Source organism: Dendrobates tinctorius, unplaced genomic scaffold (genome assembly GCF_039654945.1).
Source record: "Dendrobates tinctorius isolate UK_male_01 unplaced genomic scaffold, ASM3965494v1 ptg000075l, whole genome shotgun sequence".
NCBI classification, from domain to species: Eukaryota; Metazoa; Chordata; class Amphibia; order Anura; family Dendrobatidae; genus Dendrobates; species Dendrobates tinctorius.
The window spans coordinates 55,422,252-55,494,340 of NW_027361743.1; the positions used below are offsets into that span (position 1 = coordinate 55,422,252).

The 72,089-nt window shown below is 44.0% G+C and overlaps 1 protein-coding gene across 2 annotated transcripts; it reads right to left on the bottom strand.

The window, feature by feature from the left end:
* Positions 1-1,646: 1,646 nt before the first annotated feature.
* FAM124A (family with sequence similarity 124 member A) lies at positions 1,647-60,135 on the bottom strand. 2 transcript variants are annotated; one of them, XM_073583318.1, is made up of 4 exons: positions 59,877-60,135; positions 38,815-38,846; positions 8,554-9,290; positions 1,647-3,570 (listed from the first exon to the last, which is right to left on the bottom strand). In XM_073583318.1, exons 1-4 carry the CDS (start codon positions 59,927-59,929, stop codon positions 2,839-2,841), a joined length of 1,554 nt encoding a protein of 517 aa, XP_073439419.1. In that variant the 5' UTR covers positions 59,930-60,135; the 3' UTR covers positions 1,647-2,838. The 2 variants fall into 2 exon arrangements, with proteins under 2 accessions (XP_073439419.1, XP_073439418.1); XM_073583317.1 differs by having other exon boundaries at positions 1,647-3,573; positions 59,877-60,132.
* Between the last annotated feature and the right edge of the window lie 11,954 nt (positions 60,136-72,089).

A 72,089-nucleotide genomic window follows, 5' to 3' on the forward strand; every position in this document is an offset into this window, starting at 1 on the left:
TAAAACATCTTTGATCGTCCACCATATTTGACTAAAATAATATGTTTTTTTCCTTGTAGGTCTCATTTAGTTTTCAGTAAACAGTGGATGATGTGCTTTACCAAAAAGCTCTGTCTTGATCTATCCACAAGACGCTTTCCAAGTAAGATTTCGGCTTACTCACATATGTACATTTTGGCAAACTGCAATCTAGCTTTTTAAGTCTGCTGGGAGAAGGCACTCTTCAAATATAAGAGATCTGGAGCACTTTGCAAAAGAAAAGTGGTCCAAAACTCCAGTTGAGAAATGTAAGAAGCTTGTTCATGATTATAGGAAGCAACTGACTGAAGTTTTTTATTACAACGGGTGTGCAACCAAATAGTAACACATTGGCCGCTGCTCACTTACATATCAGTAGTTGAGTTTATTCTTTCAGCGCTGCCTACTGATATATACGTACATTAACCGGCAAAACCACAAAAAGAGGACTTAAAAATCGTCCAAAAATTCAAAAACAGCAGAAAAATGGCAGAGGACCCATGTAGTTAAGATGGCGGATAAACAGGTACAAAAATACCGATGAGACAACTACTCTCGGCCTACCAATCCATGGAGGGGGTGGTTGCTTTGTATATTGATGCACAACAGAGGCTTGTATGTGGCGCTACTCATTGTGGTTTTGCTGCTTAGTGTTAGGACAGCGTGAAGACTCTTGACGTGGGTTGTGAGCTTGCATATCTTGGCCAAAATATCGACTAATACCTCACATATTTTTATATGTATTTTCTGCGCTTCGTTTTTTCAGAGTGCAGCTGGGCCCAATTTGGTCTTGTAAACTGTGGTGTCTGTTCACATGGGATGCATTTGGATAGCGCTGGGCAGCCCGCCTGATCGAATAGTATGGGTGTCACTAATAGGCTGCTAACCTGGATGCTGTGCATCACCTGTATGTGAACAGTGCCACATACAAGCATCTATTGTGCATTGATATACCAAGCAACCGCCCCCTCCATGGATTGGTAGGTCGAGAGTGGTTGTCTCATCGGTATTTTTGCACCCGTGTTGCCGCCATCATAACTACATGGATCCACTGCATCCTGATAGTGCATTTGTTTCTAGGCCTGGGCAGGTAAACATCGCTGCCTTTTTCTGCTGTTTTTGATATATATATACCCCAATGAATCAAAATTATATGGTATTATATGAACAATATATTTTCGGGGTTTTGTGTGAAATGATGTCCAATTTGCATTTTTTTCTGTTTTTGTTTTGTACTGTTCCAATACATAAAAAGTAAATAAGCATGTATATAACAAAAGATTTGTAATTGCAATAATTTTCTAGGAGAAAACCTTCATTTTGTGGAACAATTTCAAGGCTGCCAACACTTTGGGATATGACTGTAGGTATAAGTGGTTTTAACCATGATTGAATAATGTAACATGAGGTGCTGGAATTTTATCAAATTTTTGTATTTAATACCAATTCTTTGTGGTCCAGCAGCATCCATGCACCTCATTACTCCAGACCCTCCAATACATAATTTGCTAGACTGTGAAGCGGTAGCCCCCCATCACATGCATATATACATACAATCATATGATTGGCTTCTGTGTAATGTGCATAAAACCAGAAATACATATTAATGACTTAAACCAGACACAGAATTGAGGAAAAAATGCCCAAATATTTATTCTGAGATCAGTCGGGACACAGGTTATTCATTTATCTCCATTTTAGTTAATCTGTACAGTTATGACAACACAATAAGGCACAAAATGTCCGTTGTTCTCTGTGCTCTTAGCAGCTCTGTGAAAAAAAATCAGAATAATTTAATTTTTGAGCAAATGTCGCATCATAAAAATATTGTTCTTTAAAAAAGTCATCTATATTTTTCACAAAAAAAAAATCTATAAAATATAGCATATCGTCACAGACAGAAGCTCCAAAATGTCCTGTTACTGTGCCAGAAAACACTCCCTTTATTTGTAGGGGTGACCCAATAGCGAATAAAACTGTTATCAGGTTTCGAAAGCTTAGAAATTCAGAAAACGGACAGACATCTGCAGCCTGCCAGGTGTCAATGGTCCTCAACGAAAGAAGGAATCATCTGAAATTTACAAGGAGCCCTGAACGTTTTTATGGGGTCACAAACAAAATTATAGGTGGCAAATCCAATAATCACATAATATTAGGAAACCACTTCAGATAAGCAACTCCCTAATATAATCTGAATAGTAAACCCCCAATCTGTTGCTCATTTTAGAAAACCCATTATCATATATCCTATTTGATAGTTCTTAAAGGGGTTATCCACTACTAGAACAACCCCTATTAAAATACTATATTCTGCAGTGCAATTTGACATCGCAGGAACGGCTCCGGTGCACGATGTGAATGTTAAATTTTACACTGGGGAATATAGTATTGAAGAATGGGTTGTCCAAGTAGTGTACAACCCCTTTAATAATGACAGCGGATATACAATCCTCATCTTTTGTCCTTAGTGGGGAGCTTTGGAGGACCTGTCCTGCTCTGCTTTACACAGACAACCCATTGATTACAATGAGACCTGTGTAATGCTTAATTTCCCCTGTGGCGGCGCTGCAGGGAAACGGAACACTCACTGCTACAGATCACTGGTGATTGCTGGGGGTCCCACTTTATGATCTGCATATTGTTAATAGATCATACTAACAGATAAGAGCGGACAATCCCAATTAAACTACTAAATAATGTCTCTTTTCACTATAAACACAAATGGAAAAAAGCCAAGACTTCCAAGGCAACGGTCTTATTCCATACTGTGGCATGTTCTTAGAAGTATACACATAGGCCAAAGGGGGATCCCGCCAAATATTAGATATAAAATTCCTCCTCTTCGAAGGTCTGGGCCTCCGTTGGAGGTTCGGTGGCCTCCGTGTTATTCTGGTAATGGCTTTCCATGTCTTTCTGGGATTCTGAGACGTTGGGGAACACTGAAGAAGCCAAAGAGCAGGAAGATCTTTCAGACACTGAATGGAATGACTCATATGAAAGCTCATGGAGCTTGTTCCTTGAAGATGGCTTCCCATTGTTGGAGTCTCCTGGTGAAGGGAGGGAAGCTTCCAAGTCACTAGACAGTCCATCAAGGGGGGAATAGGCCGACACAACGGACAGGTCTGAGCAGGAAAGCTTCATGCCTGTGTCCACGTCGGTCTCCTGTGCCCCCTCTAGTTCATCAATGTTGATCCTTGGGCTGCTCCGACATACAGATGAATGAGGGTCATGCTCAAAAAAAACAGGCGGCTCACTGAACGGGAAAGACTCGCATGATGGGAAAGAGTTCAGTGTTGGCAGACTCACCAAGGACTTGCTTCTCTGAAACCACTGTGTGATGCTCTTAGAACTTGGGTTAACCTCCACAGGAGTTTTAGGAACATTTTGACCAGACGTTCGAAGCCCTGGAGCTTTTACGCTGTTTGGGTGTGTCGAGGTTTTGTCATATTTGTTTTTGTGAGGAATCATGCTTATAAATGGCGTCGTCCCGGAGGATTTTCTGGATAAATACCTTTGATGTTTCCAGATTGACTTTCTGGTCAAGCGATGAACCTGCTGCAAGAAAACAACAAGTTTTTAGTGATTTTGTTATTTAGAAATGCCCAGATGTGTCCACTAGTCATCAGATTTAACTAGCAAGATAATAACTAGTATGTACCACTGATACTGCAGAACCTTGTGCACAGATTATAACAATCCCTGTACCCATTAGGGATTGTAATGTAACTGCGATAGTTCAGAAGTCCACACACAAGGGTCTATATTCCTTCTCTACGGGATTAAGCAGCAGAGAGCTGCAGTACCACGGTGCTGCCACTAGAGGCTGCATGGAGCTGTGCCTGGTTAACCACGCAGTGGATGCAGCGCCTGCTGACGCTCCACGGCCCCTTCAATCATCTGATTATTGGGGGTAGTAGGAATTATCTTAAGTATCAGCCATCAGTATTAAAGTCTTTAAAAATCTCTTTAAATTCTCAATGCCACTATTTTCCTAAATATGTTTGTTTTTAATAAAGGTGGTTGACAACTCGTTAAGTAGCCATTAATTTTTATGCAACACATGGATTTTGCCTAGCTCGTACATCACAGTTTTGCACATCATTCGGGATTTAATATCGGCAAAATCAGGAGATAGGTTTAAAGACTTAAACTAAAATCATAACTGTATCAAAAATTGTATACAACTAAATGTGTGTCTGGGAATTTTGGAAATTGTCTCTTCAGAGAGGAAGACGACTAAAACTCTATTCTGAAGAGACAATATGTATATTTGCCAGAGAAGAATTGCAAGGCTTAAAAGTCACCTCACCTTGGAATCTCACACTTGACATGTCAGTCTCTGCAAGGAGAAACGTTACCCCTTGGATCCTGGGAATTTCAGGGATTATATTTTTTTTATATCTACTTTATCCAGGTATAAATGTGCTTTTTTGGTAAATGTTTTTACAGTGTTTTTTTGTGTCATAGCAGAAATTTTTCCAGCAGATGATGCTGTGCATCAAAATCAGAGAGTACTACAGATGCAATAGCTGCAATCTATCGATCTACTGTATCTATAGATCTATCTATGTATCTATCATCTATCTATCCATTCCATATCTACCTATCTATCTATCTATCTATAGATATATCTATCTATCATTTGTCTATCTATAGATCTATCTATCTATCTATCATCTGTCTATCTATCATCTATCTATGTATCTATCATTTGTCTATCTATAGATCTATCTATCTATCTATCAATCATCTATCTATCTATCTATCTATCTATCTATCTATCTATCTATCTATCTATCTATCCATTCCATATCTATCTATCTAACAGCTGACATGTGCCAGGAAAGATGTGGGCTCACTGCCGAAGCCCATATCAAAGGGAGGGTGTCCAACATTGGCGTAAATTTATGCCCATTGTTGGAAAGGGGTTAAAGGGATGGTTCGATACCTATGAAGCCCTTATCGATTCCTATCTTTAAGCCCTAGGCCCTCTTGTAATTAACTGTATTATTAAATTTTCTACACTTCACCCTATTCTGCAATTTTCTATATGTGTTTATTATTAAATTTACTTCTTGTGATGTTTCGTTTGCAAGGAAATGAAAAATCTTGTAATTTTCACACTGGTCATTGGGGAATGACTGTAGTTTCAGGAAATTCACATATACATTATTATTATTTAGATTAAAAAACAGTTTACTTAACTACAGTAATAAATGAGCGAGCGCAAACGTAGTTCTGAAAAGAGTGGGAGCAGGGTCAGCCATGACGTTAACAAGAACCATTGATACTCAGGTGAGTACTGTGGGGTATAATGGCAGAGATATTCCTACTCTGCCCCTATAAATGTCTAGGTGAAAACCCTGCCTGATCACAGAGGTACCTGCATGTTTGTTTTCCGGGAATTATAGGCCCCTTTAGGGTTAGACGACGTTGAGAGGGGGCGCCATTTTTGCATTGTTTTTATCGAGGTTGCCAACCTCTGGGTCAGGCAGGGTTTTCATCCAGGGATTTATAGGGATATAGTAAGAATATTTCTGCACTTATACCCTTACTGTACCTGGACTTCCTAGTTTATACTTGCCTTCCCTGAAAATATATACAGGTGTATCAATGGTTTTTCTTTGTAGTTAAGTGGTGTCATTTTAGGGAATTTTTCTATTAGTCCACATACAGTATACATTAGCAGTAGAGATGAGCGACTTTGCCTTTTTTAGGGTCGAGTCGGGTTTCATGAAACCCGACTTTCTCAAAAGTCGAGTCGAACGAAATCGGCCGACTATCGGGAAAAGTCGAAGGTCCGACTGAAACACGAAACCCAATGCAAGTCAATGGGGAGGCAAAGTCGGCGGGGAGTGGAGGACAGTAAGCACACCTACATGCCGGACCGCTTTTTTAAAGTGCGCAAAATCTCTCTCCCCGGACGCTGCACATATCATCTCGTTGCCCATAGTGTACGTCCTACCTCAGTGGCTGAAAAAAAGTCACGTGCAAGCATTCTGTGAAATTCGACTTTGGCGCTCGTTTTGCCGACCGCATGGCCAACTTCACGCGGTGGTCGGGTTTAGGTCAGCGAAACCCGACTTTGCCATAAGTCGGCGACTTATCAATCTGGCCGACCTGTTTCGCTCAACTCTAATTAGCAGCAATTAATAGACCAGGATCCTGGTTATCCTGTAGACCCCTGACCCTATAAGCATCGAATGAGCGAGTGCAAAGGTAGTTCTGAGAAGAGGGAGAGCAGGGTCAGCAATGACGTTATCTATGGTGAATGGTGGTTCCTGTGTTATCAGCTGTGAATAGAGGTGTTACCAATCTTCGTAATCCTACCTGTGATGATAAGTGAGGTGAAATAGCAAAAAAGTGTAAGTCCACAATGTGTTTTTTTTTTAATTTACCATGTTCAATATATGGTAAAATTATCCTGGCAGGTTATTATCCAGGTCAGTACGAGTACACAGACACCAAACAAGTATAGTTTTTTTTTAATTTAATTGGTGAAAAAAAAAAAATCAGAAATTTGTCAAAAAGATGTTTGGGGTTTTGTCGCCATTTTCCGAGTCCCGTACTGTTCTCATTTTTTTGAATCTGGGACTAATTGAGGGATAATTTTTTGCGCCGAGATGAAGATTTTATTGAAACCATTTTTGGGTAGGTACGATCTTTTTATCACATTTTATTGCACTGTTGCTGCGATCAAAAAAACATAATTCTGGCTTTTTGATTTTTTTTTCCTCATTACGCAGTTAACTGATAAGATTAATTTATTTTATATTTAGACAGATTGGACATTTCTGAAAGCAGAGATATGTGTATTTTTTATTATTTTATTTTTAATGGAGACAAAGAGGGGTGATGTGAACTTGTGTTGTTTTATTTTTTCAATATTTTTTAAAACTTTTTTTTTTAACTTTATTTAACAGTCCACTTAGCAGACTTGAAGCTATGATTGTCCTGTGCTCTTTATTGCAAAAATCAAAATCTCATTTGAATTCCAGCCACGGGCCAGCGTTCACAGAAGGATTGTGATGTCAGGCACGGGGTTCTTCAGCAGATCTTAGACTGTCATAACAACCCATCGACGCCCCACAATCACGTGACAGGCGCCGACAGGCAGGATCAATGACACGCTTTCTGCTTGCAAGTATTAAATGCCGCTGTCAGTGGTTAACAGAGGCATTTACCTGGTTAACAGCGGTGGGTGGATCTGAGATCCACCCACCGCTGTTAGAGGCACTTGATGGCTCGACTATCAAGTACGGGGAAAGATTCTGTGAGTGGGAAAAGTTGCGCGAGCCCGCATCAAAGGCAGGGACACAGCCTATGACATAAATCATCGTTCGAGAAGGGGTTAAGCAATAATTTATTTTCTGGTAATGTTAGATTAAATGGAAGCAGGCACCAGGAGGTAGGGATAACTATAAGTGAGGAGATCACAAAAGAAATCCAAGGATAATATTTGTTTTTGGATATATTTTCCTTTGTTCCTCATGCGGGATCTATTATGTCTACAAATGTCATTTTCTATAAAAACCTCCATCCATGGCCCTTGCTCACATTTGGATGGCTATATTCTTTAGCAGTCTATAACCCTCACAAAACTCACTCACAGGATATGAATTGTGTGCTTAGAGGATAATTTTTATACCAGGCCTCATAAAAAAATGTTAAATGGATAAATTATTTTCCGTATAATATATTCAACATTTGGGTTTATCGCATTTTATAGAGTGTCCATGAGGGACATATGTCTACAATATACCCTACTGCACAGATTATAATTTGGTAGCGCTATACGAGATTAGAATGAGTCTGGTTTCACATGTCCGACATTCATGGTCAAAGTGTGGATCTCTATGTCTGGGTCGGTAACATCTCCTGATCCGTAGTCAGCAGTAACGTGTAGCTATGAGACTGTTGAGTTCGGGCCAGGAGACCGGCTACTGGCTCGGACATCACGGTCTATATTCAAACCGTGGATGTTGGATGTGTGAAACCAGCCTTAGTGAAATCTTAATTCGGCTAACATTTAGAGAGATTCGATCTGATTGTAGAAACCATGTACAATTTCCAGACACTTTTGGTAAATGTTGGCCAACATGGATGATTCCGACTGATTCATATGACCTTCAGCTATATTGGAAATGTTTGTAGCGTAGCCAGTTAGATTTGCAGTCCTGCGACTGAACAGTTGTACAATGGGTATATTTTTATGGAAGGTATACATCCAACATCATATAGGATTGTCCTCATGATTTGAACTAATACAGGTTTCTATGCACTTCATTTATACAAATAAGTGCAGAATGGCCAAAAATGTTATTGTGTAGCTAAGTTGAACAATTGTGACATGCAATTTTGGAGTGAAAAGCATATACCTGTGTGGGCTGAATGATCATTTAACAGCTGTTCAACCATTAACCTACTTCTATCTAATGTGTATGTTCACCTTAAATCTTATATAGGTGTAACTCTCAAACTGATGGATGTCACCAAATTCCAAGCCAGGACCATGCGAAATGATCCAATACTAACCTGTAACAGTATTTTATTGCCATCATGATCTTGCGTCTGCCACCTGCCTTCACTGATGGGGCTGCACTGGTTGGGCAAGAGGGGAACTAGTTGTCCAAAGTCTTTCACTCTGAACTCTAGTAAAGATGAATCCAGGGGCACAGGTGTTTGACCCTTGAGAAGCCTCTTTAAAGAAAATTCTATGTCTAGGTCCATATTGGAGTAAATTGGAAACACACAAAAATCAGCTTTTTTCTTCCACACAGATTTTTTCAGCACGAGTTCATACATTTTCATCATATCCGAAAAGTTCTCGTAACTGCAATATATAGTAAAGCGGATGATTTCCTTCCCGTAATGCACCTGTCTGATGGCCCATAGAGGAGTTCCATTTGTCAAGGTGAAAAAGTCTTGATTACATGGCATATAAGGGAGAAATTTGCCATGTACACGCTCTGTGTGATGGAATTGCCAAGGAGGTTTTTGGAAGCATTCATGAACATGTAAGATCTGATCTTCTCCATATTCTTCTTGGAGAAACAAAATGACTGCAAGAGCAGGTTGCGAGGTAAAGGTTTGCTTCAGCTTCTTTTTCTTGGAAATCCTTCTTTCCGAGACACGGAACAACTGCAGGTCAGGATGGATCCATGCTAGAATTTTGTCAATAGCTCCTTGGAGACATCTGGATTCCCCAGGGTCTGCAATGATATGGATGCTGACAAGGAATGGGTCTTGGACGTCATCTACGGAGAGTTCACCTAGTGAGAAAGAAGTATATAATATGTATTATATGATCTGTTTCATGCCAAACACACTTTAAAAATTTTTTTATAGCTATTTAGAAAAATGGTCATGAAATTTTAGCTGAAGCTAACAAGTAATAGTAGGACGGTGTTCCAAAATTAGCAGGAGACTCACTTTGCATGGTGAGGGAGATCATGACCCCAAGCCAGTTGAGGTGTCGAACAGACTGACAAATGGGTCACTGAACCACAAACCAATGCACACATCAGCTTATAGTCATCTATACTTAATTGCTGTCTACAAATATCTAAAGGGCTGTCACATTGTAGAAGGATCAACTTTATTCTCATTTGCACAAGGAAAGACTAGAAGCAATGGGATGAAACTGAATGGGAGGAGACACAGATTAGATATTAGAAAAAACTTTTTGACAGTTAGAGTGATCAATGAGTGGAACAGGCTGCCACGAGAAGTGGTGAGTTCTCCTTCAATGGAAGTCTTCAAACAGAGGCTGGACAGACATCTGACTGGGATGATTTAGCGAATCCTGCTTTGAGCAGGGGGTTGGACCAGATGGCCCAGGAGGTCCCTTCCAACTCTACGATTCTATGATTCTATCTCTATACATTAGTTTCTGGCATCAAACTGAATTTTTGTCCTTGATGAGAAGAACATCCAGCTCTGTCCCGGAATACAACGATACAATATACCCTCAACACCTATTCCAATCTTGCCAAACACATCTATTAAAACCTTTAATTAGTTTTAGAAATATCAGCTCTGTTTGGTGTCCTCAAAAGATTGAGGTGTCTCGAGATAAAACTCTGTTTTTGGAGACAAGGTATTCTCTTTCCACCATCCCACTCGCTTGTCTCTTTCTGTGATCAGTGATGAACTAATTAAAAGTCAGAAGAGGGATAGAATCGGGAGCTTTGTCAGATCTGTCACCAGCATTAGTATTCAGGGGGAACATCTGATGGTGTCATCGGGCTAAAATTGTAAAACAAATAGCTTCGGAGGACCACCGGAGAACTGTACAAAGCCATCATTAGGAGCTAGAGTTACATAGACAGCAGAGAAAATCTGCTTTTGTTGAGTGGTGGAAAAGCTGAAGCTTGTGCCAAAAGAAAGACGCAGCATGGCTAATCAGCTTAAGTAGAGTACTGTACACTTCAAGAAATCACAGAAGATCCTCTTAGATTTTATTTTCCCACCTGCAATTAAGTGACTTCTCTGCTTTTTGGGAGAGATGCGATCGTGGCACAGAGTCGGTGTATTCATGTCATGTACAATAGATCTTAACAAATTCATTGATAACGGGAAATCTTTCAAATCTGTTCACTTAACACATTGTCTTGACTTCTTCATCCGGTTACAATTTAAGGAGCTCACACACAATAAAACTGAATTTAACCCGGGGAATGAAGCCCCTTGAAATTGATTTAGTTCAGCTATGTCATTTATTGTTTGTTACACCTCCATTTTTTTTCCTGGTTTTATCAGTGACTAGTAACAAAAGTGGTTTTATACCACAGACACGTCAGCGTTTCTCCTCTTGTTCCTGTATTTTCCACTATTTGTTTATAGACTTGAGGGGGTATCAGCAGCACATTGCTGTGCGTACTTACATAGCTCACCAGGTAAGCACATAATATATACACCTACTGCTCTATCGCTATACACAGTACTAGTACCCACGGGAGAGACAGTGTTTCTCACATTTTCTTTCCATAGTTTTACCAGAAAGTTGGGTTTAGACTTGGTCTCTGTGACCGTTACACGACTGACGATTGGTGGTCAGCTAATGTTCCGTTTAGACCTACCGACGTAGAAAAAAATACGTAGAAAAAAATAATTCACCGCACTCAACAATTTGATAGTATGCTGAAAATCGTGAATTTATTCAAAATGTCCAATCCAACAGAGAATGTGCCAAAACAAGAATAGAATATGTATTTTTTTCTACGTATGTTTAGGGCCCCGGTGGTCCAATTCACCAGCACCTATTTTTCTAAATACGACCTGAGTGCGCACCATTCCTACTACTCTAGACCTACCGACAGACTGATCACTAATAAGATCATTCATAAGATCATTCTGTGGGCACAGAGCATCAGGGCATTAGCGCAAGAAGATCCCAAGTTCACCAAGGATGAGGTGCTGAAGACCTAAGAATCATCGTACCCAACAAAAGAACTCTTGGCTTGTTCATTGGGTGTTTCCCTGGCCTGTTTAGACATGTCAATAATCATTTAATTTAGTTTTGGACACGCTGGTTGAAAAGTGTGTCGTATGCTTGACATAAGTTCCTAATTGCTGGTTATTATCACTAGTTTCATAGCATTTCACGCTGATGAACTGACGATTTATCATTTGGCACAACACAAATTTTCAATCACGTGTTTGAGGTATGATCCTAATCTCAGATCATGTTACAATAATAAAAAAAATGCTAAAACTTGTCTGATATGGGGTATATATGTATTAGGAGAAATGCAGCTATTAACAGTATAAAATCTTCAGCTTTATTAGTATGGGATGAAAACATCGTCACAGGCATCATTAGTCCGTAGATAGGGATATCAACGCGTTTCAGATGCTCTCAGCGCTAATCCTATCTACCGTATCTATTTTACTGATGATTCTACTTCACGAATTGATTGCCTAAAGTTATTAATATCTCCTGTATAAACTGATCACAATAATTACCTACCCTTTCCTCAGGTCCCACACATAATGTCAACCTTAGAAATTAGAAAAAAATGATCCATGGACAAGTTTCTTTGTAGTAAGATTTGTATAATATGGAATGATGAGCCAAAAGCATCGTTATATTCTTATTTTGTGATTCTATTTCTTGTGGTTAGCAGCCGTAATTGAGAAATAATTCCTTCCTGCATTATCTGTATAGGCAGTTCTGTAGGGAGGAGCATGCTTTATGGCAGCTGCAAAATAGGGGAAGTAAATGTCATAAGCTATTACAGTCTCCAGGATGTGAGGAATTACAGCTCCATTCCCTGTGACTAAGGAGAGACATGGAAGATGGAAAAATAACCATGGCTTAATTTTTATTGTTGTTGTACTGCCTTATCTGCGTCTTCAGCAGTACAACAGAGCAATCATTTGTCAGTATATAACCCGCCCACTGCGGTTCTGTCCCAGGCTACACAGCAAAGCTGGCAAATAAGCTGCAGAAGACTTAAAATGTCAGCTTATTGGGTCTTTAAAGGGACATTCCCATCTCAATCTTCCATGGCTGAGACAGGAATTCTGGTAAGGCTCTAATCCCTGGAGGTGGAGCTGCAGAAACAGCCGAGAGGGTGGGCTATTCTGCTTACATTTAACAAGTTTCCAAAAGTGATTCAATAACTCCATTTTATTTTATAGTGGCTACAGTAATAGTATAGCTCACACACTCTCAGCAGGTTCAGTATCTCCAACTCAAGTGGTCGGCACCTGGACGAAGTTACTCCTGCGTTAGGGATCGCTTACACAGACCGACCGGCAGATAGTTACTCGCTATCCCTGACCAGCTGCACGTGGATGATCCAGGAAGGAAGATGTAATGGATGAACTTTTGGGTCGTTTATTCACAGTACCTTGACCAATGATGATGATGAGAAGCCTACAGAAGTTGAAGGGATGAAGGTGAGGTAGAATATTTACAGTGGCACGTAAAAGTTTGGGCCCCCCTGGTCAAAATTACTGTTATTGTGTACAGTTAAGCAAGTTAATGTCTAAAAGGGCTAAAGTTAAGGATGGCACATTTCCTTTGTATTTTAGGCAAAAAAAATTGTTCTTTTTTTAAATTTTACAAAAAGGAAAATGGCTTAGTACCTAGTAGCATCCCCTTTTGAAAGTATCACAGCTTTCACACTTTTTGCAGCCAGATAAGAGTCTTTCAATTCTTGTTTAAAGGATTTTCATCCATTTTTCCTTGGAAATTTCTTCCAGTTCTGTGAGATTCCTGGGTCGTCTTGCATGCACTGGTAGTTTGAAGTATTGCCACAGATTTTCAAGATTTTCAATGATGTTCAGATCAGGAGACTGTGAGGGTAATTCTAGCCTATTGTAGGTCGTCTATTGTGGATTTTGATGTGTGTTTAGGATCATTATCCATTTGTGGAAGTCATCCTCTTTTCAACTTCAGCATTTTTACAGACGGTGCTATGTTTGCATTAAGAATTTGTTGAAATTTAATTGAATCGATTCTTCCCTTTACCCATGAAATGTTCGATGTGCCATTGGCTGCAGCACAAACCCAAAGCATGATTGATCCACCTCCATGCTTATTGGTTGGCGGGATGTTGTTTTCCTGAAATTCTGTGCCATTTTTTCTCCGCATATACCTTTGATCATTGTGGCTTAAGAGTTCTATTTTAACCTCACCGGTCCACAGGACTTGTTTCCAAAATGCAACAGGCTTGTTTAAATGTTCTTTTGCATACTTCTGAGGCTGAATTTTATGGTGAGGACGCAGGAGAGGTTTTCTCCTGATGACTCTTACATGAAGGCCATATTAGTGCAGGTGTCTCTGAACTAGAACAAAGTACCACAACTCCAAAGTCTGCTAAATCTTTCTGAAGGTCTTTCGCAGTCAAGAGGGGGTTATGATTTGCCTCTCTAGTAATTCTAAGAGCAGCTCTCAATGAAATTTTGCTTGGTCTTCCAGACCTTATCTTGACTTTCACTGTTCCTGTTAACTGCCATTCCTTAATTACATTGCTTTGCTATCGTCTTATAGCCTTCTCCTGATTTGTGGGCTTCCAGCATTGTCATTTTCAGAGTGCTAGGCAGCTGCTTAGAAGAACTCATGTCATGGCTGCTGTTTTTGGCACAAGGTTAGAGGAGGCTGGGTTTTTATAAAGCTGAGAATTTGCATCACCTGGCCTTTGCTAACGGTGATAGTTAACAAGCCATAACTCTAACAGGCCAATTAAGGTCTGAAACCTTGGTCAAAGTTATCCGAGCACACAAATCTCCAGTGGGGCCCAAACTTTTGCATCGACCCATTTTCCTTTGGGTAATTTTTAACATATATATACACTCACTGGCCACTTTATTAGGTACACCATGCTAGTAAGGGGTTGGACCCCCTTTTGCCTTCAGAACTGCCTCAATTCTTCGTGGCAGAGATTCAACAAGGTGCTGGAAGCATTCCTCAGAGATTTTGGACCATATTGACATGATGGCATCACACAGTTGGCGCAGATTTGTCGGCTGCACATCCCTGATGCGAATCTCCCGTTCCACCACATCCCAAAGATGCTCTATTGGATTGAGATCTGGTGACTGAGGAGGCCATTTGAGTACAGTAAACTCATTGTCATGTTCAAGAAACCAATCTGAGATGATTCGAGCTTTATGACATGGCGCATTATCCTGCTGAAAGTAGCCATCAGATGTTGGGTACATTGTGGTCATAAAGGGATGGACATGGTCAGCAACAATACTCAGGTAGGCTGTGGCGTTGCAACGATGCTCAATTGGTACCAAGGGGCCCAAAGAGTGCCCAGAAAAAATTCCCCACACCATGACACCACCACCACCAGCCTGAACCGTTGATACAAGGCAGGATGGATCCATGCTTTCATGTTGTTTACGCCAAATTCTGACCCTACCATCCGAATGTCGCAGCAGAAATCGAGACTCATCAGACCAGGCAACGTTTTTCCAATCTTCTACTGTCCAATTTCGATGAGCTTGTGCAAATTGTAGCCTCAGTTTCCTGTTCTTAGCTGAGAGGAGTGGTACCCAGTGTGGTCTTCTGCTGCTGTAGCCCATCTGCCTCAAAGTTCGACGCACTGTGCGTTCAGAGATGCTCTTCTGCCTACCTTGGTTGTAACGGGTGGCAATTTGAGTCACTGTTGCCTTTCTATCAGCTCGAACCAGTCTGCCCATTCTCCTCTGACCTCTGGCATCAACATGGCATTTCCGGCCACAGAACTGCCGCTCACTGGATTTTTTTTCTTTTTCGGACCATTCTCTGTAAACCCTAGAGATGGTTGTGCGTGAAAATCCCAGTAGATCAGCAGTTTCTGAAATTCTCAGACCAGCCCTTCTGGCACCAACAATCATGCCACGTTCAAAGGCACTCAAATCACCTTTCTTCCCCATACTGATGCTCGGTTTGAACTGCAGGAGATTGTCTTGACCATGTCTACATGCCTAAATGCACTGAGTTGCCGCCATGTGATTGGCTGATTAGAGATTAAGTCTTAACACACAGTTGGACAGGTGTACCTAATAAAGTGGCCAGTGAGTGTATATATATATATATATATATATATATATATATATATATATATATAAAAAGGAAAAGTGTAATCTTTAACTTTAGTCCTATTAGAGATCATTTCGTCTTCAACTTGCATGTTCACAATAACAACAATTTTGGCCAGGGGGGCCTCTGTAGATTGGAGGATAGACGTAAGAGGAGAATTCCTTCTCCAGCTCTGGTACATGCTTCTGCCAAGATGGCACTGACCAGAAACAAAGGCTGTTAGGCAAAAGATAGGAGGAGTTACAGAGAGAGAGAAGCATGATGGGAGATTACATCAGCAATACATAAGAACATAAAATAACAATGGCCACTAGATAGCCGCAAAAGACAACAAATACTTTAACAAGCACAATAAAACAAAACATCCTATGTATGTCCTAGTGATATTTCTAAGCCCTGATAGAGATGGCAAGACAGCACCCTGCCATTGTTCTTGGCAGCGCGAGCCCTGCTTATACAGTACGATGTACCACTGAGAAAGAAGATTTTTAACCCTGTTTAAAAATCATTTCACCCAATGCATAAGCATTTTGCTCAATCGTTGGGTGATTCGCAGCCTGTCCATGCTGCAGGGTTATCATGAAACAAATATTCCTAGGAATACGCAGAGAAATCCAGTAACCAGTGCACCAGACGGCCTCCTTTTGGCAACTTTATTAGTACAGAAAAATCACAACTGGGCCTTTATCAAGCCATAGAAAAAGATATATGTATGAACAACCAGAATAGATGGGGTACTATTTATAGTGACTTAATCATGGGACGTTAATTAAAAGGAGGTTAAAACGTCGTGATTTTTCTAATAAAGTTACCAAAAGCTCCACTGGTTCCTGGATTTCTTTGTATTGCTACCACCTTGTGGAAGGTTGCACCAAGTGTGCACGGACCACACAGCGACTTATCTATTGCAAATTGCTAGGAACAGGCAAGATAATCATTAATTATAAATGGGATACATGAGCATAAATTTTCAGACAATATTAAATCAAGTTTATTGAGTACAAAATCTGGAGGTTTTTAGACCAATAAAATTCACTTCTCCTCTCATCATGTGTATGTATATTTGTTATATTTAATTGTGGAATAGTCTTCCCCTTGAAATTTTATAATATTTTGTACGCAATAAACTTGACTTAATATCGTCTTTGTAAATTTCGGGTCATGTATCTCATTTAAAGGTAATAAGACTTTCAAGGACAAGTGACCATTTATTTATTATTTGTAGTAGTATTTCATTATAATTTATTATTGCCAATGCTCCTTTATCCATAAAAGGCTGAGCTGAGAATAACATTTTAAGAGCTAAATACCATGAGGGCCACCATGGATTGGGAAATGATCTTTTCATTAGATCCATGTAATTAAATACAATACAGAGTTTGTTTTTTGCTTAGCTTGAATGCAATTGTAGCTTGTCAACAATGATCATTTTTTGGCTTTCTGCATAGTCACAGTAAAAAACAAAAGTCTTACATTTTTCACTAGCCACAAAAAATTCACACTGTATCCCAAACACTGATGTCAGAAATGAAGTGTAGGACAAGAGCCACTTACAGTGCTTCCGTCTCTTTGATTACTGCTATTGATGGGAACCGGTAAAAAGATTGATGGAATGCTTCTTGTAACATCAAAGAATGAAGCCACTCTCGACTTCCTGAGGATACATCCATCCGTTGTCACAGCATTTAAATGGCTTTTCAATAATGTTCCCCTAGAGTGCTGACCACAAGTAACTCTAAGGTTTGGACTAGGAATGGTGCAGACTATAAACATCTGTTTTATAACTCGAGAACTGAGCTATATTCGGGATATAACACAAAAGCTGCCAAGCAGCACACTGGGGGATGATTTAGTGATTCAATAGGATTTGCATGATGTGGACTGAAATAGGATTTGGTAACGATGGTCCACAGCGATGAGAAATGCATCAGACCAGCAGTTTATTTGGCAGAGAGCTTTGTTACAATAGACACAGATGCAAACAGAGGAGAGGAAGAATACACTTCTGGCTTTCGTTAAGAGCAAATGTGAACTTGCATTTCACCTGCAAAACTTGAAATATATAATGTGAAATATTCCAGCATGTGCTACGATATTTGTCCAATGGATATTGTAGATATTTGCCCCTAGGTGAGTTGTTTTCCCAATTGTCCTTTTAAAACAAAAAACAATAAATGAAAAAACAAAGAAACCACAGTTTGCATTCTCAGCTCTATGAGCTACCACTGTAAAGGAGAAACCTTATAGAGCGAGATCATAAGATATGGTCTGAAAAGAAAAAGAGAGAAAACACGGCACCTACTAACGTAATAACTTCAAGATGAGTTTGTAACCCCAGGCTAGTGGAAACCCACCGCAGACCTGCTCATCTTAGGAGGTTGTGCAGGGAGCAGGCACAACGCTGGGGGTCAGCATATGGTTTACATCCAAGTGCACGAGGAACCAGCTGCATCAGCCGCTCAGGAGCTTGTGATGTTTGGGCATCCACGCAAAATACTAAAATCAAAGGGAACCTGTCACGTGAAAAAACGCTATTATATAGGCTTAATCTGCAGGTTAATAGCGTTTTGAACCTGCCCGATGCCCGCACTTTGAGCCCTTCTGCCTGGAGGAAAATGAACTTTATTCCTCCCGGCAGCATTTGGGTTTTAATCATGGGAGGGGGGTTTACATACCCTGTACCCCGTAAATAGGGCGCCCCCCGAAAGTAAGGCATGCTAGGGGAGCACTGTGCCTGCTCCCGCTATCCGGTGCCCGCCACTGCAGCCGCGCTGTTCGCAGGAGTTAATCACAGCCTCGGAGCTGTGTGCCGATCTCCGCCCATGAGCCCTGCGCCAATCACAGCGCAGGAACCATAGGCCAGCTGACGTCATCCATAGCCTCTGATTGTTCCTGGGCTGTGATTGGCCCAGGGCTCCTGCGCTCTGATTGGCCCAGGGCTCCTGCACCACCAAAGCACTGAAAGCAGCACCGCGGAGGAAACCAGTAAGAAAGTGAAAGTGTGTGTGTGTCTGTGTATGGGTGCGTGTTTCTGTGTAAGGGTGTGTGTGTCTGTGTAAGGGTGTGTGTGTGTGTCTGTTTAAGGGTGTGTGTGTGTCTGTGTATGGGTGTGTGTGTGTGTGTACGGTACACACATGGGAGGCTGCAGTGGGATACCAGGATGATGGGAGGCTGCAGTGGGATGATGAGAGGCTGCAATACTGTACTGTAGAATGATGGAGGCTGTAATGGAATGATGAGGGTGCTGTATTGGGGACTGTAAAGGGATAATGAGGGCTGCAATGGGATGATGGGAATATTTGGGGCTGCAAAATGATGATGGGGCTGCTACGGTAAAGGAATTGCTGTGGGTGATTGTTACGGTAGCGGTACAGTGTCCAGAAAGTGTGTGGGAGCCATTTTAGAGCCCTTATGTTTTGTGGCCCTGTGTGAGTCAGGCAATTACAGTACCGTAGTGTGTTACTTTGATTTGTTGCCTGCTTTTCTGCTGAACGGTCTATATGTCTGACTACTGGTTTTACGCTACAGAACGTTCCTTATGTAAGGGTAGAGCGCACTGGAATGTTTCTCATGAAAATAAGACACCCCCCGAAAATAAGACATGGTGCAACTTTCGGAGCAAAAATTAATATAAGACGGTGTCTTATTTTCGGGGAAACAGGGTAGGACAATCAAATCTAAGGTATTAATGCTAGATTACAAAAAGGACCCCTTTGTTAAAATATAACCTTTATTAGGTATGTATTAAAAGATTGGATCACGACCCCTATGAAATAAAACGTGAATGAAGTGCATCTATAGAAGAACAATGTCACATAGAAGAGTGACAATAGGGTGCCATAGCTCTATATACAATGAGCACCCTACTAGCTGCGGAAGGTAGCCCCTTCAAAAATACACGAGATGGTGCCCCGCTAGTATGTAGCCTGTCCCTATGTTATCCTAAAGAATCCACAGTGAACGACAGAAAAAGGCCAACACACCCTATAAAACAAGGTATCTATTCTGCAGGATGTAGCAAAACAGACAAAAAATACATAAACCAGCGATATATTGTATATTATTATAATAAACTAGTGTGCCCTAGGCGCACACAGGTATAATTCCCACCAACAGATATACTCAGAGAAATCTCAATATTCAATTTCAAAGAGATAAAGGGCAAAAATGGGTGCTTGCATGGACCTCTAGTATAAGTACATAATACGGAATATACAAATGATCAAAAATTCCATATAGCCTATGGGGTGGAGTCTAATAATATACTGGTATTGGAAGGGGTGCTCTTCCCCTGGCTATACCTAATCCATACCTTCCGACTTGCAGCGTTTGGAACCCTAAAAAGATAACGAAAGATTGCACCACCCGCTCGTGAGTCGTCCGTCCCTAAGCTCCCATGCATTGCCCTAGGTAGCAGACGGACAGAATACGCAGTACCCGGTATGTTTAGACCCACAGTGTATGCGCTCAGGACACAAGTCTATAGGACACTAGTATAACAGCAAGGATTGAAAATGAACTTGATTCCTTCCGGCAGCATTTGGGTATCAGTCACGGGGGCTGCATCAATGCCGGTTCAGTCACCGCTCTGTGTATAGAGAGCGGCAACTGTAACGCACCCCCAACACTGACTGACAGCAGCTCAGCTTTAGGGCCAGCTGTCTGTCACCATGCCTTTTCGTAGTTTTTTATCTTTGAGAATACAACATTCATTTATTCTATATCCTGTAGGATAAACTTTTCATTCCATCCGGACTTCATCACCCAGTAGTGCCCAAGGCTCAGTATTTTCCTCCAGTCTTTAATTTTGGACCATAAGATAGACAGGTGTACGTTACAAACTGACCCTTTGAAACTACGGTACATGTGCAAACTATGCCGAGCCCCTCTACCAAAGGTTGTCTACGCTAAGCAACTATTCCCCATCATCCCCCACATTGCTGTAAAGCTGCAGTACAAACAAGCGTGTTGCTAATCGATTTCATGTTCCATTGAATAAACTCGTAATGTGAGTACACCCTCAACTGTAGGGGTTGTCTCAATCTTCTAAATTGGGAAAAATTGAACAGTGATTGTAAAAACAAGTAACTTTGCAATTTCCCTCTTATCAAATATCATGTCAGTTCTTTAGAACGGAGTTTTTTTTAAAATATTCTATTGTATTCTGCTCATTGCCTAAATTACCGTCCACCTCTGATGTCTAGAAGCAGTGGCCGGTCACCTAAGCAAGGACCGCAGGACTTGTAAAGCTTTTTAATATAGAGCTTGGAAATGCTGCTTTGAAGCTGGATGGATCGGCCAACTTTAGTGTCCCTGTGCTCGTCTGATGCTGCACGAGCAAAGTTGTGGCCAGCTGTACTGTGAAGACACTGGTCCGACCTGTCAATCAGGGGCTCACCAAGGCAGGAGAGGTTTGTCGCCCGAGCTTGAAAGTGTGAGAACTCCTTTAAAGGTTCTCTCTGCTCATGGAACCATTTTTTATTGCTTCATTGCACCTAAAATACAAATTGCAGTAACTTTACAAATAATCTCCATTTTAACCCACAAAGGAGACTTGAGTGTTCCCACGGTGAAAACAAAAAATGCCATTGTTTGGCCCTGAAGTCATACTCTTCCATCTGTACCCAACTCCTCCTAATCTACCCAATATATCAAGGGCGGACATACCCCTGGTGCAAGCTGTGCAGTCACACAAGGGTCCATGAAGTAAGGGGGCCCCACTTCTACCTCCAGAGCAGCTAGCAGCTTCTGTCACAAGCACCAACAATAAGATGAAATATTGGACAGCAAAGGGCCAATATACTGTTCTAAGGCTGGTTTCACACTAGCGTTTACTCCATGCAGCGCACGGCGCCGCTAAGCCCCGCCCTATCCGGTCATTGCCACCTACTGTCGCACATGGACGCATGCGATCTGCGCACCCTATCTTTAGCATAGGGTGCGCAGATCGTGCGCTAGTAGGATTTTAGCGTGCGCTGCGCACTTTTGAAGGTGCGCCCGTGTGCGCCGAACGCAGCATGTTGCATTTTGGCGCGCTCAGTACACCTTCAAAAGTGCGCAGCGCACGCTAAAATCCTACTAGCGCACGGCCAACGCACGATCTGCGCACCCTATGCTAAAGATAGGGTGCGCAGATCGCATGCGTCCATGTGCGATAGTAGGCGGCGATGACTGGATGGGGCGGGCAGGGAGCCGGCAGGGGGCGGGGCTTAGCTGCGCCGTGTGCTGCATGGAATAAACGCTAGTGTGAAACTTTTACACAGGAGCCCTGTTCTCTCTGTGTCCCCCCTGAACTGTATGCTACAGTAGGAGGACAGACAGCAGTACAATATTTAAAGGATCGATATAAAGTTGATTCTTTTTCGGCAATTACGGAGAATCAAACATTTGCCTACGACCTGTAGGCACAAAACGATAAAACATACAGTATGTTGCAGTTTTACAAAGCTTCTCGGGACCCCAACCATTCACCCAAAACCACTGTTCTGAAGTGGTCCGCTGCTGCATGGGAGCACCCACAGCAAAGTACAGGCCCGCCAATTTCCTATGGCGCCCATACAGCACCGTGCAGGAGCTTAGCGCTAGTGCACATTGCTTTGAATGATCGGTGAAGGTCTCAGGACCTGGACCTTCTCCATTTTACAAGGCATTTAAAAGGCTGCAACATATAATTTTTTTTATAAAAGTTTAGCTAGACTAACCCTAACGAAGACTAATTGCAAAGTTGCGTCATTTTTTTTTTTTGCAGGAATTAAAAATAATTAGTTGTAAAGGTGACGGCTGTAATCATCTCTAACAGACATCTTGAATTACGGCGAATCTGTGCTGAATTGATTTAGAAGTAATGGTAAAGAAGTACAATTGTCCGATCCCCCACGAGTGAGAATACACGGCCAAATGATGAAGACGGAGCAAAGGGAAAACATGATGTATTCCAGCTCTGTGGGAAAGTGACTAATTTCCTGAGGCCACAGAACACTGTCTCTTATCTGTGCGATGTGCAGCAGGGCTATAGACTAATGCATGATTAATGCCATGCCGCACCCGCTGGCAAAGGGAATGTGCCCATTCAGAGAGCATGCCATTGTTAAAAGTCCTTTTCATACTGACTGAAACCGTCCCCTCTCGTCTTTTTTCCAGTTTGTCAGACGGCGAGAAGATATATTTACTGTTCGCAACTTCACAATGTGATCATTTACTGTAACATGTGACCGTCTACAATTCATTTTATTTGCACAGATAATTGAATGGTCCATGAGTATTTCTTGGGCTCGCAGCTATTTTGGATGCAGTAGAGATTCGGTTCTTCGCTGGGGCCCCCTGAAGAGACCTGAGAATGGTGCAGTCACTTGTGCTCAGGGTATGTTCACACACAGCACATTTGTTGCAGAAGTTTCTGCAACAAAAATATCCAGTATAGTTTCTTTTTGTAGCCCATATAAGATTGTTGCATAGTTCAGACAAATGGGAAAGTCACACACATTTCTACAAAATATCTGCTGTGTAAAAGTATAAATGGTACTAGACTATTGTGGGAAAGTCACAGGAAGCATGCCCTCAAGCATGGGTACACCGCCCATGGAGGCAAAGAGGCTGCTATGGTGCTCGTGAGCTGGAGGCACCGTCGCTACCCATTTCCTTCTGCTGGCATTTTGATTTTGTCAGTTTCTTCAGGATGCAGGATACAGTGATGGAACAATGACATCACTACATTGCGCCTGCTACGCCGGGCCTCAGTCCACAACACACGGACCAGGGTGGCATGCCATGAGAGCGGCTGAGGGGACAGTAGTATTTGTCTTGTCATGTCAGAGGGTTCTGTGGGGCATCACTCTGTGTGGGACGCTGTAGGTACTACAGTGGCATGTAAAAGTTTGGGCACTCCAGGTCAAAATGTCTATTATTGTGAACAGTTAATCAAGCTGAAGATGAATGCTTAGTACCTAGCAGCAACCCCCTTTGTTGTAGCCAGACAGGTCTTTCAATTCTTGTTTGAGGGATTTTCATCCATTCTTCCTTGGAAAATTCTTCCAGTTCTGTGAGATTCCTGGGTCGTCTTGCATTCACTGCTATGTTGAAGTTTAGCCACAGATTTTCAATGATGTTCAGATCAGAGGACTATGAGGGCCATTGTAAAAGATTCAGCTTGCGCCTTTTGAGGTCATCTATTGTGGATTTTGACATGTGTCTAGGATCATTATCCATTTGTAAAAGCTTCTTATCCTCTTTTCAACTTCAGCTTTTTTACAGACGGTGTTATGTTTGGATTCAATGAAATTTCAACAAATTATTAATGCATTATTCTCTCTACCCATGAAATGTTCCCATGAGCTGTCAGCACCCAATTCCTAATTGTGCATCAACACATCGTGTTGTGATCAGTGACTTCAAATGAAGTTTTAACAGCACCGTAGGCTGTAGCATTAAAAGCATTGGGTTAATGACCAAAATATGTGACTACTATTCTTCCCTTCTAGGCAGTTTCCATAAACAGGTCCAATAAATCCTTCTACTAGAACTGCATCATCGAAAGCCACCCAACAACGTATAGTGGCTGCTGTGGATGTAAACTTCAAGACTGTGTCCTAAAATCCACTTGGCTATGTTTCCATAGTTTGTCATTTGGATTTTTCAGTACGTTCCAATTTCACATCATCTGAACGGGCCTTAATGGTATTGATGGTAATTCACTTTTGCCATCAAAAATTAGTGTATTTGGCTACTATGTCTAAAGTACAGAACAAAGCACTCTGAAAAGAAGGTTCCCGTGCTTCAATAGGATCCTATTCCCATCTATTACAACAGAAGGAGCTCAGCATACAAGTTATCACTTGTGAATTCACTGACATTATTGCTACACAATCCAAGGACATAATGTGACGTTTCGGTCAGTTTCTTTCATCAAAGAGATGAATTGATGGAGATGGATTGGAGTTGTGTTGGGAATGGCAGATATACTAACAGCATACCTGTAATAGTGGTATACTTGCCATCCCACATGCATTTAAGCATGCCACCAAGCCATGGGCAACACGTTTGATGAAGGTCACGTGAGTTGACAGAAACGTCACGTCATGTCCTTGGATTATGTAACAAGAAACTCATCTAGTTCACAAGTGACAATTGGGAGCAGAGTTCATCCCATGCTATAAGGTTTAATTCACTCCTACCTTAACCAAAGGGAACAAAACGTTTTCCTGTGCAGGCGTCCAGTGCAAATATATTCCATATAATGGTAACTTGGTATTTAAGCCTCAAGGCTAGTAGCGGGCAAGAGTATGTAACCCCAGTGCTTAGACCTGTCATCTGCTCCATGATTAGTTATTTTCTATATATATTACATGCACCGCTCTGTAGAAACAAAACACAATTCCAGAGGAAAAATACTTTTTTGCTGATCTCTTTCCTTTCTTTCGTGCAGAAATCTTCCATACGAACCCAAAACAGGAAGTCCTCATATCTCAAGAGGAAACTGAGCTGTCACTATAGCTTTACGGTATCCACGGCATGTACACAACAAGAAATGGCACGACCAAGAAAATCATATAAGGGTGCAGCTACTACACACTAGGAGACACATGGAAGAAAAAGTAGCTAAGTTTTTGTCTATAAAAAGCAGAGCACACCGAAATATATTAACATCGCATGTAAGCCATATAAAAAGAGGTTTATTTATTCAACAGCAATAAATACAAATGAAATGTGCACATAGAAAAATATACAAACATTTAAAAGGCTATCCCACACATAGGGCATAAAGAGGTGGTAATGAACACTCCACACATGCACAAAACACCACAACCACCAAGGGCAAATAATGAACTGGATTCACTGAGACCAAAGAAAAATGGTAAAAGAAAAGACCCCCTATATGAAAATACAGCCTAATAAGCTATAACTAAATTTAAGGAAGCAAAAAAAGGGGAATCGATAATTATAATATGTTTAACAGCCACCTATTAGGGCGTTGGAGGGTACAGAGGACCCCACGCATATCGCTGGTAACCATCCAGCTTCCTCAGGGGTATTTGGGTGCGTATATTATAACTATCACTTTTTGTGTCCTTTAATATTCTTTGTTATAGCTTATTAGCCTTTATTTTCATTTAGAAGTTCTTTTATTTACCAGTATTCTTTGATTTCAGTGAGTTGGGTTTAGGATCTTTTCTTTTATCCTTTTTCTTTGGTTTCATTGAGTCCAGTTTATGTTATTTGCCCTTGGTGGTTGGGGTGTTTTTTTTTTGTATGTGTGAAGGGTTTACCATATAGCTTATGCCTTTTGTTTGGTAGGATATCCTTTTAAATGTTTTTAAAATGTTCTATGTCAGTAGAAAATTAATTTGTATTAACTGGAATTGAATATACGAAATCATTTTTATCTTAACTAATTTGGTTTCCATGTGAACTTGATATATTTTGGTGTGTGCTTCTTTTTAGACAAACAGCTTTGCTAATTTTTCCTACAAGGCATGTGTCTATGCACATATCTTTCTCAGGCTATTTTCACATTTACTGTACATTAAAAAAGTTGTCCGACATTGAAAAAATGTTTTTTTATAGGCATTGATCTTTTCAAATGGATGTGGACACATGAATAGGAGGGACCAGGTTTTGAGTTAAATTTAAAAAGAGGGAACGGGAGAGTTAGGTTGGTGAATTGAGGTGATAGGCCTGTCTAAAGAGATGTGCTATTAAAGCATATTTTAAAAACGTGGGGGCTAGGTATTAGTCAGATCGTCTGGGGTAGTGTGCTCCAGAAAACTGGCGCAGCACGAGAAAAGTCTTGGAGACGGAGGTGGGAGGTTTGGATTATGAAGGATGTTAGTCTTAGATCAGTTGCGGAGTGGAGACCATGGGTATGGTGGTAGACAGAAATGAAGGAGGAGATATAAGGTGGTGTAGTGCCTTGTTGGTGAGAGAGAAGTTTGTATTGTATTCTGTAGCAAATGGGCAACCAATGCAATGACTGGCACAGGGTGGAGGCATCAGTGTAGCAGCTGGACAGAAATACATCCCTGGCTGCTGCATTTAGGATGGATTGGAGGGGAGAAAGTTTGGTTAGAGGGATACCGATCAAAAAAGATTTGCATTAGCCCAGATGAGAATCAATAAGAGCGACTGTAAGAGTTCTTGCAGTTTCAAAGGTGACAAAAGGTCAGATTATGGAGATGTTTTTAAGATGAAGGTAAGAAGAGCAAGTGAGTTATTTGATATAGGGAACAAAAGGAAAGTTTTGTGTCAAATATAACCCCAAGACAGCAGGCGTGCTGCTTGATAATTATATTTGAACCATCCAAGGCAACTGCAATATTGGGTTTAGTTGGTTACTAGAAGGAGGAAAACCGTGAAGTTCAGTTTTGGAAAGATTTAGGTTAGAGGAAGGACATGATGTTACAAAAAAACAGCAAACAGACAATCCCTGGCATTTTGTATTAAGGTAGGGGTGATATCAGGAGAAGAAGTGTATAATTGGGTGTCATCAGCATAGATATAATACTGTGGAAACCAAATCTGCTGATGGTTTGTCCAATAGGGACAGTTTATAGGGAGAATAGGAGGGAGCCTAGGACTAAGCCCTGGGGAACCTCAACAGTAAGGGGAAGAGGAGTAAGAGCTGGAAAAAGATACAGGGAAGGAGAGGTCAGAAAGGTAGGAGAAGAAACAAGAGAGAATGGTGTCCTTGAGGCCGACAGAACGAAGCATAGTGAGGAGGAGCAGGTGATCCACAGTGTCGAATGCTGCAGAGAGATCCAGGAGAAACAGCATGGAGTAGTGACCATTAGATTTTGCTGTTAGTAGGTCACTAGAGACGTTAGAGAGGGTCAGTTTCGGTAGAGTGTAAACAGTGGACGCCAGATTGTCAAGGATCAAGGAGGGAGTGATCTGAGAGATATCGGATTAGCCGTTTCAGGAGAATAAAAATGAGGAGATTAGAGACAGGTCATAGAATCATAGAATGTTAAGAGTTGGAAGGGACCTCCAGGGTCATCGTGTCCAACCCCCTCCTCAATACAGGATTCACTAAACCATCTCAGACAGATGTCTGTCCAGCCCCTGTTTGAAGACTTCAATTGAAGGAGAACTCACCACCTCTCATGGCAGTCTGTTCCACTCATTGATCACCCTCACTGTAAAAAAATTTTTCCTAATATCTAAGGCTACTTTCACTTTAGCGTTTTTTAGTGCTGCGCTTCGTGCGCAATAGAAACGCATGCAAAAAACCGCATCATGCGTTTTGCATGCGTTTGCGGTTTTTAGGCGCATGCGTTTTAACCAGTTTCTAGCCATGTTAACTCTTAAAACGCATGCGATTTCAAATGCAGGCGTGCGCATGTCCATGCGCACGCCTTGGTTCCCATAGACTGTAATGTGTTATTTTGTCACATTCCATTTTTTTACGCCGTTGGACGGACCCAAAAATGCAACAGGTTGCGTCGGGCGCGCCTAGGCGAACACTACAAAAAAACCTGCATGCGCACGAAAACGCTAGACCATGCGCCCACCATGTTAAACATAGGGGCGCATGGCGCATGCACGCACACGATGCGCTGCGCTAAAAAACGCTAATGTGAAACCAGCCTGATCTGTATCTTTTCCCTTTCAGTTTCATTTCTTGCTTCTCGTGTTTCCATGTGTTTCGCTGTCTGTAATTATCAGTGAAGTACTGGTCAAGGGATATTTTTTTAAGTAAAGGGGTTATGACAGTGTGTCTGAATGAAAAGGGAAAGATACCAGAAGAAAGAGAATGTTAAATATTTTAGTTAGGTAGGTAGTGACAACTGGGGAGAGAGATTGGAGGAGTTGTGAGGGAATGGGTCACTGGTACAGGCTGTAGGGCAAGAAGAAGCAAAAAGCCTGGTAATAACTTCTTCATCTGCAACAGGCTCGAATGTGGAAAGTGAGCTTGAAATGTGGTAGGAACGGGAATCAAGATTATGAGGGGACTGTGCAAAAATGTTCTAATGGATGTGGTTGATTTTGTCTTGGAAATATGTGGCCAGATCATCAGTGTTGAGGTTAGTGACCGGGGCCTGTACTTTAAGGCTCAAAAGGAAGTGGAAAGTTTTGAAGAATAATTTTGCATTGTAGAATAGTTACGTGACAAGGGTGGTGAAGCAGATATGATTGGTCAGATGGAGAGCAGAGTTGTAAGTTTTGAACATGAACTTATAGTGGATGAAGCCTTCTGCTGAACGCAATTTTTTTCCACTGACGTTCAGTACACCTTGAGCAACGCTTGAAAAAACGTGTTTTCAACGTGTGCCAGAGTTGCTCTTTTCTGTGCTGGGTCGTTCTGCGTGTAGCAAGTGCTGCCTCATCCAGGGTATTCTGCACTGTATTATCATAATGCCACAATGCTGAGTATGGACAGGAGAGGGAGAAGATTGGGGATAAAAAAGACTGTAGATTGTTCATCAGCTGCTGGGTATTGATGGAACATAGATTTTTTTGTATATGTATGAGCTAGAACAAACTCCACTTTTCTAGAAAAGATTTTCACAAATTGTATTATTGAAAGGTGTATGCTCACTCAAAGTCACTGCGATCAAAGGGTGTACTTTGTATGCTTGTATGTATAAGTAGGTTGTACATGTCCTAGTAACAATAATGCCTGGGCCTTAGGTTTCCCAGAACCCCATACAGCCTCTGTCTCCTTGCTTTATTCTCGTAATACATCCTGTTACATGCTTTTCCCGGGAAAACGACACACACAGCCAATCATCCAATAATCAGACCAGGCCACCATCTTCAGTTCCTATATCTCCTATGCTAATGCTCACATGACCACTATAGGCTCTTTCTGCAGTAGACTGCGGTTAGCATCGGCAGATTTCTTTTTCAGCAACTTGCTCTATAAAAGCTGTTCTGTGGGCTTTGACCAGATAGACTATTCTTCACTTTCCATGAACATCGATTAGTCCTGAGCGCCAGTTCCCTGGTTGAGCTTTCTTGAACCACTTCTAGTAAGAGGTACTAGCCATTGCACACTGGAAACACCCTAGATCCGCTATTTTGGTGATGCTCTGACCCAATCATTTATCTATCTCAAATTGTCCCTTTTCAAAATTGCTCAAATCCTTAATGAGAATCTGTCAGTAGGATAATCCGTCCCAAGCTATCTTTATGGGCATGAAGGTCATAGGAAGTTGAATAAAATGATAAACTGATATTTGGAATCTGATGTCTTATTACAGAGTAATCCACATTTTTCATAAAATTTAAATTAGTTGTTAAGATCTATGGGTTCGACATAGATCTCCCTGAGAATCTACCTATAGAGCTGATTTATATGGAAGTGGGCGTTACCAATGTGAAACATGTAATAACTGACAGACTGCTCTCCTGAACTATAAGTCTCACAATGGCCATAGATCTTAACAGATAATTTGCATATTAAGAAAAATGTTGATTACTATGTAATAAGACACTGGATCTCAAATATCATGCCTATATAGACGGCATAAGACGGTTGATCCTACTGACAGATTTCCTTTAAGATGGCCATACACATGAGACAGCTGTCGGACAAATTGTTCAGATTTGACTGACATCTATCTCTGCCAACTCCCCCTTGCACATTAACGTTCAACTGGGCCAAGTTTTCATGTACTTTCAGTATGGAGAGAGAAAAAAGCCGCTGCCAGATACTTTTGGCAGCAGCTTTTCTTCCATGCAATCAAAAAGACTGGGTATTGAAATTCTAACGATCCATCTCTCCCCCAACATCATCTGTTGCCGCACAGTTTGGACTCCCCTTACACATCACGTGGTCTGCAGGTTCTAGAGAATTTCACCTATTGTGCACTTTTCTCTATTTTCCCGGCACATATAGAATATTCCGTCTTATAGCCGATCCTGTTTTATGTATACGAGGCATGGGTCTCCATTTATTTCTTTTGCACTCAGAATCTCACGGTCTTATCGGTGTCAGTAGTAATAGCCCTCCAGTCACTCGATATTCTGTGTGCATTCTGTTTGCATTGTTACCAGCGTAGATTCTTTGCAGGGATATAACTTCTTTTGTCTTATGCTAGCAAAGCTTTTGTAGAAAAAACTGCACAGCTATTTTGTCCTGATGAACGACTTAATCCGGAAGCACTAAGATAATTCCTACTGTATGAAATGTAGCTGTCAGCAGAGTAGGGCGCTCACTGAATGGAGCCGTCTGCGGTAAGAGTCATGTCCCATAATTACTGCTATTCACGTCAATCCATAAACCGTAGTGCAATATATCATTTGCTGCTCTAACCAGAACCCAGCTCCTGATGTCACACCATAGGTCTCACAACGGGAAGCATCAGTCCTAGCAAAGAACCGCCAGTACGGACCTACAAGTGACCACCATTAATATTCGGTTCAGGATAGACATAGAACTTGTTTTAGTAGAAGTCATGTTTTATATACACCAATACCGTGACCGGCATCCTAATCAAGAGCGTAATCCTGACTTACTAAAACATAATTCCACTGCATAATACGGTTATCAGGATTAATCCTCTAGCCGCTGTAGCGTTTCCATCATAATCTCCCTGAGGCACAGCAAAGAACTGTAAGCCAAAGCTTAAAGGGGTTGTCCAGCAGGTCAAAATGTTTAACAATGGCTCAGGATAAGTTAAAAATACTTAGATGAAGCAATACCCACCATCCAAACCTTCGTCGCTCCAGATTCTCACTGTTTCTGGTTCCTGGAAACACAGGAAATGCCAAACACTGGCTACATTGGGGACCCACTTCACTTAGTGATGGGCTGAGTGACTTTTTTTTGGGTGTCAAGAAGGGAACAAAAAGTAATAACTGCGGGGGGACCAGGTCAGTGTCAGAATGGAAGCAGTGAAGTATATTGGAGATAAGTTTCTGTAAGTATTGTTTTTTAAACTTAAAAAAAAAACTTTCAGACACAAGATCTTTTACAAATAGAGGGGCACTTCATTTACAGTATGCAATGCACGCTCATACACACAGGTGCGCTCAAAATGATACCGACTGGAGGATGTCTGATGGTCTTCTAATTATACTTAAAAGGCAGGAGCAATATACAGAGCCCATACACTACAGAAGGCAGTTTGGCATGTTTAGTGTGACGCTTGTAAACGGCACTTCTCACGGACAAGGCAGGGAAGTAAAAAAGTCCAAGGTCAAATGCCAGGAGAGTATGTCAGAGACAAACGAATGGTCAAAGGCAAAGTCCAGGGTCAGGCAACGAAGGTGAGAGCACGGAAAAGACAAAAGGGGCAATAAGAGCAATGAGTCAAAGAGGCAAAATCCGAGGTCAGGCAATAAAGATCAGGATCACAGAACAAAGAGCTCGAAGCACACACACCACCGAGCAAAGTTATTACTGGCAATGTTCAGACCATTGCCAGCTAGCTAAATAGTCAGGCAATCGCCCAGAAAGGGTGACAAACTGGAGGAAACCGAGCAGGACGACCTGATTGAGCTGCTGGGAATCCTATTACAATACTGACAGCCTGGCACGCCCCTGTATACTACAGCGTATCTGAGCTGTCACTCACAATACTGACAGCAGGGCATGCCCCTGCATACTATAAGGCGGCTGAGCTGTCACTCACATTACTGACAGCCTGGCACGACACCCCTATCCATATGGTGGCTGAGCTGTCATTCATAATACTGACAGCCTGGCACGCCACTGCATACTATAGGGCAGCTGAGCTGTCAGTCACAATACTGACAGCCTGGCACGACACCCCTTTCCATAGGGCAGTTGAGCTGTCACTCACTATACTGACAGCCTGGCACGACACCCCTATCCATAGGGCAGCTGAGCTGTCACTCACAACACTGACAGCCTGGCACAATACCGCTCTCCATAGGGCGGCTGAGCTGTCACTCGCACCACTGACAGCCTGGCATGACACCACTATCCATAGGGAGGCTGAGCTGTCACTCATAATGCTGACAGCCCGGTAAGACACCGCTATCTATAGGGTGGCTGAGCTGTCACTCACAATACTGACAGCCTGCCATGACACCTCTATCCATAGGGCGGCTGAGCTGTTACTCACAATGCTGACAGCCCGGTAAGACACCACTATCCATAGGGAGGCTGAGCTGTCACTCATAATGCTGACAGCCCGGTAAGACACCGCTATCTATAGGGTGGCTGAGCTGTCACTCACAATACTGACAGCCTGCCATGACACCTCTATCCATAGGGCGGCTGAGCTGTTACTCACAATGCTGACAGCCCGGTAAGACACCACTATCCATAGGGAGGCTGAGCTGTCACTCATAATGCTGACAGCCCGGTAAGACACCGCTATCTATAGGGTGGCTGAGCTGTCATTCACAATACTGACAGCCTGCCATGACACCTCTATCCATAGGGCGGCTGAGCTGTCATTCACAATACTAACAGCTTGGCACGACACCCCTATCCATAAGGCGGCTGAGCTGTCACTCACTGTGTCCCTAAGACACAGTGAGTGGGAGGATCGTGACATTTAGTATAACATGACCTGATGGTTCTACTATTTTTTAATCAAAAATATAACAGATATACAAATAAAAAAACAAAGTTTAAGGAAAATCCATTGTAAGATAATAGGGAGCTGTAACATATTGCTGCAAATTAGGTCATGAATCAAATCATTACAAGAAAAGCAAGAGAATGAGCAAGGTCTAAAATCAGTGCGGTTTTATTTACCGTAATTTTGTTTTCCTTTATGTAGATTTCCCCATCATTATATGTCAACACTGAGACACTCACACTAGGAATTATTAAGTGAAAACAGCACAACCTGCTTTACTACTTATGCAAAATAGGGATTATGAGGCATCATCTCCAGTGTAACATCATGGAACCATCAGCTTTTCCATGACGTTCTTTAAGCTGATGCTTCGGGATTATCATTAGGCAGCAGGTCCATGATATACTCTAGTCCAGTGGTCCCCAACCTTTTTTGCACCAGGGACCGGTTTCAAGCAAGACCATTCTTCCATGGCCCGGCAGGGCGGGGATGGAGGTGTGGTAGGGGCGGGGCTTTGGTCATAAGGGGGCGGGGCTATGGACACGGTTGTAGTGTAGCAGTGCATACTTATAATTAAATAACATTTATAATGTGACTCAACTCACCATAGGTTTTGAATAAGTGCTCCATCACCCCCTTCTCCCCATCATTGCCTTCACCCCATCACTCCCTTCTCCCCATCATTGCCTTCACCCCATCACTCCCTTCTCCCCATCATTGCCTTCACCCCATCACTCCCTTCTCCCCATCATTGCCTTCACCCCATCACTCCCTTCTCCCCATCATTGCCTTCACCCCATCACTCCCTTCTCCCCATCATTGCCTTCACCCCATCACTCCCTTCTCCCCATCATTGCCTTCACCCCATCACTCCCTTCTCCCCATCATTGCCTTCACCCCATCACTGCCATCTCTCCATCATTGCCTTCACCCCATCACTCCCTTCTCCCCATCATTGCCTTCACCCCATCACTGCTGTCTCCCCATCATTGCCTTCACCCCATCACTGCTGTCTCCCCATCATTGCCTTCACCCCATCACTGCTGTCTCCCCATCATTGCCTTCACCCCATCACTGCTGTCTCCCCATCATTGCCTTCACCCCATCACTCCCTTCTCCCCATCATTGCCTTCATCCCATCACTGCTGTCTCCCCATCATTGCCTTCACCCCATCACTCCCCTCTCCCCATCATTGCCTTCACCCCATCACTGCCTTCTCTCCATCACTGCCTTCACCCCATCACTGCTGTCTCCCCATCATTGCCTTCACCCCATCACTCCCCTCTCCCCATCATTGCCTTCACCCCATCACTGCTGTCTCCCCATCATTGCCTTCACCCCATCACTCCCCTCTCCCCATCATTGCCTTCACCCCATCACTGCCTTCTCTCCATCACTGCCTTCACCCCATCACTGCTGTCTCCCCATCATTGCCTTCACCCCATCACTCCCCTCTCCCCATCATTGCCTTCAACCCATCACTCCCTTCTCCCCATCACTGCCTTCACCCCATCACTGCCATCTCTTCATCATTGCCTTCACCCCATCACTGCCATCTCTCCATCATTGACTTCACCCCATCACTGCCGTCTCTCCATCATTGCCTTCACCCCATCACTGCTGTCTCCCCATCATTGCCTTCACCCCATCACTCCCCTCTCCCCATCATTGCCTTCACCCCATCACTGCTGTCTCCCCATCATTGCCTTCACCCCATCACTCCCCTCTCCCCATCATTGCCTTCACCCCATCACTCCCCTCTCCCCATCATTGCCTTCACCCCATCACTCCCTTCTCCCCATCATTGCCTTCACCCCATCACTGCCATCTCTTCATCATTGCCTTCACCCCATCACTGCCATCTCTCCATCATTGCCTTCACCCCATCACTGCCGTCTCTCCATCATTGCCTTCACCCCATCACTGCTGTCTCCCCATCATTGCCTTCACCCCATCACTCCTCTCTCCCCATCATTGCCTTCACCCCATCACTGCCTTCACCCCATCACTCCCCTCTCCCCATCATTGCCTTCACCCCATCACTCCCCTCTCCCCATCATTGCCTTCACCCCATCACTCCCTTCTCCCCATCATTGCCTTCACCCCATCACTGCCATCTCTCCATCATTGCCTTCACCCCATCACTGCCGTCTCTCCATCATTGCCTTCACCCCATCACTGCTGTCTCCCCATCATTGCCTTCACCCCATCACTCCCCTCTCCCCATCATTGCCTTCACCCCATCACTGCTGTCTCCCCATCATTGCCTTCACCCCATCACTCCCCTCTCCCCATCATTGCCTTCACCCCATCACTCCCCTCTCCCCATCATTGCCTTCACCCCATCACTCCCTTCTCCTCATCATTGCCTTCACCCCATCACTGCCATCTCTTCATCATTGCCTTCACCCCATCACTGCCATCTCTCCATCATTGCCTTCACCCCATCACTGCCGTCTCTCCATCATTGCCTTCACCCCATCACTGCTGTCTCCCCATCATTGCCTTCACCCCATCACTCCTCTCTCCCCATCATTGCCTTCACCCCATCACTGCCTTCACCCCATCACTCCCCTCTCCCCATCATTGCCTTCACCCCATCACTCCCCTCTCCCCATCATTGCCTTCACCCCATCACTCCCTTCTCCCCATCATTGCCTTCACCCCATCACTGCCATCTCTTCATCATTGCCTTCACCCCATCACTGCCATCTCTCCATCATTGCCTTCACCCCATCACTGCCGTCTCTCCATCATTGCCTTCACCCCATCACTGCTGTCTCCCCATCATTGCCTTCACCCCATCACTCCTCTCTCCCCATCATTGCCTTCACCCCATCACTGCTTTCACCCCATCACTCCCCTCTCCCCATCATTGCCTTCACCCCATCACTCCCCTCTCCCCATCATTGCCTTCACCCCATCACTCCTTTCTCCCCATCATTGCCTTCACCCCATCGCTCCCCTCTCCCCATCATTGCCTTCACCCCATCACTGCCGTCTCTCCATCATTGCCTTCACCCCATCACTCCCCTCTCCCCATCATTGCCTTCACCCCATCACTGCCGTCTCTCCATCACTCCCCTCATGGCCTTCTCCTCATGTCCCCATCTCCTCCAGGGCCAGGCTACACAAACACAGACCAACACACACACACACACACACACACACACACACATACATGTACACACACAGACAGCCATACATACACACACACATTATACATACACACACACACCACCTCTCTCCTCTCACCTGCCCGCCGCCTGCAATTCCTCGCTCTGACACAGCAGCGGCCGCGCTCCTCTCTGTGTCAGTCAGAGACAGGAAGCGCGGGCGGCGGGCAGGAAGCTGGACGCAGTGGACGGGTCCTTGCAGCTCCGCTCCTGCTATTCCCTCTTGCAGGCAGCGGAGCTGCTTGGATCGCTCCCTGGCCGCCGCTAAGAACTGCTGCGCGCCGCCCCAGCCCCCCGCTACGCCACTGACCGCCCCTGGCTCCCCTTGTGTCCGCAGACCGGCAAGGGCACTGCAGCGGCCCGGTGCTGGGCCGCGGACCGGCGGTTGGGGACCCCTGCTCTAGTCTACACTCAACCACGAAATGATAAGGGCAATTTAATGACTGTGGTTACAGTTCTCCGTGTTGTGACTTTAAAGAAGCACTCCCATCAAAATGTGTATCCTCTTAATCTTAATATATTGCAGTCATCATATTATATAGCACTATTTACTTACAATTGCTCATTTTGGCTTTGGTCCCAGATAATTCTTCTCTTTTCCATTAGGTCTATGATATCACATGATTAAAAACTGACTAGACAAATCCTTCTAAGCTATATGGAGGTCAACAGGTCAAACAAGAGGTCAATTTTCCCTGCATGAGTCAAGAGTGACTGCAGAAGTCCCTGGCAGGGAGAGGAGAGAGCAGCTGGGTCAGGAGCAAATGATAAATGCAGGGACAACATACTTCCTGTTTCTACATAGCATAGAGAAAACAGAAGAATTATCTGGGTAGAAAAGCAAAATGAGCAATTGTAAGTACACACTGCTATATAATATGAGGACTGCTATATATTAGGAAGATAAAAACTTTGATGGGAAGAGGAGTTTCCTTAAACACATATTGGTCAATCTTATACAGTTATGCTCAAAAGTTTACATACCCTGGCAGAATTTTGGCTTTCTTGGCCTTTTTTTCAGAGAATATGAATGATAACACCAAAATTTTTTCTCCATTCATGGTTAGTGGTTGTGTGAAGCCATTTATTGTTAATCTACTGTGTTTTCTCTTTTAAATCATAATGACAACCCAAAACATCCAAATGACCCTGATCAAAAGTTCATATACCCTGGTGATTTTGGCCTGATAACATGCAAAAAAGTTTACATAAATGGGTTTGAATGACTACTAAAGGTAACATCCACACCTGTGACCTGTGTGCTTGTAATCAGTGTGTGTGCATAAAAGCTGAGTAAGTTTCTGGGATCCAGACAGTCTATTGTATCTTTCATCCAGCCACTGACGTTTCTGGATTGTGAGTCATAGAGACAGCAAAAGAATTGTCAACGGATCTACGGGAAAAGGTATAAAACAGGAAAGTGATACAAAAAGGTATCCAAGGAATTGATAATGCCAGTCAGCAGCATTCAATCTGTGATTAACAAATGGAAAATCTGGGGCCCTGTAAAAACAAATCCACGGGCAGGTAGACCAATAAGAATTTTGTCCACAACTGCCTGGAAAATTGTTTGGGAAGCAAAGAAAAACCCAGAAATAACATCAGCTGAAATACTGGACTCTATAAAAACTAGCGGTGTAGCTGTTTCAAGATGTACAATAAGGACCAAATGAAAGCCATTACTGCGCAAATGCCACAAAGTATCTCGCCTACAGTATGCAAAACAGCACAGAGACAAGCTTCAAAACTTCTGGAACAAGGTGATTTGGAGTGATGAGACCAAAATTGAACTTTTTGGCTACAATCATAAACATTACATTTCGAGGGAGGTCAACAAGGACTATGATGAAAGGAACCCCAGTCCTACTGTAAAGCACGGAGGTGGATCGCTGATGTTTTGGGGATATGTGAGCTACAAAGGCACAGGAAACTTGGTCAAAGTTGAAGGAAAGATGAATGCAGCAGGTTATTAGCAAATACTGGAGGCAAATTTGCGATCATCAGCCAAGAAGTTGCGCATGGGACGTACTTAGACGTTCAAACATGACAACGATCCAAAGCACAAGGTCAAGTTGACCTGTCATTGGCTACAGCAGGACAAAGTGAATGTTCTGGAGTGACCGTATCAGTCTCCTGACCTCAATATCATTGAGCCACTATGGGGAAATCTTAAACATGCAGTTCATGCTAGACAGCCCAGGAATTTACAGGAAGTGGAGAATTTTTGCCAAGAAGAGTGGGCAGCTTTACAATCTGAGAAAATAAAGAACCTCATCCACAATGGCCACAAAAGACTACAAGCTGAATAAAGGCCAAAAAAAGCAAAATTTCTGCAGGGGTATGTAAACTTACAACTGTATATGTCCTTCCACTATTTCAGAAGGTGGATGTACACACACAATCAAAAGTTAATGTATGTATTGCAGATCTGTTTGGCCTGAACTTAATGTATAGGAAAATCCCAAAAGTGTCATGATTCATATTGCTTCCCAGCCATATTTCACAATATTTTGTGAATTATGTCTGTTTCATCTAAGAACCACTATATAGAGATGGAGATTACGGAGAATATAGAATTATACTTACTACTTGTAGAGGACATGCGGCTGTAGTCTGACCTGCAAAGTAAAGATAGAACATGGTCAGAATACTCCAGGCCCATTGGGTCTCACATATAAAAAATATTGATGGAGACAGATGTCATAAATCAGTGTTTGTATGTGGCATGTATAAGTATATCTGTATATACAGTATGTATATCTGTGGATCTCCCCTTGAGCAGGGAGTGCACTGGGTATCTAATATTGTACCTGTTACCAACACTGACGTCAGTGAATATCAAGAGTGTGATTCTAACAGGCATGCACAGTTACACCGTATTCACATATCATTTTTCCTGTGTGCTAACAAAGGACCATTTTTCATCAACGTGCGGATTCTGCTTGTGCTCGGTGTCCATTTTTACCATCAGTTTTTAATTTCGTATGAAAATGAAAAAAAGTTTCTCAGCAAGTAGTGAGTAAATGACAGGACACAGATGCTGCATCAATGGCTTCCTTTTTTTCTTTCTTTCGCAGACCCATTCACTTCAAATGGTGACGTGAATTTCAAAATTAGAAAAAAAAATGTCTCTGGTTTTGAACATCTTCTACAGAACAATCGATGAATGATTAGGGCTTTAAGATGACTGAACATAAAGTAGCTGAGCTGCAATGTAGTGGACAATCACGCAAATGAAGAGGTGAAGCACATGGTAATTTGTGGTAAATGGCATGTGGGGGCAACAGCTTAGCCGCACAGTTCAGCAATTGGTAGAAAAAGGGGATGAAGGGAAGAACTAGGACTAGGTTTGATTTTGGCTATGGTGTCACCTCTGTGCTCCAATAGCCATGCAACAGAAATGATTCTTAGAGTATGTGCCCACGATCCGGAATTGCTCCCAGATGTTGCGGTCTTATGCTACAGCATAGTGGATGAGATTTCAAGAAATCCCATGTTCACTATGCATGCACAAACACCCACGATTCACCTGCAAAGACTGACATGGGGCGTGTCTTTCCAGACCGCTAGTCTCCGAAAGAGAAATTACATCAATAGAATGTATTGGAAGCGGTAAATCCGCATGGTTCAGGGAACACATGCGGATTCACCAGCGTTCAATAGCAACAAACATACGCTGCGTCCAAAGCACTGCTAGTTCTGGATCGTGGGCACCCTGCAAATTTCCCCCAAAAGTTTAATTAGTGGCAAATAACTTAGTGTGAATCTTAATACTGGAAAGCTTGTGATTGCTTGGAAAATACATGTGGGGAAGAGGAGAGAGGACTCTGCTGACCATAGGAGCTTACACTCTACAGAAGACAGAGAGATAGGAAACTGCTGACCATAAGAGCTTACACTCTTCAAAAGTCAGAGAGAGAGGAACCTGCTGACCATAAGAGTTTACACTCTTCATTAGACAGAGAGAGAGAAACCTACTGACCATAAGTGCTTACACTCTTCAGAAGACAGAGAGAGGAACCTGCTGACCATAAGAGCTTACACTCTTCAGAAGACAGAGAGAGGAACCTGCTGACCATAAGAGCTTACACTCTTCAGAAGACAGAGAGAGGAACCTGCTGACCATAAGAGCTTACACTCTTCAGAAGACAGAGAGAGGAACCTGCTGACCATAAGAGCTTACACTCTTCAGAAGACAGAGAGAGGAACCTGCTGACCATAAGAGATTACACTCTTCAGAAGACAGAGAGAGGAACCTGCTGACCATAAGAGATTACAATCTTCAGAAGACAGAGAGATAGGAAACTGCTGACCATAAGAGCTTACACTCTTCAGAAGACAGAGAGAGAGAAACCTACTGACCATAAGAGCTTACATTCTTTAGAAGACAGAGAGAGAGAGGAACCTGCTGACCGACAGAGAGAGAGAAACCTACTGACCATAAGAGCTTACATTCTTTAGAAGACAGAGAGAGAGGAACCTGCTGACCATAAGAGCTTACACTCTTCAGGAGAGAGAGAGAGAGAGAGGAACCTGCTGACCATAAGAACTTACACTCTTCAGAAGACAGAGAGAGAGGAACCTGCTGACCATACATGCTTACACTCTTCAGAAGACAGAGAGAGGAACCTGCTGACCATACATGCTTACACTCTTCAGAAGACAGAGAGAGGAACCTGCTGACCATAAGAGCTGAGCTTACACTCTTCAGAAGACAGAGAGATAGGAAACTGCTGACCATAAGAGCTTACACTCTTCAGAAGACAGAGAGAGAGAAACCTACTGACCATAAGTGCTTACATTCTTTAGAAGACAGAGAGAGAGGAACCCGCTGACCATAAGAAATTACACTCTTCAGAAGACAGAGAGAGAGGACCCCTCCAACCATAAGAGCTTACACTCTTCAGAAGACACAGGGCCCCGCTGACCATAAGAACTTACACTTTACAGGAGAGAGAGAGGGCTTACACTTTACTCTGCAGAAGAGAGAGGGGACCCGGCTGATCATTAGAGCATATGCTCTACAGGAGAGAGAACATGAAAGAAAACTTTGCCGATCATAAGAGTTAACACTCTAAAGAAGAGTAAGACTTAGGCCGGAGTCACACAAGCAAATGGCATCCGATGAAAGAGCATCAGATGCGATATACTAATGACACTCGGCTCCTGCTCTGCTGCGAGTGTTATCCGAGTCTTAGTGTGTCTTCTGATCCTCTTGCATGAGAGAAGCACAGGTGCGGAGGAGACGGAGAAAGGAATTTCTCCATCTCTTCCATTCCCTGTCTTGGTGTATATCGGACTGCACTGGGATGACATCAGAGTACAGTCCGATGTTTCACACGCACCTATAGACTTATATAGGTGCGAGTGAGCCGAGTCTTGTTGTCATTTGCAGCATGCGGTGACTGTTTTCTCATGCTGAATAATAATCGCTGATGTGCACTGCCCCACTGTATACCATTGGGCAGAGTGCTATCCGATAAAACATCACATAGCACTCAATGATGTTATCCGGCAGTGAGAGCGAGGTCTTCCTCAGTGTCACTGGAGATGGAAAATGACTCTGCCATACAAAATGTGCTCCACTGAGAACGCTGATCTGTGATAGCCCAGGTTCTGACCACCACTGTACTAGGTATGCAGGGCATTATCGAAAAGCCCGCATTGCCATGCAAATGACATAAGCCAACTATTTGATGCTTCTGCAGTGATTGAAATGGTGTCGGAAATTTTTTTACGTTTTTTGAACCGTAAATCAAATATCAAAATGTTTGTATTCTCATGAAACTGGTAATTCAACTCAGCCTCGATCCTCCATTGATCTATCAGCTCATCTACATCCTTAGCCATAACTGAGCTTCATGAGAAGCCATTTGGACTCTTTGATGATATGTTGACACTTGTAGATGTTGCATTGGTAAGAATGAAACCCATCACTAAGTCATGTACGGTGGTAAGGCTGTATGACCGTGCCACCCAAAAAGTCACCATCACTAACCCTTTTTCAAAACCATAAGCCATTGCCAGTCATAAAAGGTGGCGTAGGAATCTCTCTCCGTACACAGAGCAGCTCTACATAGACAATATCTAGCTTTGTTCTTGAATCCTGGACTGGTGAGCCTTAATATATTCAGGGCAAGACCCGCAGCGCAGTAATCCTGGTTTTGTACTTCTTAGTGGTGACTGTACTTCACTTGGGCTGGAAAGTAACTCTGCTGAATGTACTTCACGCTCAATAGATGTCTGTCGGCACATCGCTTTTAGGTTTACAATATGGACAATGGCTTGTATGAAGAGACTTTTAGAGCAGTCGTCATCTCTAGCTGAATTGTACAACATGTGCTAAAGCCGGCATTTCTCAGAACAATGGCAGCTGCTACCTTTACTGTAGCACTTCACGTTTCAGTAGTTACAGATCCTTTTATACAAGCAAAACAAAAAATATTGTCCGTTGTCCTTGAAAATTGACCTTAAGCTAAAGAAACCTTGACGTTAAACTGCGATGGTCTCATACGGTGCTTCACGTCAATCACGCTTCCAATACAGCACTGCAGCTTACAAGTAGGGTATCACCAATAATGTATAGGACACTTGCTAATAAGTGGCACGCTATATAGAAGGATAATTTGGCCACAGTCGGACATTGCTGATTTGTTGCAGATTTTAGGTGCAGATTCTGGTCTTAAAATCTGTAGCTCATTACAGTCTTACAGGCCTATTTCATGAGTTTTATTTTTTTTTTAAAATTCTGTGGAAGCATGGTTGTCTGACTGTCATTTGGTCATTTTCATAGATTTTTGATTTATTACTTTTGTCAGATTCAAGTTATTTCTGTCACCATTGTGGGTTTTTCTGTCATTAAACGAGGGGTACCAACAATTTTGGTCACGTGTGTAGCTTCTCAAGCTCCTAATAGGCTTTGAAGGTTTGTTTTTATCGTAATATGCGTGAAAGGTTACATTTTAATACTTCTCTCCTTGCTACATACACATCCTTGTAACCTGACATCACGTGATGCCGGACACGTTACATCATAATGGATTTAGCAGGTGTTCTTCTCTTCCAAATATCGCTTAGTTTTCTGATGTATTAGCGATGTGGCCTCCGCTACACCATGACATCTTATATCAGCATAGCCCATTGTTTATTAGATACATACATTGCATAGTGTCAAGTAACGAAAATCTACACATACAAGAAAAATGATATGTTTACTGTCCGAAACAAGTGAAGAAAAAAACCTGCCGTCTGAGACAATAAGCAGCTCCCTCTATTTCTGAGCGGCATGAGATCACTGGCTAGTGGGTAATAAATCTACCATGTGTTTTCCTAGAAGCTCTTTGCGCTGCGCCCAGAGATGTAAACTAATTGGCTTATTTGTTCTTCCTTGGCGCTGGTCTTAGAGCATTCCCTCATTATTCGGACACTATTTCGGTCCGGTAATCCGCCTTCAGGTTTCACCAGCTGAAGACATATGGCAGCTTGTGAGTATTTTCTAATGAAAGCGGACTAAGGGGCTTTGCATTTTAATGAGGGATTGTGGCCAAATAATGGCTAGATTAAAAATGGCTGGCCACGAGAGATGAATGAAGTAGAGTCCGAAGCTAAAAGCCACATACTTTGTGCCAAGAACACTTCGTAAAAATGCTCAATTCATGTCTATCAGATATTGGTGTAAACTAGAGGGAAAAGACGTAACCTCCCATGCAAGGTGATACATTTCTCGTGCGTTCCAGACTTTAGTCCATTGCAATAGCCAAATGTCGCAGTCCAACCATACAAGCATACAAGCGCGTCATGCAATTTAGAGTCCTTCTTGTCCACTTTTCCGTTAATTAGCACCAGATGGCTGGAAGGTCAATGCTCAATGATTGTTTAAAATAACAAACGTGGAGAACAAAGAGCAGATCTTCGCTACGTGAAATTAAGGAAAATCATCTGCTGGCTGGAAAAGTCGCTAGGGAGTGAAATAATATAGTGCGCGGCACGCAGCCTCGGAAATTGGTATCGGGAAATTAGTTATCCAATTAGTGTGTAAATCAGAAAGTTGAAGAAGTCAATCGTACGTCTGATGTCATGTATAGACAATAGAGATTCCAACAAAACTTACAGTGAGAAAAGCTGCCAAATTATGGAAAGGAAACTTGCTACCGGCGCAGTTTCTCTAAGACGAAGAAAAGTCTTAAAGCTACACAAGATAGCTGTCGGATCAATGCCTGTTCGATCAATTACTCCCAACTTTCCCCATGCACATAAACACTCAGCTGACATGAGCACTTGTGTTTTTTAGTAGACAGGGATAAAGTTATCTTGAAAACAAAAGAATTTAAACTTTTTCAAAACTTAGTGTACACTTCAGCTGCATGACAGATGAGGTCAGGGGAGGTCCTGCTACATATTTAATGTTGATTAGTCCTACTGAAATCTGCCGATTAATCAGTTTTCACCAAAATTCTGGAGGAGTTGCACAAATCTTTTGCTACTTTTTGTTTTTTTAGTTTCCGCCAGCACCTCAACTTTATGAAAAGTCATAGGAACTTAGCCGGAAGGTCCATGGAAACCCAAAAAGTTCATCATAATTTACACCATAAAAGTGGCATCAATTATGATACAAATGTACTTTTATCTCCATATTCATAAGGAGCCAGTCATGACAAATTGGGCCTTAATGTTTAATTAACACCTGTATGAAACCTTATGAAAGTTGAACTAGTAGGCATGTTTGTGCCATCTGACTAATGCCTCCAAATTGCCACTCAGGGCCAAGATGCTAGGTCCATATTTGACTTTCGGAAAAAAGGGGGTACATAAATGAGAATATATTTTGCAGCAAACTAAGAAACAGTTTATGACATGCAGTCCTGTGTATTGCGAATGAAATGTCAGAAAATGTGAGGGAGCCCTGGTAGACCTCACTTTAAGTCAATCATGTTCTGTTGGGTATGCCAGAGGCTACCACACAGATGTGAACACTGTCTGGGCATCCATAAAAAGGTCTAAACAACTGGATCCTCTGCGCTTCTACTGAACAGGACTTAGATAATCATGGGATCCTATGGTGATATAGTATAAATTCAGTTCGGTGGAATAATAGGGAGTCCGTGTCTCGTGGTTGCAATACTGGTACTAAAATGCCATGGAACCACGTCGTGACTAGATATGCACGGCTCAGGACCCTCCGAGCATTTCCTGCACAGATATAACTTGATAAAAGCCCTATTTGGCCGAAACGTTGGCTCAGTCTGTGTTCACATGGGTCTGTTGAATTTAATATAGCTACTATCTTCATTTGCAATCCTATAATAATAATAATAATAATAATCTTTATTTCTATGTCTTACTCCTGAGCACCTGTTAACCACGATCAGAGCAAACCTATTTACCCTCTGAAATGAGCTATGATTATGACAGGCTCCCTTTTTCAGGGGTCTACAATGTGATATAAAGGAACATGTTTGCAAGCGAAAATAGGATAAAATGTAGTTCTAAGTGTTTCTGGAAATGATGTCGATGGTGGAGGGGAACAGTTTCTGTTAATTACACATTTTTATTTAGCAGGATGTATGGATATTGTATGCTCATGCATGATCTCTAGTATCAGACGTACATGAACATACCATAAGCAAATACCTACCTACAAAGACTCAGGATTGATTTGTGATATTCTACAAGTATGATCAGTCCTCAGTTATGAATTAAATGTTCTTTATAACTGAGATTTCAGAACTGTGACTATCGGTGATATTTCCTATATGACTGTATCTGAGTAGCTGTCATTTGGCTGCTCTGGACGGCGAGTCCCGGTATATTCTCTGGCAACTGGAGCGCCCCGGGATGCTTCCTCTCCGCTCTGCATGTCAACACTGTCCTCGCCATAGAGAAATAGCAGAGACCTCTCTCTTTGAAGAAAGCAGAACAAACACTTCTAGTTAAAGGGGTTGTCCAGTCCTAAGTAAAATTTTGGCAAGCACTGCGGTTTATACACACTGTTCAGGTTCAGCTCCATTTACCAGGTTGAGTGGTCTTCATGTGACCCACAACTAATCTCAGCTCTTTCAATGTCCGTGTAAAAAATAGCACATAGGCCAACAATGGATCTGTGTGCTTTCCGATTTCCACATGAACAACCAATCACTTTGGTTACCTGCAGCGACCACCATATGGATCTCACAATCCATGGACTTACACACCCAATAACAGCTCTGTATGCCGTGAGCTTTCCCCGAGTGGAGTCTGCAGCTTGCTAGCGTTTTATCAATTCCCTTTAAAGAAGCACTACGTTCTCCGCCCAACAAAAGTTTTATCCTCTTGATATATTGCAGTCATCATAACCTATAGCACTGTGAACTTGCTGTACAATTGCTCATTTTGCCTTTCTACCCAGATAATTCTTCTCTTTTCTATTAGGTGGGAAATTAGAATAGGATCGATTATGGTAATGACACTCTGCTCAGCGACACTCTGATGAAAGAATTGTATCATAGGTGTGGAGAAGACGGAGAACTTAATCTTCTCCACCTGAGTGCAGACCGATGTTTTACAGTCACCCATAGACTTGTATGACTGCTCATGGTCCTATTATCACATGCACTTTTTCTTAAGCCAATTTGGCATGAGAAAAAAATGCAGATTAACACTGCCCCATAGTATAGCATTGGTCCACGTGTTATTTGAGTGTGAGCGAGCCCTCAGGCAGGTCTAGTGGGGGGGTATTCAACATGCTGTGGTTAGTATGTACCAACAGTGGTCCACGGAAGAACAATCAGCGACAAATGCGTAAAGAACTTATTTCTGGCTATGACAGACACGTGTCGGAAAACTTGATATTGCAGTTTGGCATAGGTGGGACTGCAGCCACAGACCAGTTAGCATCCACGCTGACCCTTGCCCACTGCCAAATGCACCTGCTATGATCAGAGGAGCATCAGACCTGGATCATGGAGAAATGGGAGAAGGTTGCCAGGTCTGATTGAATACATTTATTGAGTAGTTGACAAGGGGTGTGTGTCACTTACCAGGAAAAGAAATGGCATCAGGATGCAATGAAAGATGGCAATGGGATGGGAAAAAGTAAAGCCAGCCGAGTCAGATGCTCTGGACAATGTTCTGCTGGAAATCCTGGTAATTATATGATTGTGACATGACCCAGCTACTTATCATTGTCAGAAACTACCGTAAGTACAAATTGTTAGGGAATAGTTTGGGGAACACAGTTTAATGGGGTTGTTTACTATACTACTAGGACAACCCCTTCTTGATCTAAATGTTTGGCCCAGATAAAACAATAAAGCCTATACTCACCTCCCGTGCCGGCGTTGTTACAGGGGTGTCGGCTCTCTCCGTCCCGGGGCTGTGATTGTATGACATGAGAGCCTGGCGCCAAATCAGCACTGGCATTACTGTCCCTGGTTTCTGTCAAATTGAACATGAAAAGGAAGTCCGAGATCAGCTGCAGCCCGGGATTCCTCTTCATGTTCAATCAGTATGAAGGCAGGGACAGTGATGCCAGCGCTGATTGGGTGCCGGGGTCAGGTATCATAACAACTGCATGAGAGCCCCGGGACCACGACTGCCGATACTGCTGGACCAGCTCCGGCACGGGAGGTGAGTATAGGCTTTTTTTTATTTTATTGGGGTCAATCATTTAAATCAAGAAACGGTTGTCCTAGTAGTGGACAACCCCTTTAAGGTATTGGCATGTTCTCCAAATTCGCCAAATCACAATCATATCGAGAATTTTGGGATGTGCTGTAAATATAAGTGTGATCCATGAGGCCGCACATCGCAAGACTTTAAAGGGAACCTACTAAATATCCTATTAATCTGCAGATATAGGATTAATCTGTAGGTTACTAGAGATGGGAAGGTGCCAGGAGAAAATGGACTTTATTTCATCTGAGAGACGCTGGCTTTCAGTCACAGAGGCGTGCTTCAGTAACCACTCAGTGAGTGGCGGCTATAAGCGCTCCCCCGCACTGACTGACAGACGGCACGCACACCTTCCCGATACATCCTCATATCTGTAGGTTATCTGAGTTATCCGACCTGACAGGTTCCGTCTAAGGATGTGCTGATTTGTGGCGTCCATGCCTCAGTGGGAGAGAGCTACTTACCGCAGCACGAGGGAAGCTACGCAATATTACGTTATGGCTGATTGGTGTACAACTAGGAAACAAAACAGAATATGGCATCTAATCCTCATCACTCTGTGAGTGGAACCATGCGCTCACTGCTTGTAGGATATTGTCAGACTTGTGCTATAACATCTGCCCTGAGGGATAACACATTATCACTCTTTACAGCCCCCCTGATGGGAATCTCCAAACACTGTCATCACCAGCCAGGGTGGTCCTGCTTCCCTCTATACCTACTGACTACTTCATTAAGGGGTGTGATAGAAAAAGAATGCGCCAGTGTTTATCCTCCCTGTGTACCCTGAGTGTTTTATGTCTGATGGTCGCCTGTGATTGGACGCTGGCAGGAGGTGCTATCAATCACAGCGCTTTGTGGTCCCTTACCAGTCATTATGTACAATAAATAAACAATCGGCTAAGTAGTATTTGTAGGCTGTGGCGCTGTCTCTGCGCTAGATAACTGTGATGTATGTCACAGGGTAGTAATAAAATCCTGCAACCTCCAGGCTGTACACAAAGCACCATGCAGGCATTTATCCAGTCATCCTGTAGGCACCCTTTACAAGGCTGTTTCAGGAGTCTTACATAAGTGGGCTGTAAATGTTTTTACAGTTCCCCCATAGTCAAAATACGATCCGAATATGATGACCAAAAAGTTACATGTTCAAGGTTTCATAAGGATGTTTTCTGGTGACAATATACAAAACATTATAATCTAAGAGCCTCGCCGACAAAAGAAGTATTGTCCAACTTTGCAGTCTTGGACTGGTCCACAGGAGAACAGGAGAATCCTCCGGTGGGCCACCACCCTCTGACATGAGCAGTACTTGGCACAATATACATGAATCATTATGTACAGACCCAGGCAGCATCTTATTCATGTAACAATCTGCCCAGTTCTTTGTTATGTATTTTTGTGATTGAGGATAATGTCCCATTTGCATGTAGTTGAAAGTGGGGCCCTGGAGTTGGTTACTGGTGGGTCCCTGGCACCCCAGTCCAACACTGGGTCCAAGTCATGCCAGAACATGACACTGGCAGGGGCTCGGGAGGTTTGGGGAGGTCATTGGCAGTCTTATTACCAATGTTTCTTTGTTGTCAAGCAAGAGGTTCCATGGAAGAGGCCCACAGTGCCGTCTAATGGACTAGATACATCAGAGAATTTCTCTGACTAGCAGCCATAGGGGGTGGGGGACAAAAGAACTGTACTTTATACTATACTAGCTGAAGAGCCCGGCGTTGCCCGGGAATAGTAACTAACTGGGGTTAGTTATAACAAATTATAATGATTATATTGCACATAAAAACATTTCACATCATATATTCAACACTACAGATTTGCAACACAAATTAACTACTGTAAATGATTACCCAAGTACTGATACACCTCATCCTTCTGCTTTTTACACAGCCTCCTCCTGAATGTCCTCCTTTTAGTATCAGCCACAGGGGATATATAGTATAGTAGTATCAGCCACAGGGGATATATAGTATAGTAGTATCAGCCACAGGGGATATATAGTATAGTAGTATCAGCCACAGGGGATATATAGTATAGCAGTATCAGCCACAGGGGATATATACCGTCCCACTATCTCTCTCCTAAGACCCACTCTCCACTCGGCGTCCCGCTCTCTCCCTCCACAGCTCCGCTCTCTACTTTACATCCCGCTCTCTCACTAAGCAGCTCTGCTCTCTACTCGGCATCCCGCTCTCTCCCTCCGCAAGCCAGCTCTCCATCCACCATCACGCTCTCTCTTTCCGCAGCCCCACTCTCCAACTGCCGTTCCGCATTCTCCCTCCACTGCCCCACTCTCTCCCTCCGCAGCCCCTGTCTCCACTGGCCATCTCGCTCTCTCCCTCCACAGCCCTCCACTGTCCGTCCAGCTCTCTCCCTCTGCAGCCCCTGTATCCACTGGCCGTCTCCCTCAGCAGCTCAGCTCTCCATCTGTGTCCCGCTCTCCCTCCACAGCTCCGCTCTCTACCTCCATAGCTCCGCTCTGCACACGCCGTCCCGCTCTATCCCTCCACAGCCCCGCTCTCCATCCGTGTCCGGCTCTCTCCCTCGCAGCTCCGCTCTCCACCCACGTCCCGCACTTTCCCTCTGCAACCCCATTCTCCACCCACCAGTGGGTGGGGCTATGTGGAGTGGGCGGGGTTTAATACATACATACACGCACACACATACATACATACACTCAGCTTTATATATATAGATTTATGATTTATTTTGCTCACTTATATAGCACCAATATATTCAGCAGTGCTATGGAACTTGATCACTTAGAGAGAACATGGAAAATGCTCCTAATATTTTAATAGTGAGTACCTTTCCCTTATTGAATCATTTTGTTTATTTTGGAGCAATCTCGTCATAGGCGATTGATAACTGACAATTCCTTATTCCATTTTTCTTCAAATATACACTATTTCATATAGAAGTTGGTTTGATTCTCGTGACGCTTTTGTTGCATGACAGGGATTGTTCTGGGATTGTGGCCCTAAGGTCGGGAATGTTCCAATATATATATTCAGTATTAATATTGGCTGCATACAATTTGTATGCAGTCAATCAGCAGTTGTCTAATGGCCCGAATCATCTTAGGGGGCTATTGCAACCTACTGGCATCTTGGTCAGTGGTTCTGGAAATTGAATTCAGGGTCAGAAAAGCAAGTTTAAGTACTGGCCTCAGTGACATTTCTATGTATGGCACGTGACCACTGAGGCTATAGCTATCACGTAAAAGATGGATGTGATATCATTCAGAACCAGTGAGGATCACTGGAGAGGTGGTGCTGGAGTGGAGAAAGGATGGAACAGGTAAGTAATGACAAGTTATTTTAGAACAATTCCTTGATGCTGGGCAAATAATAGAAAATTCTGAAACCCTTTAAGTTCCTTAAAGGCTTCCTTAAAGAGGGCCTGTCACATGCCATAAATTTGTATTTATGTTCTTCTAAATCTGGCATTGTTTTTTATTTATTCCTGCGCCTCTCCATTCCTGAGATATGGCCCTCACTTCCTGGTGTATAAATCTTTATGGCCAAAAGGGCGTGGCCTTCAACTCTTCACTGATAAAAAGACTAGATTTATATATAGGGAAGAGGGGTTCATAGCTCAGGAGCAGAAAGGTGCAGGAACAAAAAAACAAACAATGGCAGATTCAAGAGGAAAGTGGTATTTAAATCAGGTAAAAAAACATATTTCTGGCAAGTGACAAGATTTCATTAACCCTAAAAATCTAAATAAACAAAGCAATTATATAGCATAAAAGACAATAAAATGAAGCATGGTGGCTCAGTGGTTAGCACTACTGCGATGGGGTTATAGGTTCAAATTCCACCAAGGACAACATCTCCAAGGAGTTTGTATGTTCTCCCCGTGTTTGCGCGGGTTTCCTTCGGGTTCTCCGGTTTCCTCCCACATTCCAAAGACATACTGATAGGGAATGTAGATTGTGAGTCCCATTGGGGACAGTGATGATAATGTGTGTAAAGCGCTGTGGAATATGATGGAGCTATATAAGCAAAACATAATAATAATAATAATAATAATAATAATGAAGCACATGACATGACTTGCTATACACGAAAACACAGTTACACATAATTTGGGGGGAGTGTATGTGCCCCTTTAGCTATCACCAGTGGGGTTCTTTAGACTGGCATACCCAAGGATGAGCAGAAGAGGAATTAACACTCAAAGCTCCTAAAGTCCCACAAAGTGTAATATGTACTAACTTGAACAGCACACGTCACACCTTCACTACACGTACAGCCACCAGGGACAGTCAGGCATTGGCTCCAGTGAGCGGCAGTAATACCCTGCGGTTCCCTAGTGATTCAGCGTGCTGCAGGTGGAGAGGGATTAACATTGTTGACTTATATTAATCCGGAAAAATACATCACTCCTCATACACAATACAAGAGAGCTGTAATATAAATAATGGAAGATCAACCGTCCACCCCAGAGGCTGAGGTCAGGACAGGGGGCTCCGGCACTCAGCTCCCATCCTGCCACCACAAACAGATCTTACAGGCGAGTACAGTGCCACATTCTTTGCTGCTGGCACATGGGGGCGGCAGCGGGCAGGACGTCCCTGGGCATGTCCAGCCGTGACAGATGACACACATATTAATCACTTCAACGGTGGCAATAAAGCGAATCTAGATGTCAGCAGATCGGCAGATCACAGATCATAGGAGCAGCTGGCAGAGCTCGGACATGTAACTGGCACAGCGGGCATGGACTATGCAGTATAAATGCTGCATCTCAGAGAGAGAGAACGTCCACATGGAGATATATATCGCCTAGAGTCATGAGAAAAAATAAGTACACCCCATAAATCTATACTTTGCAGAAACATCTTTAGCAGCAACTAACTTGACGCAATGATTATCTGTCTGACTTCTTGGCCCACTCTTCTTTAAAGCGATGTTTAAGTTCACTTGCCTGGGCACATTTCTTCAACGGTTTCTCCAGTCCAAACTGATAAGTCTGCAGTCACTCTGTGTGTCACTCTGTGCGACTGCAGACTTGTGAATCCCACCAGCACCCGCACTGCGAGGATTCGCCAGCCTCAGACCCGGGACCAGAGGATATTTATGAGTTATACATACTCCCGGGCAGTAGGCGTGATCTGGCTCCATGCCCACTGCACGGGTGCGCCAATAGACGGGGTGCGACCTCGCTTGATAAAAGTGTATGGAAGCGAGGCGCACATGTGTATGAATGTACAATTCGTACACACCCTCCAGTCCTGGGTCAGAAACTGGCGAATTCCCGCAGCGCCCGTGCGTGCACTGGGGGGATTCATAAGTCTGCAGTCACCCAGAATGCCTGCAGACCTATCGGTTTGGAGCAGACAACCCCTGTCCTCATAGTCCCCTAACACAGAGGCATATCTGGGGGGGGGCAGCCGAGGCATGTGCCCCGGGCGCAGCCGGCAGGGGGGCACAGTCGGGCCATCCTATGCGGCGGTCCGCAGTGTCTCCTCCAGCGGCAGTCGGGAGTCGGCCGTTCTCTGTGTCGGCTGTCAAGTTGACAGCTGGCGCATAGAAGCTGCCATGCACCGGCTCCCAGGGATCAATTGTACTGGCGTCTATACAGACACCAGTGCAATTGAAGCTCTGATTGCCGGGTCAGAGCGACGCCAGCAGCGGGATCAGGTCACGTGATCACACTGCTGATGTCACTCGCCGGCGGTGCCCAGAAGGGGGAACACTGGTGGTAAGTGTGCTCCACTGTGGAGCTGAAAAAACAACCGAAGATTAAGGAGGGGGGATGTGGAGTGGGGATGGGGGAACATAAATGTGTAGGGAGGATTTAGAGTGGGGATGGGGGGTTATGTAATGTGTGGGGGGATTTGGAGTGGAGTTGAGGGGGTACTTTATGTGTGTGGGGACTTGAAGTGGGGATGGGGGGTACTTTATGTGTGGGGGGATTTGTAGTGGGGATGGGGGGTACTTTATGTGTGGGGGGATTTGTAGTGGGGATGGGGGGATACTTTATGTGTGGGGGGATTTGGAGGCGGATGGGGGATACTTTATATGTGTGGGGATTTGTAGTGGGGATGGGGATACTTTATGTGTGGGGAGATTTGGAGTGGGGATGGGGGATACTTTATGTGTGGGGGGATTTGGAGTGGGGATAGGGGATACTTTATCTGTGGGGGGATTTGGAGTGGGAATGGGGGTACTTTTTGTGTTTGGGGGATTTGGAGTGGGGATGGGGCATACTTTATATGTGTGGGGGAATTGGTGTGGGGATGAGGGTACTTTATGTGTGTGGGGGATTTGGAGTGGGGATGGGGGCATACTTTATGTGTGGGGGATTTGGTGTGGGAATGGGGGTACTTTATGTGTTTGGGGGATTTGGAGTGGGGATGGGGGATACTTTATGTGTGGGGGGATTTGGAGGCGGATGGGGGATACTTTATATGTGTGGGGATTTGTAGTGGGAATGGGGATACTTTATGTGTGGGGAGATTTGGAGTGGGGATGGGGGATACTTTATGTGTGGGGGGATTTGGAGTGGGGATAGGGGATACTTTATCTGTGGGGGGATTTGGAGTGGGAATGGGGGTACTTTTTGTGTTTGGGGGATTTGGAGTGGGGATGGGGGCATACTTTATATGTGTGGGGGAATTGGTGTGGGGATGAGGGTACTTTATGTGTGTGGGGGATTTGGAGTGGGGATGGGGGCATACTTTATGTGTGGGGGATTTGGTGTGGGAATGGGGGTACTTTATGTGTTTGGGGGATTTGGAGTGGGGATGGGGAATACTTTATGTGTGGGGTGTGGTGGGGATTTGGAGTGGGGATGGGGGATACTTTATGTGTGGGAGGATTTAGAGTGGGGATACTTTATGTGTGGGGGCATTTGGAGTGGGGATGGGGGGTACTTTATGTGTTGGGAGGATTTGGAGTGGGGATGGGGATACTTTATGTGGGGGGATTTGGAGTGGGGATAGGGGATACTTTATTTGTGTGGGGATTTGGAGTGGGGATGGGGGGTACCTAATGTGTGGGGAGATTTGGAGTGAGAATGGGGGTTAATGTGTGGGGGGATTTGGCATGGGGATGGGGGGGATTTAATGTGTGTGTGGGGATTTGGAGTGGGGATGGGGGATTTAATGTGTGTGTGGGGATTTGGAGTGGGGATGGGGGATTTAATGTGTGGGGAGATTTGAGGACACAATGAAGAATATGTATGTATGAGGGCATGTATTAGGAAACAGTATGGGGGATGGTTGCAGACAGTATGGGGAGCGAACGGGTAAATGTATGTGAACACAGTGAGTAGCGATGGGAAAAATGTATGCAGACACAATAAGGGAAGTGAGGGTGATGAGATGTGTGCAGACACAGTATGGGGAGTCAAGGGTATGTGTGAGCAGACAGTATAGAGAGTGAGGGGGTAAATATATGAGGAGACAGTGTGGTGAACAGGTGGGATGTTAGAGGAGACAGTATGAGGAGGGAGGGGAATAGTGTGAAGCGACAGAATATTGCAGATATTTTTATTTAAGAGCATTATAATGACACTTCTATCTTTAAGGGCATTGTGTGGAGATTTGCTGCAAAAGACCGGAGAAGATGGAAGTCTGCAGAGATGGCTGTGGATGAGAAAACTCATCATGGGGTCTGGACAAGAAGAAGAAAAGAAGGAGAACGACTCCAGAGACGACGTCATCTATAAGGTACCTGGATGTAAATATCATTTGTGATACTGACTAATTCTCATGTTTTTATTTAAGTTAGGAACATTAAAGGGGTTGTCCAGGTTTGTACGGAGTCTGCAGTCATTCTATGTGACTGCAGACTTCTGAATTCTCACAGTGTTCACTGAACGCTGTTAGGATTCTCTCGTGCCGGTAATTTACATACATGCGGTCACATGCCGACTAGACATGTGTGGCCTCACTCAATAAAAATGAACGGAGCGAGGCCAGGCACGTCGTGTCGGATTTTGGCCAGAAGTATATATATCACATGGTTGTGCTGATATATGACCGTGTATTCTTGCCACCGGTACGGGAGAATCCTAAAAGTGTGCAGTGCATTCATTGTGAGAATTCAGAAGCTGCAATGTCAGGATTCAGCTCTGCAGGTTCCAGTAGTCATCACATGGACACTTCACTCATATGCAATTTTCATACTTATGGTCCAACAAGCTTCTCTTCCTGCTCCTCTCAGCTTTTCACTGATCATTGAGATCATTAGGAAGAGCAGCTCATCGGTACATGACTAAGTGTGGAAATTGCATGTGTGCTTTGGGGGGGGGGGGTGGTGCCGAACCGGATTCTTGCCCCGGGTGCCAGAAAGAAATCAGCAAAAGAGCAAAAAGTGACCCGTAACCTGCGCCAAAGGTCTCCACGTTTACGGGTACCAAACCCTAAATCCTAACACTAAGTCCTCTTTCTGTGTTAGGTACCCGTAAACGTGGAGAACTTTGGCGCAGGTTACGGGCTCACGTATTTTGGCCAAAATATCAGATAATAGTTAATACTCCACATTTCTTATGTGTTTTTTGCACTTTTTATTCAGGGTGCAGTTGGGCCCATTTGGTCTTGTAAACTGCGGTGTCTGTTCATATGGCATGCATTTTGATAGCGCTGGGCCAGCCCGCCTGATCTAATAGAAGGGTGTCACTACTAGGCTGGCCTGGATGCTGTGCATGGCCATAGTGTGAACAGCGCCGCATACAAGTTTTTTATTGTGTATTAACATACCAGGCAACCGCCCCCTCCATGTATTGGTAGGCTGTGAGCGGTTGTCTCATCGGTATTCTTGCACCTGTGTTGCCATCTTAATTATATGGGTCCACTGCATCCTGATAGTGCATTTGTCTGGACGGGTAAACCTTTTTGCTCTTTTGCTGTTTTCTATTATTGGAGGATTTTTAAGTCCTCTTTCTGTGTTATTCCCTGGTGCCAGAAAGCCAAGATACACCTCTGCCCTAACACCTCATGATTTCAGGCTTTCCTTAGTATTGCACAGGTAAGAAAACTTGTGTCAGTTTCTGATGCCTTGATAATAACTCCATCACCTGTGCAATACCAAGGAAACGAAGGCCGTGAGGACTGGAGTTTGGGAAACGCTGTTCTACAGCTTGTCAATTAAGTTCAAGCCTGGACTTGTACTGGACCATAGCAACATCTTCCTTTCTGTTTCAGCCATGCAGATGTAGATTTGCTGGTGTGACTGTGATCATTGTCCTGTTTTATGACCCAATTTTGGTTAAGCTTCAGCTTTTGGCTTAAATGGGAGGCCAAGCAGTGTCCAAGTAGTGAACATCTTCTTTAAGTTATGTCAAACATAGAGGTGAGGGCATAATAGCCAAACATCTCCACTTTGGTCTCGTCTGTCAAAGAGACATTCCAAAAGTCTTGTAGTTTCTTCAGAAGCAACTTTGCAAACTTGAGCCACGCTGCCATATTCTTTTAGAAGGACGAGGCTTTCTCCAGGCAACCCTTCCAAACAAGTCACACTTGTTCATTCTTCTAGATGTGCTACCATAAACTTGGAAGATTTACAACGGAGGTCAGTAGAGTCTGAAATGTAGCTCTCTCTCTCTCTCTCTAATTTTTTGCAATTTTTCTGACTTTGGGGTTAATTTGCTAAGAAGTTCCACCATGTTATGATGCCCCAACACCCCCCACCCTCACACACACACAAGGATCTCACTTCCCTGTGGGTCCTGATTCTCTGTTGAGCTGTCTATGCTGCCAGTCCCGTGACATGAAGGTCCTTGCAGGTCCTTCAGTCTCTACCACGTCTGATCAAGATGTAGGGATCTCATCATACTTTGATCTGCCATTGTGGTGGCTCAGTGGTTAGTACTGTTGTATTGTCACCGCTAAGGTCCTGGATTCAAATCCCACCAAGGACAACATCTGAAAAGAGTTTATATGTTCTCCCCGTGTTTGAATCATAGAATCATAGAATCGTAGAGTTGGAAGGGACCTCCTGGGCCATCTGGTCCAACCCCCTGCTCAAAGCAGGATTCGCTAAATCATCCCAGTTAGATGTCTGTCCAGCCTCTGTTTGAAGACTTCCATTGAAGGAGAACTCACCACTTCTCGTGGCAGCCTGTTCCACTCATTGATCACTCTAACTGTCAAAAAGTTTTTTCTAATATCTAATCTGTGTCTCTTCCCATTCAGTTTCATCCCATTGCTTCTAGTCTTTCCTTGTGCAAATGAGAATAAAGTTGATCCTTCTACAATGTGACAGCCCTTTAGATATTTGTAGACAGCTATTAAGTCTCCTCTCAGTCTTCTCTTTTGCAAACTAAACATTCCCAAATCCTGCAACCTTTCCTCATAAGACAGGGTTTGCAGACCGGTCACCATTCTGGTCGCTCTTTTCTGAACTTGCTCCAGTTTGTTGATGTCTTTTTTAAAATGTGGTGCCCAAAATTGGACACAATATTCCAGATGAGGTCTGACCAAAGAGGAGTAGAGGGAAATAATTACTTCACGTGTTTGCGTGGGTTTCCTCTGGGTTCTCTGCCACACTCAAAAGACATAATGTTAGGGAATCTAGATTGTGAGTCCCAAAGGGGACAGTGATGATATCTGAAAAGTGCTGTGGTATTAATGGCGCTATATCAGCAAAGCATAATAAATAATATTCAGCTGTTACTGAATCCTGGTGACACACATACGGTTAAAGTAGGGCACACCCCAACCTACCGGGACAGCAGGACTGCTCCCCAAACTTGAAAATCTTGCACCACCTGAACCATGTGCTCTTGACTCTGTGCTTGGTGGTCTGTGACAGTGGACATGGAGACGTGCACCTAAGTTATCAGTAATCCAGTAAAAATGCAACAAGGGACAATAATAAATGTGTCCTACATGTAACCTGGGCAGCGTGTGCCCACTCTGGTGCCAATCATCAGATCAATAACCAATGCACAAGCTTTACCCTCAATAATAGAAAACAAGCTCAGAATACACCTGGGATGTGATACTGGGCAGTCTGTGTGTAATATGTGATCGTCTGACACGTGTGCTCTTACTATATGTTATGTAGGACAGTGTATGTGACACATCAGACGTCGGAGTCAGACGTGACGGAGATATATATACTAAATACATCACTATACACAGAGGAGATATATATATACAGTATATATACCTCACTATACACATATATATATATATATATATCACTATACACACAGGAGATATATATACAGTATATATACCTCACTATACACACACATATATATATATATCACTATACACACAGGAAAAATATATATATACAGTATATATACATCACTATACACATATATATCACTATACACACAGGAGATATATATATCACTATACACATATATATCACTATACACACAGGAGATATATATATATATACAGTATATATACATCACTATACACATATATATCACTATACACACAGGAGATATATATATATACAGTATATATACCTCACTATACACACACATATATATATATCACTATACACACAGGAAAAATTTATATATACAGTATATATACATCACTATACACATATATATCACTATACACACAGGAGATATATATATATACAGTATATATACCTCACTATACACATATATATATATATATATATACACAGGAGATATATATATATACAGTATATATACATCACTATACACATATATATATATATCACTATACACACAGGAGATATATATATATACAGTATATATACATCACTATACACATATATATATCACTATACACACAGGAGATATATATACAGTATATATACCTCACTATACACACACACACATATATATATACCACTCCACAGACAGGAGAGATATATCTATAGGACACTACACATGCCAGCATACAGTATTGATAGGCGCCATGTCTGCCCCACACATCGGAGTGTCAGCTCCATGTGCTGCACAGCCCCCTGCACAGCTGACACCTGCCTATCACTGGGCTCTGCTGCCCCCACAGTGCACAGATGTGGGGGTCCCACAGCACGTACCCGCCGGTCTCTGCTCCCGAGTCCTCGCAGTCATCCTCTGCAGTCTTCTCCATGTCAGGGGTCAGGGAGCCATGGCTGCTGTGCGGCTGCTGTGTGACCGTCTCTCCAGTACCCGGACCTCCCCGGCTGAGCCCCCGGACTCTCTCCTGTCCGGGTCTCTCCGCCTTCCGACCTTCTCTCCTTTCTTCTCCTTCTCCAGGATGCAGCCGCCCCTAGCAGCCCGCTGCCCCGCCTCCCCCCATCCTTTGTATCGGCCAGTGAATGAGCTCGCCTGTCTCCATCCTCTGTCATCAGCAGCAGCTACCACCATATAGCCAGCCAGGGGGGTTCTCGGGGCGGGACTCTCACAGAGGTGCTTGTGATGAAGTGACCCTGTGAACTTGTGAGAAACTTGTGTGCTGTGGATGGACAAGGATCTACACCAGTCACAGACTCACTGCAGGGAATAACTTAACTGGCGCCAATCATTGCCTGAGGGAGACTTACCTGGTGCCAGTCATTGCCAGAAGGTGCCCTAACTGGTGATAGTAATTGCCAGGAGGTGCATTACCTGGTGCCAGGAGCAGCCTGCCAGTCATTTCCAGAAGAAGCTCTACCTAATGCCAGACATTGCCAGTAGGTGCCTTACCTGGTGACAGAAGAAGCCTTACCTAGTACCAGTCATTGCCAGAAGGAACCTTACCTGGTGCCATTCATTGCCAGAAGGAACCTTACCTGGTGGCAGTCATTGCCAGTAGGAGCCTTACCTAGTACCAGTCATTGCCAGAAGGAACCTTACCTGGTGCCAGTCATTGTCAGAAGGAACCTTACCTGGTGGCAGTCATTGCCAGGAGGTGCCTTACCTAGTACCAGTCATTGCCAGTAGGAGCCTTACCTAGTACCAGTCATTGCCAGAAGGAACCTTACCTGGTGCCAGTCATTGTCAGAAGGAGTCTTACCTGGTGATAGTCATTGACATGAGGTGCCTTACCTGGTGCCAGGAAGAGCCTTACCTGGTGCCAGTCATTGCCAAAAAGAGCCTTACCTGGCATCAGATATTGCCAGGCGGTTTCTTATCTGGTGCCAGTCATTGCCAGGTGGACCCTTACCTGGTGCCAATCATTGCCATGAGGAGCCTTACCTGGTGCCAAGAGGAGCCTTACCTGGTGCCAGTCATTGCCAGGAAGTGCCTTACCTGGTGCCAGGAGGAGCCTTGCCTAGTGTCTGTCATTGCCAGAAGGAGCCTTACCTGGTGCCAGACATTGTCAGGAGGTTCCTTACCTGGTGCCAGTCATTGCCAGGAGGAGCCTTACCTTGTGCCAGTCATTGCCAGAAGGAGCATTACCTGGTGTCAGACATTGCCAGGAGGTTTCTTACCTGGTGCCAGTTATTGCCAGGAAGAGCCTTACCTGGTGGCAGTCATTGCCAGAAGGAGCCTTACCTGGTGTCAGTCATTGCCAGGAAGTGCCTTACCTGGTGCCAGGAGGAGCCTTACGTGGTGCCAGTCATTGCCAGGAGGAGCCTTATCTGTTCATAGTCATTGCCAGGAGGAGTCTTACCTGGAGCCAGTCAATGCCAGAAGTAGCCTTATCTGTTCATAGTCATTGCCAGGAGGTGCATTACTCGGTGCCAGGAGGTGCCTTACCTGGTGCAAGGAGGAGCCTTACCTGGTGTCAGTCATTGCCAGAAGGAGCCTTACCTGTTGCCAGTCATTGTCAGGAGGTTCATTACCTGGTGCCAGCCATTGCTAGGAGTTGCACAAACTGGTGCCAGTCATTGCCATGAGGTGCCTTACCTGGCACCAGTCATTATCAGGAGGTTCCATGTGACAGCCATTGCCAGGAGGAGCCTTACCTAGTGCCAGGAGGTGTCCTAACTGGTGCTAGTCATAGCCAGTTGGTGACTTACTTTGTGCCAGTCATTGCCAGGAGACTTGCCCAGTGCCAGTCACCAGGAGGTGCTTTACCTGGTACCAGCCATTGCCAGGAGGAGCCTTACCTAGTGCCAGGAGGTGTCCTAACTGGTGCTAGTCATAGCCAGTAGGTGACTTACTTTGTGCCAGTCATTGCCAGGAGACTTGCCCAGTGCCAGTTACCAGGAGGTGCTTTACCTGGTACCAGTCATTGCCAGGAGACTTGCCCAGTGCCAGTCATCAGGAGGTGCTTTACCTGGTACCAGTCATTGCCAGGAGGAGACTTGCCCAGTGCCAGTCACCAGGAGGTGTTTTACCTGGTGCCAGTCATTGCCAGAAGGTGAAAGAAAAGAAAAACAGGAAAAGGGAGAGGATTATTCAGCTCACCAAGTGTGGGAATGTAGACTCCATCACGATATGAGGTGAACGGACTCCAGCCCGGCAGCTGGGCAACAGACAAAAAGGAAAGGGATTTCCAGCATCCGTCTTCTATAATAGGATTAAAACATGACTTTTAATAATAAAATGAAAATAGTAGGAACATGGTTAAAAAGAGGTGGGGGGATTAGGAGTGGTGGTGCAGGGGGAATACAGGACATATGTCAGTGCGTTTCGAGCTGAACACTCTTTGTCTAAGGAGGAGGCCATGGACAGATTGAGATCTCGGCTTGTTATCATCTCTTTATGAGGTAATAACTCTGGAACGCTTCAACAGATCCCGGTGATTCTGAGAATTTTTTTGTGACTTATTGAACTTTATGGTAGTGGTAAAATTTCTTCAATATAACTTGCATTTATTTGTGCAAAAATCGGAAATTTGGCAAAAATATTTAAAATTTCACAATTTTCAAACATTAGTTAATAAATAACATTGCCCACATGTCTACTTTACATCAACACAATTTTGGAAACAAAATTTTTTTTTGTTAGGAAGTTATAAGGGTTAAAAGTTGACCAGCGATTTCTCATTTTTCCAACAAAATTTGCAAAAATTTTTTAGGGACCACCTCACATTTGAAGTGACTTTGAGGAGCCTATATGACACAACAGTTCCTAAATTAACATCATTCTAAAAACTGCACCCCTCAAGGTGCTCAAAACTTTCAAGTGTATTAACCCTTCAAGTGCTTCACAGGAACTGAAGCAATGAGGAAGGAAAGAAACTGTCATGATCCAGGACGGGATTTCGCTTTGACCCGTCCTGGTTAGACTATGGGTTAATTGTGCTGCCTCTCTCTGGCAGAAGGAGGCTATTTAGTGCTCACTGGACCTGGGTCCGGTGTCAGTTATACTCCTGCCCTCGGGTGAGTTAAGTGACCTCTTGTATACGTGTGCCTTGTGCCTGATATCTTGCTTGCTTGTTTGGTTTTGATCCGGTTCTGTCCCTGTTACGAGTTCTGCCTAACCCTCTTGTACTGCGCTATCTCTCGTGTATGACTCTCTGCTTGTGACCCGACTTCTCTCTGCTCGTCCCCTTGGTACCACGTCGCCATCTTGTGTATGACCTTTGGCTCTGTCTGACTACCCGTCTGTTTGTCCCTCCTGTGCCTCGTTTGCCCGTACTGTTGTGACCTCCGTTTTGCCTGACTCTGAGTTGTTGTATGGTGTCCTGTCATATCTGAAAGCAGGACGCTAAGCCATGCCCCCTTGCAGTCACATGACCATAGGTCCTGTGCAAGCTTGCTCATTTTCAGTGTCCGCAGGTCCCGTGCCTCTTTACTTTCCAGCGCTGACTGGACCCTGACACTATTAGCCTGAAGCACGCATGGTCACCTCTGCTGCCCTGCTCCCCAGGTAACTTTCAGCACTGCTTCTGTACTCAGGACACGTGCACTGGCTCTATGAGCAAGTGCAGTGCGGTGTCTCTGACATTATAACTGACCCATACCATTTTTTTTTTCTCTGCTCCCATTCTCCTGTGTATGTGATGGATTCTATGCACACTCTTTCTGAACAGGTTAAGCACCTGACGCAGATGTCTCAGAAACTCCTTGGAGAACAAAGAGTCCTGGCTTAGTCTCAGCAGCTGATCACTGACACTGTGCAGGGGGTTCTTTCATTGGGGGCTCGGGATGTTACATTAATTTCCCCGGAATCTCCGGTTAAATTACCCGATACCTTTTCTGGAGATAAAAATGAATTCAGAGTTTTCAAGGAGGGCTGTAAGCTTTTTTTTTCCTTACGACCACACTCTTCTGGGGATGAAAGTCAGAGAGTGGGGGTCATTATATCCCTGTTAAGGGGAGCCCCCCAAGCTGGGCTTTCTCCCTTCCTACCACGGACAATGAGCGCATGACTGTAGATGCATTTTTTGAGGCCCTGGGGCATATTTATGATGAGCCTGATCGAGTGCGTATGGCTGAGGACATGTTGATGAATGTGTGCGAGGGAAAGCACTCAGCCGAGTGGTTTTGCTCCGAGTTCAGACGCTGGGCTGCTGAGGTCTGCTGGAACGATGCCGCCCTCCGGGGGTAGAGGCCTGTCTGAGCATCTGAAAGACGCCTTGGCTCTCCACCCCCAACCTGATTCCTGGAGGAGGCTATGACACAGGCCGTCCGGATGGATCGCAGGTTACGGGCAAGGGGAGTGATACAAACCGAGACATCATTATTCTTCCAAGGAAGGGGAGCCAGTTCTACATTGAAAATCACGGAGATAGGAATCATCTACCTTAAGGAGGAAGAAAGGAGACAACGGCGCGTGAGAAAATGCTGTTTTCACAGTGGCGAGTCTGGACATTGGAAAAAGGATTGCCCCTCCCGGCCACTAACCAACAAGTGACTGAGCCCGGGTGATTATCGTGGAGGTCACCCAGGCTCTCAGGTACCCTTTTCTGCCTTCTCTAAAATGTTGTTTCAAGTGGAATTTTGTTGTGGGAGTGTCTCCACATCCACGTCTGCCTTCGTGGATTGCGGTTCATCATTGAACTTTATTGATTCTGACTTGGTGGCCAGGTGTAAGATAGGGACAGTTAGGTTGGAGACTCCGATTCACATTGTTGCTATTGACAAAACACCACTGGTTAAAAATGACATTATGTTTCGTACTGAAGAGTTTCTCCTTAAAGTGAGTTCCTTGCACCAGGAACGTATTTCATGTTCTGTAATGAACAACCTGCCTGCGGGACTGGTGTTGGGGTTCCCCTGGTTACATCTGCATAATCCTGTGATTAATTGGGAATCTCGGGACATTGTTATATGGGGTCCCTATTGCTCTGAGAAATGTCTTGTTTCTGTGTCTGTGTCATCCGTGGGTCTAGAAGGTATTCCGGAGTGCCTGATAGATTATACGGACGTTTTCTCCGAAAAAGAGGCTGAGGTTTTACCACCACACCGCCCATTTGGTTGTGCCATTGACCTGGTTCCAGGTACTAAATTGCCCAAATCCCGCTTGTATAACCTCTCGGGTCCGGAACGGGCTGCGATGAAGGAATATATTTCCGAGAGTCTCCGTAAGGGACATATTCGTCCTTCTGTTTCTCCTGTGGCGGCGGGGTTCTTTTTTGTAAAGAAAAAAGACGGTGGTTTGTGCCCATGCCTCGATTTCCGTGAGTTAAATAAAATAACTGTGATGAATACGTATCCCCTTCCACTTATTCCTGATTTATACAATCAGTTGTCCGGAGCTAAGTGGTTTTCGATATTAGATTTACGGGAAGCGTATAACCTTATCCGAGTCCGGGATGGAGATGAGTGGAAAACCGCCTTTCTCACTACTGAAGGGTTGTTTGAGAATTTGGTCATGCCTTTCGGCCTGACCAATGCTCCAGCGGTCTTCCAAAATTTCATAAATCATGTGTTCTCTGATTTGATTGGACGTTTTATGGTGTTGTATTTGGATGACATTTTAATTTACTCTCCTGATAAACAGGCTCACATTGATCATGTTCGGGCAGTTCTCCAAAGGCTCAGGGAGAACTGTCTTTTTGCTAAACTTGAAAAATGTTTGTTTTTTGTTCAGGAACTGTCCTTTCTGGGATTCATCGTGTCTGCTGAAGGGTATCGCATGGATCCTAAGAAGGTGTAGGCCATTATCGAGTGGGTTCAGCCTTGTGATTTGAAGGCTCTGCAGCGTTTCCTAGGGTTCGCTAATTATTATCGTAAATTTATAAGGGGGTTCTCACAGGTGGTTAAACCCCTCACAGACATGACTCAAAAGGGGGCCGATATCAAGAATTGGTCAACCGCTGCGGTAGCGGCATTTCAGTTTTTGAAAAAATGTTTCATGTCTGCCCCGGTTCTTATTCAACCGGACCCGTCTGAACCATTTATTGTTGAGGTAGACGCCTCAGAGGTGGGGGTGGGGGCGGTATTGTCCCAGGGACCCGCCACTTTGACCAATTTAAGACCTTGCGCCTTTTTCTCAAAGAAGTTCTTCCCTGCGGAGAGAAACTATGATGTGGGGAATCGGGAACTTCTGGCCGTAAAATTGGCCTTTGAAGAATGGAGGCATTTTTTGGAGGGGGCTGTCCATCCTATAACGGTAATCACGGACCACAAAAACCTAGCTTACATTGAGTCAGCTAAAAGGTTGACTCCCAGACAGGCTAGATGGTCACTTTTTTTTCCCGATTCAACTTCTCGATCACTTTTCGGCCAGGATCCAAGAATATCAGAGCAGATGCGTTGTCACGCAGTCTAGATCCGGTGTCTCCCCCGGAACCTCCATCCTCCATTCTTCAGCCTGGGGTGGTGGTGGCAGATGTTTCTAATGTGTTGGAGCGGGAGATTCGAGAAGCCCAGTCTCTTGCACCTCCAGCTAAGCTGGGGGATAGACTTTTTGTGCCAGTTCAGTTTCGTCTCAAGGTCCTCCAGGAGTTCCATGACTCACTTCTGGGTGGACATCCAGGGATCTCAGCCACCCGGAAGGCCATTGCTAGAGTATTCTGGTGGTCTTCTTTAGCCTCTGATGTTGGGGAGTATGTCTCTGCGTGTGAGGTTTGTGCCCGTGCGAAAACTCCCCATAACCGGCCGGGGAATTGGTACCACTGCCAATTCCTGAGAGACCATGGACTCATCTGTCCATGGATTTCATCACCAACCTTCCTCCCTCCAAGGGTAATACTGTGGTCTGGGTTGTAGTGGACAGGTTTAGTAAGCAGGTACATTTTGTACCTTTGGCAGCTCTACCTAATGCGGAAACATTGTCCAGATTGTTTGTGGAGCATGTGGTGCGGTTGCATGGGGTACCCTTGAATGTGGTGTCTGATAGGGGAGTGCAATTTGTGTCCAGATTTTGGAGAGCTTTTTGTAGGAAGTTGGGTATTGGTCTGTCCTTTTCATCCGCCTACCATCCAGAGACTAATGGGCAGACTGAGCGGACCAATCAATCTCTGGAGCAAATTCTGCGTTGTTTGACCTCAGCCAGACAGGATGATTGATGTTCTGTGTTACCATTGGCTGAGTTTGCATTTAACAACCGTATTAACCAGTCTACAGGTACATCTCCATTTTTTTGCAATTATGGGTTTCATCCTCATTTTGGAGAATTTTCCCGTTTGAATTCTGGGTGTCCTGGGGCGGATGAGACGACCCAGCGGTTGGGGGAGGCATGGCGGGAGGTCCAGAATAACATTACAAAGGCCCAGGACAAATTTAAATTTTTTGCGGACAAAAAACGATCCGTGGGTCCAGTGTTTCAGGTCGGGGATAAGGTATGGTTATCCACCAAAAATATAAGGCTCAAGGTCCTCTCTGCGAAGCTTGGACCCAAGTTTATAGGTCCCTATGAAATTACTGAAGCAGTTATCCCGGTGGCTTTTCGGTTGAGTCTCCCGCCATCTCTACGGATCCCTAATGTTTTCCATAAGGCCCTTTTGAAACCTGTGAGGTCCGGTGGGGAGGGATCATCATCTTCCCGGCCACCGGTTTTGGTAGACGGGCAGGCTGAGTACGAGGTGGAACGAATTGTCGACTCCAGGTTTTTCCGTCGTGCACTTCAGTATCTGATACATTGGAAGGGCTACGGTCCTGAGGAACGCTCGTGGGTTCCTGCTCGATCAGTTCATGCGGATCGGTTGATCCGAGCCTTCCACACCAAGTACCCTGAGAGACCTGGGGGTCCGGTGGCCCCCCATTGAGAGGAGGGTACTGTCATGATCCAGGACGGGATTTCGCTTTGACCCGTCCTGGTTAGACTATGGGTTAATTGTGCTGCCTCTCTCTGGCAGAAGGAGGCTATTTAGTGCTCATTGGACCTGGGTCCGGTGTCAGTTATACTCCTGCCCTCGGCTGAGTTAAGTGACCTCTTGTATACGTGTGCCTTGTGCCTGATATCTTGCTTGCTTGTGTGGTTTTGATCCGGTTCTGTCCCTGTTACGAGTTCTGCCTGACCCTCTTGTACTGCGCTACCTCTCGTATATGACTCTCTGCTTGTGACCTGACTTCTCTCTGCTTGTCCCCTTGGTACCACGTCGCCATCTTGTGTATGACCTTTGGCTTTGTCTGACTACCCGTCTGTTTGTCCCTCCTGTGCCTCGTTTGCCCGTACTGTTGTGACCTCCGTTTTGCCTGACTCTGAGTTGTTGTATGGTGTCCTGTCATATCTGAAAGCAGGATGCTAAGCCCCGCCCCCTTGCAGTCACATGACCATAGGCCCTGTGCAAGCTTGCTCATTTTCAGTGTCCGCAGGTCCCGTGCCTCTTTACTTTCCAGCGCTGACTGGACCCTGACACTATTAGCTTGAAGCACGCATGGTCACCTCTGCTGCCCTGCTCCCCAGGTAACTTTTAGCACTGCTTCTGTACTCAGGACACGTGCACTGGCTCTATGAGCAAGTATAGTGCGGTGTCTCTGACAGAAACATTTTCCTTTTTTTCCCACAAAAATTTTTAGTTTAGATCCAAATTATTTTATTTTCACAAGGGTAACAGTGGAAAATGGACGCCAAAATATGTTGTGCGATTTCTCCTAAGCACACAGATACCCCATATGTGGGGAAAACTACTGTTTGGGCAGGAAAAATAGAAGTTCATCGGTACATCCATCCAGTGTCATGATCCAGAGCGGATTTTGAGTCTTGTCTTTCCATGTTCCCGGTCTGGTCATTTCAGGGGTTAACTTTTCTCAGCCTCAGTCTGGTTTCAGGTTTGCTATTTAGCTCCGCTGCATCCTGCAGGCGGTGTCAGTCATAGTTCTGCCTTTGGCATGTGTATCTGGCTCTGGTATATTCTGATTTGTCCTGCTGTGATCTCTGACTTGTCCCACGTCTGTTTATTCTCTCGGTCTGTCCTGACTCAGTGTTTCCCTGTAAGTTTGTAGACTCCCTGGTTTTGGCTTGGCTTGCATTCGGACCTGCTTCTATCTTTTGTCTTTGTCTTATCCGCTTCCGACCGTTGCTGATCCCCTGGCTTGTTTCGGACCACGTGTACTGCTGTGACCTCTGGTAATTCTGCTCCTGGCTGTTTCTGACTCAGCTCATTTGGCCACTCTTTCGCCACCTGGTGGCGCTTGTGCTGCTGCTAAGTGTTACTGCGCTGTGTGTGTAACCTCTCTTCCCTCACCAGTACCCCCTGGTGGAGGTTGCGCTATAATGCACTGCAGTAGAAAGACATCCAGGATATACTGTATATAAGATTCATCTTTATTGGGAAATAGATTAAAGCATAGTAAAATGAAACCACAAGAAACCTAATGTATTTCGGGTGTATGAAAAATACCCTTATTCATAGGACAACTGACGTGAAACATTGTGAGCTGCCATGTGTATTAAAAGGAGTTGAAATATCTATGAAAACAATACAAGTATATAAACGTATACAAAATGTACTCGCGCTATGATTCAGACATATAAACACAAATACTGATAAACAATAAGTAAAGATGACAGACCACAGGGCTAGAGCAGAGTAACATCATATATCATATATGAATACAGATAACGGTAAAAAAACACTGGTGTCAGCCCATAATGAGTCAGAGCAAGACACACAAAGAGAAGAGAAATCAGCGCATAGACGTCCAAAATATGGTGTTAAATGACAAGTATTTTTATTAAACAACACAGGTTAAAATTGGCACAAATGGCAGACAAAATTCCTGGTCTATGTAACTTTACCCCTTGGAACATGGCTGTCCACTTGGGGATTATACCCCTTACTATAGCTTACACTGGCCTGCTAGTTTTTCTCAGTGGTGGCTGGGAGATCATTTTAATTTGATTCTTGGCAAATAGATAATCTTTCCATCTTTATTACCAGGAGTTATAATACGTGATGATGGGTATGGGGGCCCTTTAGACACTGTATACCTTGCGGCTCTGTTTTTTGAATTGTGTCACCCTTTTGTCTGTCATTTGTGCCAATTTTATGCTGTGTTGTTTAATAAAAATACTTGTGATTTAACACCATATTTTGGACGTCTATGCACTGATTTCTCTTCTCTTTGGGTACCGTTACACCTAGCGATGCACCAGTGATCCCGACTTGCAATATGACGCGGTCAGGATCGCTGGTGCATCGCTAGGTGGTCGCTAGTGAGCTGCCACACAGGCAGATCTCACCAGCAACATCGCTGGGGACGGGGGTCGCTACTTACCTGTCACACTAGGCGATCCTGACGTCCTCCCGCCCGGCTCCAGGAGGAATGGTCCAGGAGCTTCTCGCGCGATCAGTGATAGCCAGCGGGGGAGCGGGTCGGAGGTAAGTATCACATGTAGCGATATCGCTAGCAATATCGCTGCTACGTCACAAAATCGGTGACTTTACACCGATATTGCTAGCGATATCGCAGTGTGTAACGGGGGCTTTTGTAAATACTGATAAACGTGAAATACCTTTGGTGGTGTGGTAGACTTTCAAACAAGGTGTCAGTTCATGAGTCGGACATAATCTCAGTGTGGCAAACTAAAATGCAGGAATAAATTAGTTAAAAAACTGCTGCTATAAAATGGGGTATGCAGTAATAAAAATAAGGAATGACACAATATAGCCACTGACAATGTGCCTTTGTACCTGTGTAAATGAGCAAAATATGCGGATTAATAGCCCAGAAGTGCAGCAAGGTGCTAGGTTCGTTCAGTTATAAAGTGAATCCAGAAAACCACGCTAGGAAATCACAACAAAAGGATAATAAAAAATAGAGTGCTGCAGAGATCTGCAGCTAAATTAAGAGACTGATGTCAAAGTGCCAATAGTGCAGCTAAAGGAGTTGGTGAGCAACAGCTGGCAAACGTTCAGCAAGTCAGATACCTGCAATTGGAAGTGTGGAGTAAAGAGGGTCCGATGATTAAAATATTTAGTGAGTACTTAGCTTGAGCCTTTCGGGTGCTGTACCAGAAGTAGATCCAAGAGCGCCTCCCCGGCCGGCGTCGGACGCTTGCTGAGCTGGACTCTGGAGTGCGGGTACCCACGATGAACGCTGGCAGGACCTGCGTGACGTATTCGGGTCTCGTGACTCGCGCGGTCACGTGGTGCCCAGAGAGCAGCTACGGTGTGCAATAGGAGCCAAGAAACCTACGCGTTTTGGAATTCTGCGGATTCCTTCATCAGGGATGGCTCCTCTTGCGTTAGGTGACTTTAAATATCATTGGCTCATTAAGTGTTAATTAAAAGATCAATCAAAAGCGAACAATTCCACTTCATTATTCCATCCTCTTGGTCTCAGTGTATCTAATTCAAATATCCACCTTGTCTCCTCTCTTGACATCTGTCTTATAAAGTCTCCTTTTCGGCAGTCTTTTTTAACTATTTTAATGCCCATTATTTTCACACCTTTTGTGGAACCCTTGTGGAATAGTTTAAAATGCCTGGATAGTGGGTGATTGTCCACATTATTCTTTATATTTCAAAGGTGTTTCCCAATTCTTTTGCAGAGGGGGCGTATAGTTCGTCTCACATATAGTTTGTGGCACGGGCACAGAGGCGTATCTGGGCTTTCTGGCACCCGGGGAAAGAATGCAACTTGCACAGTTAGCCATGTACCCACGAGCTGCTCTCCCTAATTCTCTCAGTGTTCAGTAAAAAACTGAAAGCAGGAAGAGAAGCTCGTTGTCACGGGACCATAACTATGAAAATCGCATATGAGTGAAGTGTCTATGGTCTATGTGATGACTACTGGAACCTGCAGAGCTGAATCCTGACATTGCTGCTTCTGAATTCTCACAACTAATGCACTGCACACTTTTAGGATTCTCCCTTGCCGATATACAGTCAAGTATGTGATTTATATACTTCTGGCCACATTCCAACTAGACGTGCCCGGCCTCGCTCTGTTCATTTTCATTGAATGAGGCCACACATGTCTAGTCAGCATGTGACCGCATGTATGCAAATTACCGGCACGAGAGAATCCTGACAGCGTTCAGTGAGCACTGTGAGAATTCAG

Excerpts from the sequence above, each read along its gene's own strand:
- FAM124A (XM_073583317.1), bottom strand. The coding sequence starts at position 59,929 with ATGGAGAAGACTGCAGAGGATGACTGCGAGGACTCGGGAGCAGAGACC. Across the intron at positions 9,291-38,814 it reads CCGCATGTCCTCTACAAGTA|GTGAACTCTCCGTAGATGAC; the intron begins GTAAGTATAATT and ends CTTTCTCACTAG. Across the intron at positions 3,574-8,553 it reads GCAATAAAATACTGTTACAG|CAGGTTCATCGCTTGACCAG; the intron begins GTTAGTATTGGA and ends GTTTTCTTGCAG.